Raw genomic sequence first — 72,089 nt, 5'->3', positions numbered from 1 at the left:
GGAAAATGACACTGTAACAACATTTCGGTCTGTGAATGAAGAAATCTCTGATGCCTCCGAAAATCCAATATCTTCGCATGCAAGGCACGGTATCCAACCAAATGATACGGCCGTTTGCATTTATACATCAGGAACGACTGGTAATTTAAACAGATTTAAAAACGAAATACAAACAGAGCAGTTGGCCATTGTGCAGAATACTGTAAATCTACTTCGGTTGGACCATTATTATTGGAGGGAGTTCTGGGATAGATAAATAATCAATATGGAAGGGACGCAAGATCAACATATTGAGTCTTTGTGTGAAAGAAAAATTCATATTTCATGTAATCTATACATATTTTCTGACACAAAATAAATTTGGGGTTATTTTTTTCAGGTTTACCCAAAGCAGCCCGTGTGTCACATTATCGTTTGACGCTTGCCTCGTTTGTGTTAACACCATTTGGATTACAATCAGATGACAGAATTTACTTGGCATTGCCTTTATACCATTCAACAGCATTTGGCATGGGACTTGGAAATACCTTCCGCCTTGGTGAGTTTATCAACCATTAATATATGCCACATTAGAAACCTTTTTCATTATTCTGGGAAATCATAAATTAAAAATATAACTTTGGATACCTACATAATCCTAATTTGCATATAACCATGAATACCTGCACAATCATAATTTGCATATACAATGTATTCATGGATACCTGTACAATCCTAATTTGCATATATCCATGGATACCTGTACAATCCTAATTTGCATATATCCATGAATACCTGTACAATCCTAATTTGCATATATCCATGGATACCTGTACAATCCTAATTTGCATATATCCATGGATACCTGTACAATCCTAATTTGCATTTATCCATGAATACCTGTACAATCCTAATTTGCATATACAATGTATTCATGGATACCTGTACAATCCTAATTTGCATATATCCATGGATACCTGTACAATCCTAATTTGCATATATCCATGAATACCTGTACAATCCTAATTTGCATATATCCATGAATACCTGTACAATCCTAATTTACATATATCCATGAATACCTGTACAATCCTAATTTGCATATACAATGTATCCATGGATACCTGTACAATCCTAATTTGCATATATCCATCGATACCTGTACAATCCTAATTTGCATATACAATGTATCCATGGATACCTGTACAATCCTAATTTGCATATATCCATGGATACCTGTACAATCCTAATTTGCATATATCCATTAATACCTGTACAATCCTAATTTGCATATATCCATGAATACCTGCACAATCATAATTTGCATATACAATGTATCCATGGATACCTGTACAATCCTAATTTGCATATATCCAGGGATACCTGTACAATCCTAATTTGCATATATCCATGAATACCTGTACAATCCTAATTTGCATATATCCATGGATACCTGCACAATCCTTATTTGCATATATTCATGAATACCTGTACAATCCTAATTTGCATATATCCATGAATACATGCACCATCCCAATTTGCATATATCCATGGATACCTGCACAATCCTAATTTGCATATATCCATGAATACCTGTACAATCTTAATTTGCATATATCCATGGATACCTGTACAATCCTAATTTGCATATATCCATGAATACCTGTACAATCCTAATTTGCATATATCCATGGATACCTGCACAATCCTTATTTGCATATATCCATGAATACCTGTACAATCCTAATTTGCATATATCCATGAATACATGCACCATCCCAATTTGCATATATCCATGGATACCTGCACAATCCTAATTTGCATATATCCATGAATACCTGTACAATCTTAATTTGCATATATCCATGGATACCTGTACAATCCCAATTTGCATATATCCATGGATACCTGCACAATCTTAATTTGCATATATCCATGGATACCTGTACAATCCTAATTTGCATATATCCATGGATACCTGCACAATTATAATTTGCAAATATATTGTTCCTCAATCTATTCTTGTTATGATTTATAATGCTCTGATACTCTCCCGTATTTCATATGGTTTGGAGGTATGGGGGTAATACCTATTCAACTTACCAGTATTTAAATGAGATTCTTCTTATACAAAAGAAAATTATTATTAGAATAATTACTTTTAGTGATAGACATGCACCCTCAGCACCATTATTTAGAAAACTGGGAAATTTTAGATAGATTCAAAAAACACAAATTACAACTAGCCATATTTGTCCACGATGTTATTAATAACAGGTTGCCATACATATTCCAAGATCACTACGCCCCAATTTGTCATTCACTTAGTACCAGGCAAAATCAAAGAAATGATCTTAAAATCCCCCAAATTAAACATAAATCGAGCGAGTTCACATTAAGTATGCAGGAGCAAAACTATGGAATAGCATTCCAATTCATATCAGGAATATACAATGCAGAAAACTTTTTATTACCTACAAACTTGTTCCACATAATTTCTAAGTTCTTAAAAATATATAAAAAATGATATAATATTATATTGCATTTATTGTACTTCCAGGTATTTTGACTGTCTCACTACTATGAGGTTATTACGAGGATACTGCAAAGTATGCCTGAAGACAGTACAGCGAGAGTATCGATCGATGTGTAGCGATGGTTGATGTGACCATGTACTGTCAGAGTGCATACTTTGCAGTATCCTCATAATAACCTTATTATTATACATCTTTTTATCATGGGAATGCCAAAATCCAAAACATTTAGAACAGAATCAGCGAACTCCTTTGTGTGGGGTCCGGTCAAACCCGGGTGGCAGCAATGTTTTTTTTTTTATAATTAGAGGACGCTTACATCTGTAATCCTTCCATATTTGGAATTCACATTTCCTTATATGGTAGGATGAAAATACCCAGTGCAATTCCGCAAAGTTACTGTAACTTATGGCGATACAGTGACATATGTATAATAATATTTTTTATTTTCTATTTATGTTAAAGTGAACAGAAAGCCCAGTTAATATCTTGTAATCTGTGACTAACTGCTCAGGGGTCGGATTCAATTGCTAATTGCAACTATTTTCCAACCCCTATTCCATTTGTACATTTTTTTCTATATTTTTTGTGTGTTGTTAAGATTTACTTTTTTTTTTTTGGGAATAAACATCTATCTATAACATGGATATCTGCACAATACTAATTAGCATATAACCATGGATACCTGCACAAACGTAATTTGCATATACTAGTAACCAAGTATCATTATGTAATGTCATGGTGTGCAGGTCAAGGTTAAAATTATTAACGTAGATAAATATTATTTTTATTACTTTACTTCAATGTTTACTACATTAAATTATTCTTCACACTTTATTTTATAGGTGCCACGGCTGTACTAAGTTCTAAGTTTTCAGCCTCAAATTTTTGGAAAGTGTGCTGTAAATATGACATCACTGCTTTCTTCTATGTTGGTGAACTGTGTCGATATCTTGTGAATGCTCCACAGGTAAATGAATACACTCAGAGGTACATTACTTGGGGTTTGCAACTACGGTGACATGATACCAAGATTTTGTTACAATCTCGCTCTTGCATAAGTGTTCCAACTCAGAAAAATGCGAATGCGCATGCCTGAGGTAACTAGGATACTGGGATGTCCAGGTGGATCAAAATAGCTGCTCACGATATGACAGATTACGATAACTATATTTTCTGTACATTTTCGATGTATTACATTTTTTCACTATGAATGTGGTAATACATGTTTTATTGTTTTATTACAAAACTGCCTATGTCATGTCAGAAGGTCGTAGCATCAGTCTCGCTATCTACGAGATGAGACTTGAATGGGATCTTGGCATGATGTCACCATACAGTACTATGCGTGTTGCAAACCCCAAGTAATGTACCTCTGATAGAATCTAATATTTTATTACATTACTATGGCGTATACTAGTTTAAGTGGTACGGTAAATGCCATGTTTAACTACATCACTGTATTTGTGTTCGAACAATATGCGAAAAAAACAAGAATTGCAACAATATGAACAGTTCCGATTGGTTAAAGTTTTACATGAATGGTGTAATGAACTTGTAATGATACTGAGTGATAAAAGGGCTATCTATTTCTTGCCCTTTATTGATACTGTTAGTGGTCATAGCTGCAATTCCCTGTCCATTGCGGTCATGCTTCATTTTTCAGTCTTTTTGATACTCAAAGACATGTGTTGAAAAGCTAATCAGCTGATATCACTTAGTGCATAGAGCCGGTTGAATCTCATGGCGTTTTGTTCTGTACAATTCTGTATAAATATGTAAAAATCTCTGGATTGAATTACTTCCAAGTTTAGTTATACCAGTATGTTATGAATCTGTCCCTAAAACTTAAATGTATTGATATTCCCCCAAATTAGCAAAATTACTCAGTGATGGCTATCAAGTTCTTGGTAAACAATGTTCTAATATGCAATCCTTTGATATGCTCACCTGTGAAACAAATACATGAGACAAATACAATCTCAAATTCATTTAGTAAGATTCATATGTTGCGAGCCTTTATACTACACTTGTTTAATAAATCTGACATCACACGGTCATGAATTGGAGATTATGCACTTGGCAGTGCTCTATAATTGTAATGATTTCATGGTGGCCAATAACCCTTATCCTGCCAGCTCGTGTACTTTTACATTGACTTGACAAGATAATGGTTAATGGAATTGTTGATTATTCAACTCTATTTGTCATTAGAACCAGGATGAGAAGAACCACAAAGTACGGTTAGCTTTGGGTAATGGCTTACGGCCGGATGTCTGGACTCAGTTCAGTGATCGTTTCAAAATATCTGCAATCTGCGAGTTCTATGGTGCCACTGATAGTAATTTCTTTACTGCTAATGACCAGATAAAAGTGGTGGGCTCAATTGGGCAATATTCACCATTTCTGCAGGTTAGTCCAAACACTTGTTTTGTGATTCTTGACTGTTGAAACGAATTTGTAAAGTAATGTACCTCTGTTTGCTGCAAATATATATTGTTATGCAATTGATCTTTCACAGAAATTACGCGGCTTTCATATTATTAAATATAATCCAGAATCAGAAGAACCTCTTAGGGACGAAAATGGTCGATGTATACAAGTCTCTCAAGGTATGACCAGTAACTAACAATTACACATTCAATTTATTCAACTCTCTTTTGCATGCAACATTCATAGCTGGCATGTTTATAATAAATTCCCTAACACCTATGAAGTTCCAGCATTATAATTCACTTACTTTTATTTCACTTATTTATTTCAACAATTGTCTCACCAGACATGAGATATTTGCCACTTGATTTAGATTTTTGCCGCAGGTTGTTTACTTTCATAGTTGTTTTAATATTTACAATGATTTTTTCGAAGATTGGAATGGAACAATCATTACCACAAATCAGTTGTACAAATTATTTTTATTAAATATGGTCATATTACCATTTTTTTTTAGAAATAATTGATAAAAGTCCGCATTTGTATGCATTTTCTAATTGTCTCATATTATGAACTCGTGGAGCAATTATGCTCCACATATTTTTCCCTGGTGAGAACACTGCCCAAATATTGCAATTTACTATTTATTTTTATAATAACTTTTTTTAATAGACTTTTTATTGGGTACTTAGTATTCTAAATTACATCTGTATAGTTGTTTTACAATAAAGTTATCTGACTCAGATATAGCAGTATAGGGCTCCACTTCTTAAGGTGTAATATCGTCTTACTTTTTTTGCAATGTAATTTTCACATTCATAAATTTGTTTACAATAAGATACAAAAGCCTCAAAGTTCGGCTTTTTGACTTTCCTTTTACAGAAATATACGTGTTTTCTTACAAGCAAACAAATACAATTCACCAGTAATGTTTCATTTGGATCAGAGATTATCAAGCACAATCTACTTGGTGGTGTCTGCTTTTTGAGTGAATTACCCCACCAGAACAGAATATCTCTCCAGAGGGACCCTCTGTAATAACAATCATAAATAAATGTTCTTAACTTTTTTTTATAATAACTTATATCTTGTTCAGGAGAGCCTGGTTTGTTGATTAACCCAATCAATATTCATATACCATTTGATGGATATGTTGGCAATAAACAACTTACAGAAAAGAAAATTATTCGTAATGTTTTCAAAACTGACGACGCATATTTTAACACTGGTGATTTATTGTACATGGACGAAGACTATAATCTATATTTTTATGATCGAGTTGGTGATACTTTCAGGTAGGTAAAAATTTCTGTGGTTGTTGTTTATTTTATATTTAATTAGCTCCGCTGTCATCGAAGATGACTGAGCAGAGCTCTTAATACAGTTGTCTGTTCATCGTCTGGTCATTTACAATTCTATTTTTGACATTTTCTTGAAGACTACTAGCTCAATGGCTTTGATACTTGGGATGTAGATACCTTGGGTGGACCTCTGTCAGATTTGTTCATTTCATGATGATATCTTCAATTTTTTATCTTTGACAAATATATTTATCATTTTTGGTAAAAATTTAGTCTAAAACAACAACAGAACAACATTTTTTTTTCTTGAGAATGTGGTAGTTACTTAGCTTTTAGACAAACATATTGTTGAAATATTGTCTTTATTCCGGAAGAAAGAGTGGTGCAACGTGTTCCTTGATAAATAACTGCTCCAAGAACATTTGTATTCCATTGCATCTTTTATTATTTTATTAATATTATAATGAGAAAAGTAAGTTGTTTTTCTCAACAGATGGAAAGGTGAGAATGTTGCTACAACAGAAGTTGCTGAAACCATTACTAGATTCCCAGGGGTAAAAGAAGCCATAGTGTATGGGGTAAATGTGCCAGGTATGCTTTCATTTACTTGTAAATGTATTAATTATTTACTGGTTTTTATTTTTGCTTATTTCGCTGATATGTAAAATTAAATCCAAATGAATATTGTTTCTCTGCCAAGTTTATGATCTTAAAACCTGGTGAAATTGCTCAAAACATCAGTGATAATAAATGGTGTTGTAGTATACTGAACTTGAGTCGCTTGGTGATTTGTTCGAACCATTGCTCAATTTGGAAAACTACCAATTCCGGGATACAACCACTTATGCTGTGGGAATAAGCTGTTTTCTGCAATGATGACTGGGTTCTTTTGATGTTGCAATTCTAATTTATTTTTATGATCTGCAGCAATCCTTTCACTAATCACAGACCTCATACAAGGGATTTGGGTTTTGTACAGTTTATGAAAAATCATATCATATCCTGAACAAAATCCTGAAATCAAATTATGAAGAACCTAAACGTGCCCTTGAAATTACAAAAATGAAAATTAAGTTTTGATTTGGTTAATGGACACCACAACTTTCAATGCACCTCCTAAAATTTTTCATGATTTGTTGCCATACCAACTGATCATTTTTAATAGTGATCACAATAATCAGTGATATGTGTTCTGAATATAATATGAAACTTTGATGTGGACGAAGAATAGGAATAGCACTTGGGGAAGACACGATTGGTTCAGACAATGTTTAACACAATTTTATGAAAATTGAGATCCTGGTTAAGTTACGAAAAATTGTTGTGGATACGGTTAAATCCATGAAAGAGTGAGAATCTGAAGGAGCAGAATGTGTTCTAGCAAAGAATTGTGGTCATATTAAAGTACATCAATTCACGTTTTATCTTACATAGGTTATGATGGTAAAGCTGGAATGGCCGCTGTTATTCTTTCTGATCAACACGTCAATTTGCAAGAGATGTATTCATTCCTGTCTTCCAGATTACCTATGTATTCATGCCCACGATTTATTCGTATTACGAAGGAACTTGTCATCACAGGGACATACAAGTACACCAAACTTGACCTTGTTAAAGAGGGATTCAATCCTGATCTTGTCTCTGACCCACTTTATTACTTTGACAGTCTTGCAAAATCATATACACTTCTTGATCATCAAGCTTTTGAGAAAATTGAAAAAAAAGAAATTAGACTTTAGCAAATTTGAAAATTGCAATTACGAATCAGCCTTGAGATACAATATATTAGTGTTTAATATTTACAAAATAATGTAATGTCTGCAATTGAATTAAATGTTATGATCCAAATCATGTTGATTCAAATGTTATGATCCCAATCATGTTGATTCAAATCATGTGAGCATCCTCTGTAAATTCTTGCTGGGTAAGTGTTCACAAACACCATCATGTGATCACAGTCATATATATATATATATATATATATATATATATATACAGGGGGGCAAGGGTTATTTTCGTTCAACGTAATTGCAATATTTTTTTGTTCATACAACGTAAATTGAAAAAATAAATTCCGTAATTTTGTAATCACAGGCTAGACGTACAACGTAATCAATCAAATATTTTTTCGTACACTGTAAAAATGTGTCATTTTTCTTGGTATGTACAAGAATTTACATCCAAATAAAAAAAGTCATAAAGAATAATCCAGGGAAATTACATTTTCGAAACTGTAAAACGACTAGATGACACAATTCACTGCAAAATTCAATTTTCACTGTAAACTGTAAAAACGTCTTTTTTTCTTCTTGTAAATTGTAAAAATCCCTTTTTATTTCCCGTAAAACTGTACCAGCTACCCCGCTTGCCCCCCTCATATATAGAGATAGAGGGACTGTGGCATGATGTTGTAATTCGCTGACAATAACAATATAAATATCATCATTTGAACCCACTTATTGCTGTTGGTTTTGAGCTTAATTGAACAATATATGTCATCTATATCTATGTATATCTTCTGCATATTTTTCTTCAAGAAATAAGTTATCAGATTAATTTTAGACAATTTCAAAAACCAATTTCTGGACAATTTCTTTTCCAAAATCAATGCATGCATTTTTTTATTTCAATTCAGGACAATTTTTTTTTAATTTCTCCCGAAATTAGTTTTGTTTTTATTTTGTAAAATTCCAACAAAACACCTTAAAAAAACGCATGCATTGACCAGAAATATTCATGTTTTGTTATGGCTAAATCACAAGTCATAATCGAATTATATTTTTATCCAACATTATAAATAATCAATAGTGTTTGATATGTTTAAACAACAATTCACAATACTTGTTTTAATCACCAAAGCAATAAAATTGAATCTCATTTATCGAAATGTGTAAAACTGCTAAATTTTGAATGACCTGGAAATAAATCTAGCTGTATGTAGATTAGGTATCCAATACCAGCTAGTCAAGATTATGACACAATAGGAGTCTTTGCAGTTGCCCTGTCTTTCTGTCTGTCTGTCTGTCTGTCTGTCTGTCTGTCTGTCTGTATGTATGTATGTATGTCTATCTATCTCATCCACTGATATCTTAAGAGCTAATCCTTGTATTTCTATGAAACTGGGTACATATATGTACTCGGTTAATGTGTACCGGTAGTCCCGAAATGTTTTTGGTTTAAATATGTGAAGGAAAATGAAACTTTTTATGAAGATTTGGCTTCTCAATTACCATACAGTAGGAAAACATGAGTAGAGAATATGTTTATGAGACCCATGATGTTATGTGAAAGAATTCTTGATTGTATGATTATGTGTCTGTGTAGTGTATTTGAAAGTCGTATCGAAGAATAAAATATTTGCATATGCCAACAAACTTTCTTGTTAATTTCCATCGGAACTAAGTTCAAATTTTGACTGTCATCTCATGAGAACTATGCAAGTCCGTTCTTTTGAAAACATGATCTGTGATGCCAAGCCTTTTACGAGTGTGTGAATTGCCAATATTGATTCAGTAAGATGTTGATCATAAAAATTTACTGGGCAATCATTGAAGTTGATTTGAAAGTCCAACAAATTCTTTCTGAAACATTGCAAAAGGTCAAACAAGTTTATTTGGAAGACTGGAATGTTGAAAGATGGAATGATGCCAGCAGTGAAAAATGTTGCTTTGAAAGTTGCAAAGGTAGCAAAATTGTATCTAAAGCAATTTTCAAAGTTGTTTTATAGTAGGAAAAGTTGTCAGAAACATTCCAAAAGTGTATTTAAAGTAAAAAAATGACTTTTGGGTGGAATGTTGCAAAATTTGAAAAAGGTATTTTTAATGTCGCAAAGGTTGCCTTAAAGTAGAAAAAATTGTTTGACAAATAGAAAAAAAAAGTTTCAGAAGTCCTAAAGTCCCGACAATTGTCTCCAATGTAGAAACCATTGACTAGAAACGCGAACAAGTAGTTTAGAAAGTTTCTTTTACAGTCGAGAATACTGTCTAAAGCATTACTAAATATATTTTGAAAAGTTGTAGAATTGCTTCGAAAGTCAAAAAGTTTACTAGATAGACCAATAAGTTTCATGAAAAGTTGAAAAGCTGGCTGGAAACATTATGATGATAGTAAAATCAGTTGCTTTGAAAGTCAGCCTTATCATGAAAAGTAGTTGTGGAAGTCCGAGATTGTTAATTGAAAACCGTAGTGAAAAGTCGCAAAAGTTGGCTGGATATATAATCAAAAATCAGTATATGCAAAATCTGACATTGAAGCAGGACAATTGATTCGGAATTCGTATTCTGAAAAGATGTAAAACTTGCTTCAAAAATATTGAACAAAAAAAAGTTTCAGAAGCCAGAAAAGTTGCCTCAAAAGTAGGGAAAGTGATTATGATCATTACAATATTTGAATAGAAGGCAAGATTTTGAAATGTAAAAAAGTTGCTTTAGAGGACGGGAAATTAGTATTGAGAAAATTGACCACAAAAACTACATAAGTCGAAAAATTTGTCTCTGAAGTCGAAAAGTCAACTTTGCTCTGAAAGTTATGAACTAAACGTGTTTGGAATGTCGCACACATTTGCAAGAATCAACAAAAAGCTGCTTTGACAGTTGGAAAAGTTGTTTTGAGAATTTGTGAAACTTGTTTCGAAGGTCGCTAAGTTGACTAAAAAACCTAAAAACAAATTTGAAAACCTGAAACGTTGATTTGAATGCTGGGAAAGTGTTTTTGAATGTCGAAAAGATCACCGGAAAGACCCACAAATTGTTGCAAAGCTACTTGGAATGTTACAGAAGTTGATTTGAAAAGACAGAAAATTAAAGTAATTTCAGAAGCTCTTAACATGTTGGTTAAAAGGGTCAATTGTCTTTGACAATTGAAATGTCGACTCAAGCGACAGAGAAGCAGTTCCAGAATTTGACAAGCGTTCATTTTGTGTGAATGTGGTGTTGAAATTAAAGCCATCACCCCTGATACAAATAATGTATGCTCTGTCATTTACCAGCTGCAATCGTGATACATGTAAACTGAACAGACTTGTAAATTAAGGTTAAACAGAAATTCCTTGTGGGACTGGTCTATATAGAAGGGGACAAGGGGGTAGCTGGTACAGGTTACAGGAAGTAAAAAAATGCATTTTTCGTTTTTACAGGAAATAAAAAGAAAAGTTCCAATTGAAGTAAAAAATAGTATTTGACACTTTACAGATAAAGCAAATTCCTAATTACATTTTAATAACATACTTGATATTTTGTGTTTAAGAATCAAAATTAGAAATTGCGTATGAATTACGACATTTAATGTTGAAAATGCTTTATATGCTTACAAAAAATAGGATATTTGTACAAATTACCGACGAATAAAATAGCTGATTGCATTTTATACCTTGTCCATCTCTACGAATTTACGTGTTTTATTTATTTAAATTACATTATTACGATATTAAAAACAATTGATTACAGCTTACGAAAATACCCCTTGCCGACCCTCTATATATAATAAGATCGTTTCTGGTCATTTTCTAAATTTGATCTATAGTTATGAAAATGATAATCAATGTCGTATTATCGCTGTGTAACAATAACCCTGAATGGATCTTCTCGTAGCTGAAGTCCATCGCGGAATTTGACTTGTGGGATATCTCCTTGAATCTTGTCAAAGCGACATTGGTGTAATAAAATCACAAAGATAAGATGCGTCAGTGTGACCGCCATCTGTTCGCCCGGACATCGGCGTTTTCCTACGCCGAACGCCATCATCTGTGCAACTGTCTTTTTATTTAAGCTGCCGTCGTCGGAAAGGAACCTTTCAGGGCGAAATTGGTGTGGTTCGTCCCATATTGCTTCGTCGTAGTTAGCGGACCATATATTCGGTATAAGAGGCGTGCCTTTAGGAATATCATAACCAAATATGTTTGTGTTGTCCATAGTGCAATGCGGCACTGCTGGCGACGAGACAGAAGTGACTCGCATTACTTCATAGACAACGGCATAGCTGTACGGCAACTTCGTGCGATCCGAAAGTTGTGGCAGCCGTTTTCTACTGACTACATCGTCAATATCGTATAGTAATTTGTTTTGGACTTCTGGGTAAATTATCATGTGTAATATCAGTAAATATATTGCGTGGCTTATTCCAAAAACTCCAGCTCCAAACATATTGCATAATATATTACAAATGTGTTCGTGACTCCACACTTTCTTGGCATCCGACGGGTCGCCTGTATTTCTTATCAAGAGCATGTTGTCCATGATATCTCGCGGGATGCCCGACTCGATTTCTTTATGTTCCGCCATTATGTCAGATACAAACCTTTTCTGGAAGAGAACTAGTTCGTCGAAGCGATTTTGTATACGGCTTGGTAGGATTCTTAACACCGGTAGAAAGTCATGTGGGTTACCCATGCTGCGAATGGCGTCGTGGAAATATTCATCGCAACTGATCAAATTCGTGAAATCATCGTTATCGTAGTCGTAGTTTTTGCTGTAGTATACCAAACACGAGATTTTTGCAACCGCGTTGTGGATATGTTGGCGCATGTCAACGGCTTTCCCATTCTTTTCTGTCACTATTCTTATCATTTTAGTTGTCTCCATAACAACTAAATCTTCAAGCTCTCGTTGCCTGTCTACGACGAATATTTTTAACGACGACTCGATCATCCTTTTTTGCTTCTTCCAGATTTCGCTGTAACTGCTGTACGCAAAGTCAGAACCTGTCCCATTGTTTTTCATCATAGTATAGAAGTTTGGTCTTCCAGCAAACACAGCCGCTTTCTTGAACAAAGCCTCGCGTATGGCTTCGGCACCATTAAGTATGACCACGTTCGTATTGCCTAGTTGAATTTGAAACACGTCACCATATTGTTTTGCCATGTTCATCAGTGTTAGGCATGGTAAATCACCAAGAGAAAACAGAGATCCAACTACGGGCCAGCCTATTGGACCAGGCATTCCACGTATGCTTGTTGTCCGCATTATTCGTGTAAGAATTACAACTAGCAGAACGGTTATTAAGGCCAATACACACAGTGACTGCAAGTTAGACATACTAACCGTTATTTCCATCCACATCGCCATGTTTGTATTGCTCCGATTTCGAGAAGGATTTACATGTAATTTTATAATCCAGTCTACTACTATTTTTGTCAACAGCGTTTATTTGTTTCAGATTCGCGCGTCATAAAAACATCACGTGACGTGATTAATTATTTATGAAGACGTTCGATTCGGACAAACAAATGTGTGAACAAAAAACTGACGGGAATGATAGAGGCATTCAGACAATGAGATTTTTTAAGATTCACACTAAATTACCGAAAATTTGTTTTTCTTGATTTGTTCTGTTTCCCTCAATTCCATTTTTTGATAAATCTTAATAGCGATAAAATTAAATATTCTCCAAATAATAATTATGCTGGTGGCCTGTCCAACCACTGTGTATATATTCGTGTGTTCAACGTAGCTAGTATCCGATGATGTTTTAAAGTGGTGTGTCCGGCCAGGATTTTCCGAACCAGAATAGTATCTTATTGGTTTGATGGGTCATTGAGCAAAATATTATAAAAAAAGTAGAAAGTAGAAAACTAAAAAAATGTGAAGTGTAAATTATGAAATAAATAAATAAACAAACGAACAGTCTGGCTCGTCAATGGAGAGGTTTAATCACGTGCCACGGAGGCGTCCCAGGCATTACGATCGCTTGATGTCGCATTTCAACAAGCAGACGACAGGTTGTATAAAAGGGATCTGTGACGTTTTTCACGAAAATGTGTCTTAGGTTGAAGCCTTCTCATATTGTTTTGTGGAAGTCTCAATAATACAGTTTGACAGAGAATCAAAAAAAGTTACACACGCACACCGTTGACTAATACTAAAACGAATAATCATAGACAGAAATTGAAACAATTTTTTTCCCGTGAAGAAATTTTTTTTTTATTATTTTTTTATTGAAGTCCAAAGTATACAATATACATACTTACAGTGCTTTGAATAAATAGAATCACATGTGTCTGAGAAACCTTCAACAAATATACGTTGTTTATAATATTGTCAACTGAATGCATATATTTGTCTGCTATGTGCGCTAAAATATGCGCACATGTAAACAAAAATCGCAAGTAGCATTTAGTGTTTCCAACTCGTTCAACCAGAATAACATCTTGTTAATCAGATGGGACATTGCGCGAAATATCTTTTGAAAAGATGAAATGTGTGAAGTGGAAGCTATGGAATATATAAAATGAATAAATAATAATTTTATGACTAGCTTGGCTTACTCATGAAAGGTTGGTAATTAAATACATGGATCAACAACAGTGTGTGCATTTTGAGAACTATTTATGTTACATCAAATTCAGGATTTGAACCCTTGCCCTTGCAATGTAAAAGTACATGGAGCTGGCAGAATTGGAGTTAAACTTTGCCTGGTACAGTCAATGTAAAAGTACATGGAGCTGGCAGAATAAGCGTTAAACCTTGCCTGGTTCAGTCAATGTAAAAGTACATGGAGCTGGCAGAATAAGCGTTAAACCTTGCCTGGTCAAGTCAATGGAAAAGTACATGGGGCTGGCAGAATAAGCGTTAAACCTTGTCTGGTACAGTCAATGTAAAAGTACATGGAGCTGGCAGAATAAGCGTTAAACCTTGTCTGGTTCAGTCAATGTAAAAGTACATGGAGCTGGCAGAATAAGCGTTAAACCTTGCCTGGTCAAGTCAATGGAAAAGTACATGGGGCTGGCAGAATAAGCGTTAAACCTTGTCTGGTACAGTCAATGTAAAAGTACATAGAGCTGGCAGAATAAGCGTTAAACCTTGCCTGGTCAAGTCAATGTAAAAATACATGGGGCTGTCAGAATAAGCGTTAAACCTTGCCTGGTTCAGTCAATGTAAAAGTACATGGGGCTGGCAGAATAAGGGTTAAACCTTGCCTGGTTCAGTCAATGTTAAAAGTACATGGAGCTGGCAGAATAAGGGTTAAACCTTGCCTGGTTCAGTCAATGTAAAAAGTACATGGAGCTGGCAGAATAAGGGTTAAACCTTGCCTGGTTCAGTCAATGTAAAAAGTACATGGGACTGGCAGAATAAGTGTTAAAACTTGCCTGGTCAAGTCAATGTAAAAGTACATGGAGCTGGCAGAATAAGCGTTAAACCTTGCCTGGTCAAGTCAATGTAAAAGTACATGGAGCTGACAGAATAAGCGTTAAACCTTGTCTGGTTCAGTCAATGTAAAAGTACATGGAGCTGGCAGAATAAGCGTTAAACCTTGCCTAGTTCAGTCAATGTAAAAGTACATGGAGCTGGCAGAATAAGGGTTAAACCTTGCCTGGTACAGTCAATGTAAAAAGTACATGGGGCTGGCAGAATAAGCGTTAAACCTTGTCTGGTACAGTCAATGTAAAAGTACATGGAGCTGGCAGAATAAGCGTTAAACCTTGCCTGGTCAAGTCAATGTAAAAGTACATGGAGCTGACAGAATAAGGGTTAAACCTTGCCTGGTTCAGTCAATGTAAAAGTACATGGAGCTAGCAGAATAAGCGTTAAACCTTGCCTGGTTCAGTCAATGTAAAAGTACATGGAGCTAGCAGAATAAGCGTTAAACCTTGCCTGGTCAAGTCAATGTAAAAGTACATGGGGCTGGCAGAATAAGCGTTAAATCTTGTCTGGTACAGTCAATGTAAAAGTACATGGAGCTGGCAGAATAAGCGTTAAACCTTGCCTGGTTCAGTCAATGTAAATGTACATGGAGCTAGCAGAATAAGCGTTAAACCTTGCCTGGTCAAGTCAATGTAAAAATACATGGGGCTGTCAGAATAAGGGTTAAACCTTGCCTGGTTCAGTCAATGTAAAAGTACATGGGGCTGTCAGAATAAGGGTTAAACCTTATCTAGTCAAGTCAATGTAAAAGTACATAGGGCTGGCAGGATAAGGGTTAAACCTTGCCTGGTCAAGTCAATGTAAAAATACATGGGGCTGGCAGGATAAGGGTTAAACCTTATCTAGTCAAGTCAATGTAAAAGTACATAGGGCTGGCAGAATAAGCGTTAAACCTTGCCTGGTTCAGTCAATGTAAAAGTACATAGGGCTGGCAGGATAAGGGTTAAATCTTATCTGGTCATGTCAATGTAAAAGTACATGGGGCTGTCAGAATAAGGGTTAAACCTTGTCTGGTCAAGTCAATGTAAAAGTACATAGGGCTGGCAGGATAAGGGTTAAACCTTGCCTGGTTCAGTCAATGTTAAAGTACATGGAGCTGGCAGAATAAGGGTTAAACCTTGCCTGGTTCAGTCAATGTAAAAGTACATGGAGCTAGCAGAATAAGCGTTAAACCTTGCCTGGTTCAGTCAATGTAAAAGTACATGGAGCTGGCAGAATAAGCGTTAAACCTTGCCTAGTTCAGTTAATGTAAAAGTACATGGGGCTGGCAGAATAAGCGTTAAACCTTGCCTGGTTCAGTCAATGTAAAAGTACATGGAGCTGGCAGAATAAGCGTTAAACCTTGCCTGGTTCAGTCAATGTAAAAGTACATGGAGCTAGCAGAATAAGCGTTAAACCTTGCCTGGTCAAGTCAATGTAAAAGTACATGGGGCTGGCAGAATAAGCGTTAAATCTTGTCTGGTACAGTCAATGTAAAAGTACATGGAGCTGGCAGAATAAGCGTTAAACCTTGCCTGGTTCAGTCAATGTAAATGTACATGGAGCTAGCAGAATAAGCGTTAAACCTTGCCTGGTCAAGTCAATGTAAAAATACATGGGGCTGTCAGAATAAGGGTTAAACCTTGCCTGGTTCAGTCAATGTAAAAGTACATGGGGCTGTCAGAATAAGGGTTAAACTTTATCTAGTCAAGTCAATGTAAAAGTACATAGGGCTGGCAGGATAAGGGTTAAACCTTGCCTGGTCAAGTCAATGTAAAAGTACATAGGGCTGGCAGGATAAGGGTTAAACCTTGCCTGGTCAAGTCAATGTAAAAATACATGGGGCTGGCAGGATAAGGGTTAAACCTTATCTAGTCAAGTCAATGTAAAAGTACATAGGGCTGGCAGAATAAGCGTTAAACCTTGCCTGGTTCAGTCAATGTAAAAGTACATAGGGCTGGCAGGATAAGGGTTAAATCTTATCTGGTCATGTCAATGTAAAAGTACATGGGGCTGTCAGAATAAGGGTTAAACCTTGTCTGGTCAAGTCAATGTAAAAGTACATAGGGCTGGCAGGATAAGGGTTAAACCTTGCCTGGTTCAGTCAATGTTAAAGTACATGGAGCTGGCAGAATAAGGGTTAAACCTTGCCTGGTTCAGTCAATGTAAAAGTACATGGAGCTAGCAGAATAAGCGTTAAACCTTGCCTGGTTCAGTCAATGTAAAAGTACATGGAGCTGGCAGAATAAGCGTTAAACCTTGCCTAGTTCAGTTAATGTAAAAGTACATGGGGCTGGCAGAATAAGCGTTAAACCTTGCCTGGTTCAGTCAATGTAAAAGTACATGGAGCTGGCAGAATAAGCGTTAAACCTTGCCTGGTTCAGTCAATGTAAAAGTACATGGAGCTAGCAGAATAAGCGTTAAACCTTGCCTGGTCAAGTCAATGTAAAAGTACATGGGGCTGGCAGAATAAGCGTTAAATCTTGTCTGGTACAGTCAATGTAAAAGTACATGGAGCTGGCAGAATAAGCGTTAAACCTTGCCTGGTTCAGTCAATGTAAATGTACATGGAGCTAGCAGAATAAGCGTTAAACCTTGCCTGGTCAAGTCAATGTAAAAATACATGGGGCTGTCAGAATAAGGGTTAAACCTTGCCTGGTTCAGTCAATGTAAAAGTACATGGGGCTGTCAGAATAAGGGTTAAACTTTATCTAGTCAAGTCAATGTAAAAGTACATAGGGCTGGCAGGATAAGGGTTAAACCTTGCCTGGTCAAGTCAATGTAAAAATACATGGGGCTGGCAGGATAAGGGTTAAACCTTATCTAGTCAAGTCAATGTAAAAGTACATAGGGCTGGCAGAATAAGCGTTAAACCTTGCCTGGTTCAGTCAATGTAAAAGTACATAGGGCTGGCAGGATAAGGGTTAAATCTTATCTGGTCATGTCAATGTAAAAGTACATGGGGCTGTCAGAATAAGGGTTAAACCTTGTCTGGTCAAGTCAATGTAAAAGTACATAGGGCTGGCAGGATAAGGGTTAAACCTTGCCTGGTTCAGTCAATGTTAAAGTACATGGAGCTGGCAGAATAAGGGTTAAACCTTGCCTGGTTCAGTCAATGTAAAAGTACATAGGGCTGGCAGGATAAGGGTTAAATCTTATCTGGTCAAGTCAATGTAAAAGTACATGGTGCTGGCAGGATAAGGGTTAAACCTTATCTGGTCAAGTCAATGTAAAAGTACATAGGGCTGGCAGGATAAGCGTTAAACCTTGTCTGGTTCAGTCAATGTAAAAGTACATCGGGCTGGTAGGATAAGGGTTAAATCTTACCTAGTCAAGTCAATGTAAAAGTACATAGGGCTGGCAGGATAAGCGTTAAACCTTGCCTGGTTCAGTCAATGTAAAAGTACATAGGGCTGGTAGGATAAGCGTTAAACCTTGCCTGGTTCAGTCAATGTAAAAGTACATAGGGCTGGCAGGATAAGGGTTAAACCTTGCCTGGTTCAGTCAATGTAAAAGTACATGGAGCTGGCAGAATAAGGGTTAAACCTTGCCTGGTTCAGTCAATGTAAAAGTACATGGTGCTGGCAGGATAAGGGTTAAAACTTGCCTAGTTCAGTCAATGAGCTGGCAGAATAAGCGTTAAACCTTGCCTAGTTCAGTCAATGTAAAAGTACATGGAGCTGACAGAATAAGCGTTAAACCTTGTCTGGTTCAGTCAATGTAAAAGTACATGAGGCTGGTAGGGTAAGGGTTAAACCTTATCTGGTCAAGTCAATGTAAAAGTACATAGGGCTGGCAGGATAAGGGTTAAACCTTGCCTGGTTCAGTCAATGTTAAAAGTACATGGGGCTGGCAGAATAAGGGTTAGACCTTGCCTGGTTCAGTCAATGTAAATGTACATGGAGCTAGCAGAATAAGCGTTAAACCTTGCCTGGTCAAGTCAATGTAAAAATACATGGGGCTGTCAGAATAAGGGTTAAACCTTGCCTGGGTCAGTCAATGTAAAAGTACATGGAGCTGGCAGAATAAGCGTTAAACCTTGCCTGGTTCAGTCAATGTAAATGTACATGGAGCTAGCAGAATAAGCGTTAAACTTTGCCTGGTCAAGTCAATGTAAAAATACATGGGGCTGTCAGAATAAGGGTTAAACCTTGCCTGGTTCAGTCAATGTAAAAGTACATGGGGCTGTCAGAATAAGGGTTAAACCTTATCTAGTCAAGTCAATGTAAAAGTACATGGGGCTGGCAGGATAAGCGTTAAACCTTGCCTGGTTCAGTCAATGTAAAAAGTACATGGAGCTGGCAGAATAAGGGTTAAACCTTGCCTGGTTCAGTCAATGTAAAAAGTACATGGGACTGGCAGAATAAGTGTTAAAACTTGCCTGGTCAAGTCAATGTAAAAGTACATGGAGCTGGCAGAATAAGCGTTAAACCTTGCCTGGTCAAGTCAATGTAAAAGTACATGGAGCTGACAGAATAAGTGTTAAAACTTGCCTGGTCAAGTCAATGTAAAAGTACATGGAGCTGGCAGAATAAGCGTTAAACCTTGCCTGGTCAAGTCAATGTAAAAGTACATAGGGCTGGCAGGATAAGGGTTAAACCTTGCCTGGTTCAGTCAATGTTAAAGTACATGGAGCTGGCAGAATAAGGGTTAAACCTTGCCTGGTTCAGTCAATGTAAAAGTACATGGAGCTAGCAGAATAAGCGTTAAACCTTGCCTGGTTCAGTCAATGTAAAAGTACATGGAGCTGGCAGAATAAGCGTTAAACCTTGCCTAGTTCAGTTAATGTAAAAGTACATGGGGCTGGCAGAATAAGCGTTAAACCTTGCCTGGTTCAGTCAATGTAAAAGTACATGGAGCTGGCAGAATAAGCGTTAAACCTTGCCTGGTTCAGTCAATGTAAAAGTACATGGAGCTAGCAGAATAAGCGTTAAACCTTGCCTGGTCAAGTCAATGTAAAAGTACATGGGGCTGGCAGAATAAGCGTTAAATCTTGTCTGGTACAGTCAATGTAAAAGTACATGGAGCTGGCAGAATAAGCGTTAAACCTTGCCTGGTTCAGTCAATGTAAAAGTACATGGAGCTAGCAGAATAAGCGTTAAACCTTGCCTGGTTCAGTCAATGTAAAAGTACATGGAGCTGGCAGAATAAGCGTTAAACCTTGCCTAGTTCAGTTAATGTAAAAGTACATGGGGCTGGCAGAATAAGCGTTAAACCTTGCCTGGTTCAGTCAATGTAAAAGTACATGGAGCTGGCAGAATAAGCGTTAAACCTTGCCTGGTTCAGTCAATGTAAAAGTACATGGAGCTAGCAGAATAAGCGTTAAACCTTGCCTGGTCAAGTCAATGTAAAAGTACATGGGGCTGGCAGAATAAGCGTTAAATCTTGTCTGGTACAGTCAATGTAAAAGTACATGGAGCTGGCAGAATAAGCGTTAAACCTTGCCTGGTTCAGTCAATGTAAATGTACATGGAGCTAGCAGAATAAGCGTTAAACCTTGCCTGGTCAAGTCAATGTAAAAATACATGGGGCTGTCAGAATAAGGGTTAAACCTTGCCTGGTTCAGTCAATGTAAAAGTACATGGGGCTGTCAGAATAAGGGTTAAACTTTATCTAGTCAAGTCAATGTAAAAGTACATAGGGCTGGCAGGATAAGGGTTAAACCTTGCCTGGTCAAGTCAATGTAAAAGTACATAGGGCTGGCAGGATAAGGGTTAAACCTTGCCTGGTCAAGTCAATGTAAAAATACATGGGGCTGGCAGGATAAGGGTTAAACCTTATCTAGTCAAGTCAATGTAAAAGTACATAGGGCTGGCAGAATAAGCGTTAAACCTTGCCTGGTTCAGTCAATGTAAAAGTACATAGGGCTGGCAGGATAAGGGTTAAATCTTATCTGGTCATGTCAATGTAAAAGTACATGGGGCTGTCAGAATAAGGGTTAAACCTTGTCTGGTCAAGTCAATGTAAAAGTACATAGGGCTGGCAGGATAAGGGTTAAACCTTGCCTGGTTCAGTCAATGTTAAAGTACATGGAGCTGGCAGAATAAGGGTTAAACCTTGCCTGGTTCAGTCAATGTAAAAGTACATGGAGCTAGCAGAATAAGCGTTAAACCTTGCCTGGTTCAGTCAATGTAAAAGTACATGGAGCTGGCAGAATAAGCGTTAAACCTTGCCTAGTTCAGTTAATGTAAAAGTACATGGGGCTGGCAGAATAAGCGTTAAACCTTGCCTGGTTCAGTCAATGTAAAAGTACATGGAGCTGGCAGAATAAGCGTTAAACCTTGCCTGGTTCAGTCAATGTAAAAGTACATGGAGCTAGCAGAATAAGCGTTAAACCTTGCCTGGTCAAGTCAATGTAAAAGTACATGGGGCTGGCAGAATAAGCGTTAAATCTTGTCTGGTACAGTCAATGTAAAAGTACATGGAGCTGGCAGAATAAGCGTTAAACCTTGCCTGGTTCAGTCAATGTAAATGTACATGGAGCTAGCAGAATAAGCGTTAAACCTTGCCTGGTCAAGTCAATGTAAAAATACATGGGGCTGTCAGAATAAGGGTTAAACCTTGCCTGGTTCAGTCAATGTAAAAGTACATGGGGCTGTCAGAATAAGGGTTAAACTTTATCTAGTCAAGTCAATGTAAAAGTACATAGGGCTGGCAGGATAAGGGTTAAACCTTGCCTGGTCAAGTCAATGTAAAAATACATGGGGCTGGCAGGATAAGGGTTAAACCTTATCTAGTCAAGTCAATGTAAAAGTACATAGGGCTGGCAGAATAAGCGTTAAACCTTGCCTGGTTCAGTCAATGTAAAAGTACATAGGGCTGGCAGGATAAGGGTTAAATCTTATCTGGTCATGTCAATGTAAAAGTACATGGGGCTGTCAGAATAAGGGTTAAACCTTGTCTGGTCAAGTCAATGTAAAAGTACATAGGGCTGGCAGGATAAGGGTTAAACCTTGCCTGGTTCAGTCAATGTTAAAGTACATGGAGCTGGCAGAATAAGGGTTAAACCTTGCCTGGTTCAGTCAATGTAAAAGTACATAGGGCTGGCAGGATAAGGGTTAAATCTTATCTGGTCAAGTCAATGTAAAAGTACATGGTGCTGGCAGGATAAGGGTTAAACCTTATCTGGTCAAGTCAATGTAAAAGTACATAGGGCTGGCAGGATAAGCGTTAAACCTTGTCTGGTTCAGTCAATGTAAAAGTACATCGGGCTGGTAGGATAAGGGTTAAATCTTACCTAGTCAAGTCAATGTAAAAGTACATAGGGCTGGCAGGATAAGCGTTAAACCTTGCCTGGTTCAGTCAATGTAAAAGTACATAGGGCTGGTAGGATAAGCGTTAAACCTTGCCTGGTTCAGTCAATGTAAAAGTACATAGGGCTGGCAGGATAAGGGTTAAACCTTGCCTGGTTCAGTCAATGTAAAAGTACATGGAGCTGGCAGAATAAGGGTTAAACCTTGCCTGGTTCAGTCAATGTAAAAGTACATGGTGCTGGCAGGATAAGGGTTAAAACTTGCCTAGTTCAGTCAATGAGCTGGCAGAATAAGCGTTAAACCTTGCCTAGTTCAGTCAATGTAAAAGTACATGGAGCTGACAGAATAAGCGTTAAACCTTGTCTGGTTCAGTCAATGTAAAAGTACATGAGGCTGGTAGGGTAAGGGTTAAACCTTATCTGGTCAAGTCAATGTAAAAGTACATAGGGCTGGCAGGATAAGGGTTAAACCTTGCCTGGTTCAGTCAATGTTAAAAGTACATGGGGCTGGCAGAATAAGGGTTAGACCTTGCCTGGTTCAGTCAATGTAAATGTACATGGAGCTAGCAGAATAAGCGTTAAACCTTGCCTGGTCAAGTCAATGTAAAAATACATGGGGCTGTCAGAATAAGGGTTAAACCTTGCCTGGGTCAGTCAATGTAAAAGTACATGGAGCTGGCAGAATAAGCGTTAAACCTTGTTTGGTTCAGTCAATGTAAATGTACATGGAGCTAGCAGAATAAGCGTTAAACTTTGCCTGGTCAAGTCAATGTAAAAATACATGGGGCTGTCAGAATAAGGGTTAAACCTTGCCTGGTTCAGTCAATGTAAAAGTACATGGGGCTGTCAGAATAAGGGTTAAACCTTATCTAGTCAAGTCAATGTAAAAGTACATGGGGCTGGCAGGATAAGCGTTAAACCTTGCCTGGTTCAGTCAATGTAAAAAGTACATGGAGCTGGCAGAATAAGGGTTAAACCTTGCCTGGTTCAGTCAATGTAAAAAGTACATGGGACTGGCAGAATAAGTGTTAAAACTTGCCTGGTCAAGTCAATGTAAAAGTACATGGAGCTGGCAGAATAAGCGTTAAACCTTGCCTGGTCAAGTCAATGTAAAAGTACATGGAGCTGACAGAATAAGCGTTAAACCTTGTCTGGTTCAGTCAATGTAAAAGTACATGGAGCTGGCAGAATAAGCGTTAAACCTTGCCTAGTTCAGTCAATGTAAAAGTACATGGAGCTGGCAGAATAAGGGTTAAACCTTGCCTGGTACAGTCAATGTAAAAAGTACATGGGGCTGGCAGAATAAGCGTTAAACCTTGTCTGGTACAGTCAATGTAAAAGTACATGGAGCTGGCAGAATAAGCGTTAAACCTTGCCTGGTCAAGTCAATGTAAAAGTACATGGAGCTGACAGAATAAGGGTTAAACCTTGCCTGGTTCAGTCAATGTAAAAGTACATGGAGCTAGCAGAATAAGCGTTAAACCTTGCCTGGTTCAGTCAATGTAAAAGTACATGGAGCTAGCAGAATAAGCGTTAAACCTTGCCTGGTCAAGTCAATGTAAAAGTACATGGGGCTGGCAGAATAAGCGTTAAATCTTGTCTGGTACAGTCAATGTAAAAGTACATGGAGCTGGCAGAATAAGCGTTAAACCTTGCCTGGTTCAGTCAATGTAAATGTACATGGAGCTAGCAGAATAAGCGTTAAACCTTGCCTGGTCAAGTCAATGTAAAAATACATGGGGCTGTCAGAATAAGGGTTAAACCTTGCCTGGTTCAGTCAATGTAAAAGTACATGGGGCTGTCAGAATAAGGGTTAAACCTTATCTAGTCAAGTCAATGTAAAAGTACATAGGGCTGGCAGGATAAGGGTTAAACCTTGCCTGGTCAAGTCAATGTAAAAATACATGGGGCTGGCAGGATAAGGGTTAAACCTTATCTAGTCAAGTCAATGTAAAAGTACATAGGGCTGGCAGAATAAGCGTTAAACCTTGCCTGGTTCAGTCAATGTAAAAGTACATAGGGCTGGCAGGATAAGGGTTAAATCTTATCTGGTCATGTCAATGTAAAAGTACATGGGGCTGTCAGAATAAGGGTTAAACCTTGTCTGGTCAAGTGAATGTAAAAGTACATAGGGCTGGCAGGATAAGGGTTAAACCTTGCCTGGTTCAGTCAATGTTAAAGTACATGGAGCTGGCAGAATAAGGGTTAAACCTTGCCTGGTTCAGTCAATGTAAAAGTACATGGAGCTAGCAGAATAAGCGTTAAACCTTGCCTGGTTCAGTCAATGTAAAAGTACATGGAGCTGGCAGAATAAGCGTTAAACCTTGCCTAGTTCAGTTAATGTAAAAGTACATGGGGCTGGCAGAATAAGCGTTAAACCTTGCCTGGTTCAGTCAATGTAAAAGTACATGGAGCTGGCAGAATAAGCGTTAAACCTTGCCTGGTTCAGTCAATGTAAAAGTACATGGAGCTAGCAGAATAAGCGTTAAACCTTGCCTGGTCAAGTCAATGTAAAAGTACATGGGGCTGGCAGAATAAGCGTTAAATCTTGTCTGGTACAGTCAATGTAAAAGTACATGGAGCTGGCAGAATAAGCGTTAAACCTTGCCTGGTTCAGTCAATGTAAATGTACATGGAGCTAGCAGAATAAGCGTTAAACCTTGCCTGGTCAAGTCAATGTAAAAATACATGGGGCTGTCAGAATAAGGGTTAAACCTTGCCTGGTTCAGTCAATGTAAAAGTACATGGGGCTGTCAGAATAAGGGTTAAACCTTATCTAGTCAAGTCAATGTAAAAGTACATAGGGCTGGCAGGATAAGGGTTAAACCTTGCCTGGTCAAGTCAATGTAAAAATACATGGGGCTGGCAGGATAAGGGTTAAACCTTATCTAGTCAAGTCAATGTAAAAGTACATAGGGCTGGCAGAATAAGCGTTAAACCTTGCCTGGTTCAGTCAATGTAAAAGTACATAGGGCTGGCAGGATAAGGGTTAAATCTTATCTGGTCATGTCAATGTAAAAGTACATGGGGCTGTCAGAATAAGGGTTAAACCTTGTCTGGTCAAGTCAATGTAAAAGTACATAGGGCTGGCAGGATAAGGGTTAAACCTTGCCTGGTTCAGTCAATGTTAAAGTACATGGAGCTGGCAGAATAAGGGTTAAACCTTGCCTGGTTCAGTCAATGTAAAAGTACATGGAGCTAGCAGAATAAGCGTTAAACCTTGCCTGGTTCAGTCAATGTAAAAGTACATGGAGCTGGCAGAATAAGCGTTAAACCTTGCCTAGTTCAGTTAATGTAAAAGTACATGGGGCTGGCAGAATAAGCGTTAAACCTTGCCTGGTTCAGTCAATGTAAAAGTACATGGAGCTGGCAGAATAAGCGTTAAACCTTGCCTGGTTCAGTCAATGTAAAAGTACATGGAGCTAGCAGAATAAGCGTTAAACCTTGCCTGGTCAAGTCAATGTAAAAGTACATGGGGCTGGCAGAATAAGCGTTAAATCTTGTCTGGTACAGTCAATGTAAAAGTACATAGGGCTGGCAGGATAAGGGTTAAACCTTGCCTGGTTCAGTCAATGTTAAAAGTACATGGGGCTGGCAGAATAAGGGTTAGACCTTGCCTGGTTCAGTCAATGTAAATGTACATGGAGCTAGCAGAATAAGCGTTAAACCTTGCCTGGTCAAGTCAATGTAAAAATACATGGGGCTGTCAGAATAAGGGTTAAACCTTGCCTGGGTCAGTCAATGTAAAAGTACATGGAGCTGGCAGAATAAGCGTTAAACCTTGCCTGGTTCAGTCAATGTAAATGTACATGGAGCTAGCAGAATAAGCGTTAAACCTTGCCTGGTCAAGTCAATGTAAAAATACATGGGGCTGTCAGAATAAGGGTTAAACCTTGCCTGGTTCAGTCAATGTAAAAGTACATGGGGCTGTCAGAATAAGGGTTAAACCTTATCTAGTCAAGTCAATGTAAAAGTACATGGGGCTGGCAGGATAAGCGTTAAACCTTGCCTGGTTCAGTCAATGTTAAAAGTACATGGGGCTGGCAGAATAAGGGTTAGACCTTGCCTGGTTCAGTCAATGTAAAAGTACATGGAGCTAGCAGAATAAGCGTTAAACCTTGCCTGGTTCAGTCAATGTAAAAGTACTTGGGGCTGGCAGAATAAGCGTTAAACCTTGCCTAGTTCAGTCAATGTTAAAGTACATGGAGCTGGCAGAATAAGGGTTAAACCTTGCCTGGTTCAGTCAATGTAAAAGTACATGGAGCTGGCAGAATAAGCGTTAAACCTTGCCTGGTTCAGTCAATGTAAAAGTACATGGGGCTGGCAGAATAAGCGTTAAACCTTGCCTAGTTCAGTCAATGTTAAAGTACATGGAGCTGGCAGAATAAGGGTTAAACCTTGCCTAGTACAGTCAATGTAAAAGTACATGGAGCTGGCGGAATAAGGGTTAAACTTTGCCTGGTCAAGTCAATGTAAAAGTACATGGAGCTGGCAGAATAAGCGTTAAACCTTGTCTGATTCAGTCAATGTAAAAGTACATGGAGCTGGCAGAATAAGCGTTAAACCTTGCCTGGTACAGTCAATGTAAATGAAATTGGAGCTGGCAGAATAGGCGTTAAAGATCAAAAGAAAGATTTCCTTCGACAATGTGTGCTTAGCGTAAATACCGGTATCGAGAAAGCTTCAAAAGGGGATATTGATGTTTCTTTTTAAAACTACGATTCAATAGTACAGTTATTTCTAAATACCGGATGTGTCGTGTAACTTTTAGTGGCTTACCACTATAACAAGGGTCTTTTTGTAAATTAAGGGGAAAGTTGCACTTTTTAAGGAATTTTCAGTAGAAGTACTAGCGGGATTTTTAGAACTCCCTCTGTTCTACACGTATTTTTGCGTTTTTTAAAAAATAATTACCCCATGATGTTTAACTGTGTTTTAGCACTTTGCGTGGGGTGGATGTGGCTCGGGCAATTAACAATACGGTTCTGTAGTAGCTGCGAATCAAACAAGGCTACTACGCGAACTGAATGATTTATTATCATGATGATGTACACTGATCTATGCTTCCATGGTAACATGAAACACCATTCTTCCGTATATAATTTCTTAGAACACAATCGCAAAGCAAAATAACCTTCTCGTGTCAACACAAATTAAAAAAGATAATTTAGAATATCAAGAAGTTTGCCCTCAGTCCTGATATGTATTTGTTTTCACCTTGTGTCATCAGCCAGCATTTTCCAATATTGGAACCAATGATAATGGCGTTTTAATACTAACATATAATATACTTATTGATTGACACAACACTGATTTTGGAAAGTACAGCAGTAAGGTTACTAAAACTACAAGACAATAAAAAAAGTGATTAACAGTAAAAGATAAAATGTGCATGCAACTTAAAAAATTATATTTACAAATTATAAGATTCAATATCTATTAACATTATAATACATCTATAATTATACTGTTATTTTGTACTTATATAGAAAAAAGAAAAAAAAAACTGTTTGATGAGTGAAATCCATATTTCAAAGGATTATGGAGAATACATAACATAGCCTTAGCAAAATATTTGAAGAGCACAATTTTTAAAACCACAGAATGTAACTAATTAATTTTTTTTTATTTTTTCTTTAAATTTTATCTTTTTTGAATTTTGTGTATTTTCATTTTGTTTTGTATTTATGTTTTTTAAACCATCTGAAGGTTTTATGTAGTGTTATAAAGTTATTATAATTGTACTATGGGCTGCTCCGGGGGGAGGGGGGCTGCTATTGAAGAGCCGTCAATCTTAAAACTACAACAATAATTTGTTTATACAGGTGACCTAAAACTTTTTAAAGTTTTATTGCAAAATGAATAAATTCTGGGTATTTTCATTTATGTGTAGAATTGAACCATTATATAATTAGACATGCAACTAGTGAAAACGAATACCATCCAATACAATCAAAACTGAACCACGGCGGCGCTCTGTTTGCGAAATTGGTCACTCAGCTGACGCGCATTGATTCCTTGATTCCAATAATTAATCAAACACTTATTTGCAGATTCATGTGAGATATTTGAAATATAAATATCATTTTATATATCACATCGTTTATACATTGGTCGGGGAAAGGGACGAACAAGGTTGCATTTATTGCCTTATATCAAAGTTGTATGGAACTACTTATTAGGCATGACCCTTAACATGGCGTAGTGGTCGAGTCAAGGGGTGTGATTAGCCCGAAACGACGTGAATGGTGTTAGTATTGTTTTTCCCCCCGTCTTCTTGAAATCCTTTTAATATATAAATGGAAAAACGACGGGTTGACGACTGTTCAGCCTTACCCAAAGGCTGGAAAAGAGAAGAAGTGATCAGGAAGTCTGGTCTATCGGCCGGCAAATCGGATGTTTACTACTTCAGGTTCGTGCCGATTTATTTACAACGCGCCATGTGTAAGAACTTCCTGTCGATTTCATTGTTCTCTGTCAGTCGGCGGGTGGTTCGACCATAAACAATACACACTTTCATCGTCAACTTCAGCAGCCACCAGTGCGTTATCATTTTTCGTTTGATAGCTGTCTATAATGACCGATTAATGCCACTATTGACGTCACCCAGCTCCCGATATATTTGTGCAACTTGATCATTCGTACTCATTCTCTGGGCGACGGAAATCTGTACTACTAGTTAGGGTTAGGGGTTGTCGGAAGTACACAATAATACAAACTCCATGAAATAATATATCTTACTCTGCAAACACCGAAAATCTGACTTTACTGTCGTACGCCAGTAAGTATTGCTACATTGGCGTGCCCAAGGATTTATAATAAAACTTGCAACTTGTAACACGTATGGTTATATACGATGTACGTCTCACTAAAAGCCAACTCCTGCGATTTGCATACGTTTGAAAGTGATTCGGTTCAATGTACACTTTTCGAACATACTTCTAAGCATGGAGGTATAAACCATGTTCCATGGATAACCTCCATGCTGATGCATGTTCTAAGTAATGTCGTCACAGAGCGCAGTGGTTGCTTGGAGGCGTTTTATTGCATGTATTTTTATTACATGCTCTGTCATAACGTTGCCAAAAAGGATCTGAGATGCAGTTCTTTCACAGATTCAGTGAATACTGTACGTTAGGATGTATAAAATGTAGGTTTAATTCGCAATTTAGGGATCATCTCACTGTTCATGTAACTTCTTTGATCTTTTTTGAGATCGTCATTGCTTATACCTGGGCATACACACTCTAATCTTATAAATATTTGGTATGACGTAATATAGCGCAAATATTAAATCAACGACTACTGTTATACACTTGTATCACCATAGTTGTGGGTTCATAGCTCTTCTTGCGTTGGTCTTTACTATTTGTGATGGTATTTTAGTCATTTCTGATGGTATTTTAGTCATTTTTGGTACATATGGTGTTTATTAAATATTTTCAGAAATTTTGATTTTATTGACACAGAAGAGTTATGGTAATTCCCACAAAAGTGTATTGCAAATAAATTTTGATAAGGTTGCACTATTTTCTTGTATCGTGCCATTGAAACTATTGCCAATCGATAAAATGTTTATTCAGCACCTGCTAGAGCAAAAACCATGTTTGTAAACAGCAGTTGTATATTAGGTTGGTCTCTTAGGTCTGAACTGTTATCAAATAAGATTTTGAAAGTCAAAACAATTTACACAACAGCATTCTATCTGAACCGAACTACTGCTCTTCTCATCAATTAATAGAAGATTATCTCCAATCTATCGGTATCTTGGGGCCATATGAGAGCCTAGATTTGCCCAAGAGCTGAATATAACAGCGTCCTCAATTACTTATAAAAACAACATGGCTGAAAGCGATTTTGATGTCGTGCTTGTGTTGTTTCTTTACATGGCAGTTCATAGAAACAGATGCTTCCTCGCAAAGCCATAGTAGAGTGCTTCTATCGAATTAATGCAAAACTATGGTGATAATCACCTGTGTCTGTGGACACGAGAAGGTCATTGTATTATATTAAAATTATATTCCAGTATACATTGGATTGCTGGATTGGATTTTAATTTAAGCATGGTGATCTAAAATTCTGTTATTTCTTTTCAGCCCAAATGGAAAGAAATTTCGAAGTAAACCTCAACTGGCCAGATTTCTTGGAGATTCATTTGATCTTAGTACATTTGACTTTAGGACAGGTAAAATTTCTGCTGCAAGTATCAGGAAAAGTAAACGACTTCGGAATGTTCACTATGACTACAGTAAAGGAACTCGGCATGATGCAACCCTTATTTTACCAATACGACAGACGGCTTCCATCTTTAAACAACCAGTATCCAGTATCACTAACCATCCTATCAGTAAAGTACGAGCTGAAGGAAAGCAGGATCTCACAGACCAACCCAAACAGGTAATAACCAGTATTCATCATACAACTGCTCCATGTAATGTTGAATAATGCCTACACATTAACATTTAGTGTTAATCTTGGTTCCATCCCCGATTCCCCATAAAAGCAAGAAATCTTCTTTTTTATGGCAATCATGATGTACTGTCAAATACTTGATTTTATTTGGAGTTAATTTTTACTGAAAACAGTTTTTGGGTGTTTTGTGAGGAGTATATTTTTCCCGATTTTTAGAGTTCAATGTAAAAGATAGTTAAATCATGAAAATAAAGTTTTTTACAGTAGGTGAAAATATCTGTCAAGCTGCACAACATTGTTTTGTATGAGACGGTTCATGGAAGTACCAGGATGTGTGACTTATAGGGGGTCATGAATAAATTACCAGGATGTGTGACCTTTTGGGGTCATGAATAAATTACCAGGATGTGTGACTTGTAGGGGTCTTGTATAAAGTACCAGGATGTGTGACCTTTAAGGGTCATGCATAAAGTACCGGGATGTGTGACTTCTAGGGGTCATGAATAAATTACCAGATGTCTGACCTTTAGGAGTCATGTATTAGTCATTTTTGGTTCATGCAAGTACCAGGATGTGTGACTTATGTAGGGGTTATGTACGAGGCATACTCATCAGTGTTCTCCACAAGGGGTTTTACGTGGGCCTATTATGTGTTAAGGCAGCCTAGTGACTGTCAACACCCAAAATGCACAACTGAAATAATTTATAAAAACACAGCCCCTCTTTGCGTGGTCTGTAAACACATGGAAGTCTATTGTCCTGGGGCTGGTTGTGGGTAAATAAATCGTTCACACCTTGTGGACAATTAGCCACACCACTGAGTAAGTTCAGTACTGTGGAATACTTTATTTTCGCTGGAATTAATTTTCAAAATAAATTCCAAGCGAAAATAAAGTATTCTACAGTATATCAAAAACAAAATAGCGTCTGTAAATAAATTCTCATCAGGGCAAGAAATTTCTCAATTTCTGGCAGTGCTAAAGAACTGCAGGCTGTTATTCTTAGAGACATGATGTCACCAGCATTGTAAACTACATTCCAATTATATGCTTGGAAACAAAAATAATGCAGTGTTCCCCCCAGCATTCAATTTGTGTGCCACGCTGCTTTCCCTGCCCCCCACTGTGGTCTCGAGCCGCCACGGTGATTAGTAAGACCGCCACAGTGCTTTTTTCATTGTTCATCCTGTGAACTGTATTACGAAATATAGAAAGAAATACGTACTGTGGAATACTTTATTTTCGCTGGAATTAATTTTCGCTGAAAAGGCTTTTTGGGCGTTTTGCTTGGAATTTATTTTCACTGATTTTTCATGAGTTTAATGTGGAATATAGGAAAAAAAGTATATTCGCTGGATTTTATTTTCACGGAATCATCCCTTCAGCGAAAATAGCGAAAATAAAGTATTCTACAGTATTACGAAATATAGGAAGAAATCTTGCCACACTTCCGACCAGGACTATTGTCCGAAGTACCGACCGACACGCATCCTGCCAGTCGTGGATTATAATTTGTAAACAATAGACGTAGTCGCACGATGTGGTAGTATAAACAATACAAGTTATTAATTTTGTAAAATTAGCACCTCTTTGTTCGCAAGTTCAGTCGTTAGATTGAAAGCTAACATTTGTTCAAAATCAATTCCATCCCGATATAACATGGGCAAAGCGGAGTTCACGATCAGTTTACGCTACTCAAGAAAAAAACGTGTTTATTGCTTGATTGGGTAAAATACATTTAAACTTTTATCATCGCGAATCATGTGAAACTCTTCTTTCAAGACTTCTTTTACCTTTTAAAAATTGCTTATCACATATTTCATAGAATTTTAGCTTTCAATCTAAAGACTGCGTCTATCGTCAGAAAATATTTACTTACTTACAAACAAAGAGGTGCTAATTTTACAAAATTTACTTGTACATGTATTGTTTAAAGCCACTACCACATCGCACGACTATGTCTATTGTTTACAAATTATTATTCACGACTGGCAGGATGCTTGTCGGTCGATACGCAAGTATAATAACAATATGACAATAGTCCTGGTCAGAAGCGTTTCCGTTGTGGTTGCTAATTTTGAGTGCCAGTCGGGCCGACCAGCGTGACGAGATCCCCAATGAAAAAAGCACTGTGGCGGTCTTGCTAATCACTGCGGCGGTGTCAGATCGGTGTGGCAGCAAATCGAAGCACTGTGGCGGCACCGCCACGCTATTTACATCTTGGGGAGAACACTGTACGAATAATGAACAATTTTTTGAAGGAGAATGTTTTTGTAGTAAATAAGATCATGGAAGTCGAGAACATATTCCTGGCTAAAACGTTTCAAATGCGTTTCATTTAGCCTTTTACAATTTATTTGTTTGTTTGTTTTTAATAGTCTGCAGCATTTCCATTTCGATTTGACAATGTTTCATTTTTAAATTCAAACTCTTCTAAATTGTGAAATGTAATATTTTGACTCCAATGGAAAAAATATTTGCACTGTGACTGAGCTCATTAATATCCCAAAAGAATAGTGTTTATAACACTGTATGAAGCAAATAAATATGTGCCACATTGTTTTTGAAAATATATGTTGTTTGTTATGTGGGTGTAAATGTGCTTTGGTCGATCTCTATTATTATGTAAATGATATGAAAATCATATGCAAATTAGTCCGCCACAGTGGTTTAAATTCCTGGGGAGAACACTGTAATGACACGGAAATTTGAATGGAAATAATTCAGTGAGAGGCCATCTTTATTTTTAACGCAAAAAGTGATGCCTAAATATGATACGTATACTGCATATCATATAATAAAACAAGCACAATAAACTAAACCACCATCTACAACTACTGTCAAAATTATAAAATTTCAACCCCTCTAAAAATTCGGCCACCTGGTTATTTGCCGGGTTTCAGTATTTTATTGACCTCCAAATTTCCGACTTCACTAAATAAAAATTCTTATTCGGAAATTGCGACCAGTTTTGGTTTTCCCACGAACGAGAAAAAAAAAATCGTGTGAGCGTCCAAACGAGTTTCTGATTGACTGAGAGATTTTTATTTTATTGGTACAAAAGTATATTCTAAACGAAGTTTCAAATAAAAATGACCACAACTGCATTGCGTAGCAGGAAATGATCACGGTTGCACAATTCTGCCATGCTGCATTTCACAATTGTTGATTATTATTAAGGTAGCGAGAAGGTTTTGTGACGTTTTTAAATAAAACATTCTCTATCTGTTGTCTCGTTCAGAGCAGTAATTTAGGTTATATATATCAAAAGACTAAGTATAGAGGTGCAAGTTCGCACAAACTGGACAGACATTGTTTACATAATTATCACGTGACATCAAAAATGGCGAACCTTGTAAAAATGACTAAGTACGCGATTGCGAGAGCACACTGCAGAATTTCCTGGTGAAATTTAAGTTATGCATTGTCCGTAATCAAGTCCATTGAAATGCGTCTCCGATAATCAAAAGACCTATTATTCCGATTTCTATGCAGGTTTGTTTTTTTGTCCCCAAATTATTTCATACTTGGCACCTTTAACAGACTATTATTCTGTGACAAAGCATTTTCTTTAAAACCCAGACATATTTCGCACCATCATTATCTTTTGAACGATAACTGCGAGTTTGAATGTCCTAGTCCGAACGCACTTGATTTGGCTTGTAGATTTGCTGCATTATTATAAATATACACTAAAAATGGCCAAACATATTAACCACTGATATCATAGAACTCATAAAGAGTGTCAGATAATGAATAATTTCAAGCTCGAGCGTGAAAAATGAAGAAAACTGCTGGCATTTGAGTCCGTACTCCAGGAATGTTCGGGTTTTCCATTGTTATGCAAACGAACAACGAGGGATAATCCTCTGACAAACATTACTGTCCCACTGTACACGCTGACAGTTTACAAACAAGCTAATCCTTTAAGTGTCTCAGATAAGACATCTAATAAAACGGTTTTCATGGAGAAACAAAATGGCCGATGTTTGAAAAAAAATTGCTGTGTCAGAGTGCGACACTGAGTGGCAGATTTTTCTTTGCCTCGTCTGTCAACGCTTTCTTTCTTTTCTTCGCCATTGCGTTAGAAAAAAATGTATTAGTAAAATAGAATATTGACTTGGAAAATAAAACGATTTAAAAGAAAGTTGTGCAAAGTTACAGTACTCCTTTCGCACAACCGCCCGCTTCCGCTTTCCAATCACCTTTTTCTCTCGCTTTTGCGACCGCTTGTTGAATTCAACCGGACAATTTCCGCTTTTTTTTAGACCGCGCAAACCCCGAAATATCACCGCCAACCTGCTCGCTTGCGCGCATTTGAAATTCGGACTAACAGAATAATTTCCGAGGTTCACATTGTCTTATAATTGTCTTTCTGGTTTTTATAGATGTTGAACAGATGACAAAAGTTCAAATACTTTTTGTTTTAACTATATATAATTATATGCACGCAACCTGACCCTTTGATCTCGATTTTGGCGTGGACTGAATATTTTATTTTAAACAATATTCTGACGTGAAATACAAAATGTATTTCAACACAAGTACGACATGGTTGTCTGGGGTTTCTTTCCTGATTGTTGAGTCTTCGCAATGTGTTTTGTATAATTATTGTTGTTTTCTCCCGATGCTGAAGGACCGTAAAGCTAAATGGCAGTTACATACATGGGCTGAGTGAAAGAAAATATTTCTAAGCCTAAAATAAAACTTAATATTACACCTCTTTGTGTATTTGTTAATTTTACATATGTTTGTCATGACAGTATGTTTGTAAATATCTAGAAAAATCTCGTCTTTCGTTGATAATTTCGATTGTTTGTTTGGAATGTTGATCCCCATTGGTTTCTCCATATTGAGATTAGGAAGCTCGTCGATCAACACCGTGACAATAAGCCGAGAGAAGACAAACATTGACCGTAATTCATGGAGATCATGTTCGTAATTTGTGGGCTGAAACCCCAAATAATTAATCAAGTATTATTATTTTAATATATATTTTATTTTACATCGCAAAACTAAACCATGCCCAAAACAGAGCTAGAGTTGTTCGCGGTGAAACAACCGCATTGAAGACGATGCAACTTCAACTAGCCATTTCTTACCTTGAAATAAAAAAAATAAAAATTCGAAGAGCATCGGGGAAAATATTAATAATCATCCTTATCAATCGCTTGCTTTATTTTATTCGAATCCATGAAATTCACGATTTTTTTTACATTTGTTGGCAACTTCCGCGCTAAAAAAGATTGAAAATGTGGGTGTGGTTATTTTGCAAAGTCCTGTTGATAATACGGATAAATATGGTTCTGTGACCCAGTTCGTGCTCCGATCAGGTGACTCTCAGCCAATCAATGATGTTGTAACAAAGCATATTTGACGCTAATTGAAGGGTCGTCGTACAATCCAATCACCGGCGTCGATTCACATAGTTGTTTGTGCTGTGACAGGCTTCAAAATTATTCGCTGAAAAACATATATTTTGACAAACTGATGGAATTTGTCCTTAGTTCAAAAAGAAAATACTAGGCTAAGATACATTAGAGCTCACGCGAATCAGTTTTCTCTGCAAGTTGTGAAATAAAGTAAACCAGAGTAGCGTCGATGATTTTCAGCCCTGAAGGACATTGAATTTTTCATCGACTCGCCACCAAATAGTTATGGCTATAACTAAATTTGACACGTTTTTCTTTTAAGCCCAATAAATTATTCATACATGTCAAGCTCTGTTCGATTTGTTCAGGGAATGTGGCCGTTTTTAGTCGAAAATATTTTTTGTGGGAACACTTTTGCGGTACGTATACAGTATAGACCGAGCTCATTCAATGATCGTGACTTAATTTTAAAAATTGAATGTCAAATTTTACCAGACGTGGACCGATGTGGATTCGATATCGTTATTTTTGGAATTAATCACTAACATTTCCTCGTTTCTCTGCTGTGTCAAAAGGAGTTACCTAGGCTTTTTTCACGTAACTGTCTCATTAAAATAAAAATAAAAATATTACATCTAGAACAAGCACCCAAAACACGTAACAAGAGGTCCCAGTTCAGTTGCTTTCACGATACAAGTGTAATACAGCTATTAGATTTGAAGTGTCGTTCAGAATGTAATAATAGTTAATACTAGTTGTATGTTCACACTTCACTATCAAAACCACCATTTCGACCACCCATGTGCCAGTTTTCAGTGTTTGGGCGAGCGGTCAATGTTTTCAATAAGCGAGCGAGCGAAAAAAAAAACGCGATTAATAAAATGTGGTCGGGTTCCGGTCGGACAAGACCGCGTGGTCGGAAATTAAGCGATAAGCGGTCGATGTAAAAGCGGAAGGTTGGGCGAAATGAGTACTGTATGACCATGTTTCTCCGACGAAGTCTCGACTGACAATAATGCTGACAATGGACGTTAGATAAACACTGTTTGCAACTGGAAGCTTATCACCCGTTATATCAGAATCGTCAACAACAGAGTATACAGATAAGATTTTATCATTTAATTCCTTCCAAAGATAAACACTATGCAAATATCCACGAAACGGCAGTTGTAGTCTTTTCTGCTAGTGTTTTAAAACACTAATTTGAGCAACGTTATTTCGCAATTTCGATCTTTTGTAAACCTGGGGTAATGTATCAAGGTCTAAAGTAACCGTTTTATCAATTTTTGAAAAATCAAGAAAAAAGTGAAAATTTCCCTTCTCGCTACCTTAAGTAGTGATTATAGTAATGCAAAAAATAAATTCGTTGAATTGTTATGAAATGCAAATAAAATTCAACTTAGTTTCATCATAAGCGAACGATTCTGGTCGCATATAAACGCTCGATGCTGTAGGATATCCGCCATTTTCTTTCTCTTGCATAAGTTCACCTAATAGGTCAAATTGCTAATTAACCAATCAAAAAGCTGGATGATGTCAACGTGTTCAAATTGCCATAGCTCATTTAAATATGTTAATGTTATTGAACACAACACAGAAGAGGCTTGCTGATGCTGTAGTCCGATCTTTTAGCTTGGATTTTGATGGGAAAACGGCATGATTTTCATTTTAAATCCAAAAATTAGTTGTTTTCAAAAAAATAAACTGAGCATTTGAAGAATAATTTAACATTGTTTACAGTGATAACAGCTCATTGTCGAAACGTAGCTTACCCATTCACGCTAGTCACAATAAACATTGTACTCTTGAATATGAATAGGTGTCAATGACTATGGTAAAACTTACTCTATTTTAGGCGTAATACACCTTAAAAACTTATTTTTTAAATCCCATTTTATTTTTTTAATCCAAAATGCCGTTTAACGACCCAAGGCATATTTTTGGCAGAATCTAGTCCCTTAAATAAAAACATGTGAGCTTTGATTCTAACCGGATATATTGCACTGGGTGGGGTATACAAATTGTCCCAGTTGCTAAACTTCCACGTATCTTTTGTCCAATGAGTACCTGTACTTCGAACATTCAAAATTTTTTCTAGGTTGTGCGAGACAGCTTTGTTCGTAACCGGACAAACCCTGTTTAATTCAATGAATCAAACAATTGTCAATGCTAAAACAAATTGCAGAGGTATGCTAAAATTAATTGAAAACAAGCAAATATAGTATAGTCTTTGAGGTTGGCATAAAATTTCTTAGATTTCACATTTAAAATGTTTGTGATTGATATGTTAATTACAAGCAAATTATTATGCTAAATATATGCGAATTGTTACCCCTCTTGAAATTTAAAACTGCAATTCTAAAAGTAGGAAGCAAATACAATCGAAGTTTATTATATACCCTATATATAAAATGTTTTTGAAATTCAGTCCCTCACGCCCTTGGCCATTATTGCTGATTTTTTTTGTCGCCGGAATGATTTACATAGTAAATTTTGGTTTCCCGAGCGTCTCTAATAAATAACCTATTTGAATAGGTGAATTAATGATATTATCAAAAAATTTATGCTAATTATTTCACTCTCCAGCTATTTTGGATTGTGGAGTACCGGTACACTGCTAGTACTCAATCAATGAATCATCACAATTTTTTTTTTCAGTTATTTTGGGAAAAGCGACTGCAAGGGTTGAAATCCTGTGATGTTACAGAAGAAATTTTCAAAAGTTTAGAATTGCCAGATGGGTTAACAGGTGAGGAATACGATATTCTTTCATCCATGCAAACAACATTTGTAATCTATCAGTAAAATTGTAAAATTATTTACAAGGTATTTTGTTTGTATGCTTATTTTCAAACTTATTTCTATTAGTACCGTAAATCTGTATTAGAAGCTTTATCCCTGATAGAAGCCGCACCCATTCTTTTTGAATAATTGAGAACCAAAAAATAATCATTTCTCATATGTGCTCTAATAGAATCTGCTTCCCCTCTGTTGCATTGTTTCATTTTAATAGAAGCCGCGGTTTCTAATACAGATTTTAAAGTAGTTCTATTCATAATCCTTATTAGTCCACGTTCGGACAAAGTCCAAAAATGAGAAGGGTCTGCGCATGCGTCACAATCACTAGCTTCGAATCGGACGGCTCCAGGAAAAAAGAAAGGAAACTAGCCTAAAAACAACGTATTTTAACGAAATAATGCCTCAAAAGAAAAAAACAACAACCACAGGAAAAAATGAGACCGATACGACAGAGAGGAAGGTCGACGAGATGCTAACGACGAACAAAAAACTCGTGGAGTCCCAGGACCGTATTATCCAAGATGGCGACCTAGAAAAAGCAATGGAACTCGCGGAAGATCAGCGATCAGCGGTAGTCCTCAGACTGTTGTTCTCAATTAGGAACGAAGTCTCGAAAATCGACCCACTGAAGGAGCAACTTACAGAAACAACCAAGAAAGTATCGGACATTGAGGTATATTTAAACCAGATGAGTGATCGCATCGACGAAGTAGAGAAAAGTCTAGAACACGTGACCAAAGCAGCCGACGTAGAAGAACTGGCGGACAAAATAAAGGAGCTAGAAAACAGAATGAAGATAACAGAAATAAAGAATGAAGACTTAGAAAACAGAGGGAGAAGAATAAACCTGAACTTCTTCAACTTTGAAGAAGGGGTAGAAAGAGAAGAAAAATCCTGTGCCCAGTTCATAGTGAAATTCATCATATCCCACATGGAAGTGAGGGGCGTTGGAGATCGCGTGGCCATCCAACGCGCACATAGAGTGCCAGCGCAGCCACTTCGTTCAGGGAAACCACGGCCTATAAAGGTGGGATTCGTGGACGCCAGTATTGCCAGAAATATTTTGTTCGCTGCTCCTAAATGTCTTCGGAACAACCCGTATGCTGGAAAGGAAATATTCGTGACCGACGATGTGAGCAGGAGTGTACTAAACGAAAGAAAAAGACTGGCTCTCTACCGAAAGAAATTTCAAAGGGAAAACCCAAAGAAAAAGTGTTACATAGCGTGGCGTGTACCGGCGACCTGCATGATCGAAGACGACAGAGGAAAAATGAAGGCTGTGATGGTAAAGGACTTGCCAACTATCAGTTAAGACTTTTATTATATGAAGCCCTCATGGCATTTATTAAGTTTATCTCTGACTTCACATTACAGAACTTGTAATTAGGGTCACAAGGAAATATTTACAATTAGACGGGCAACATAAGTATGAAATAATTGAAAACATATTCATATTGAGTACCTGGGAGCCGTCCCATGCTGCAGTACTCTGCTGTTTCTTCCAGTTACCGTGTGTCCGTTGGCTTTTGCCAATGTCCTTAATGTTTACTGTTTTTGTTTGTGTTACTTTAAAAAATTGGGCTTATTCAACTTTGAAATTTCCTGTAAAACCAAGTACAAACATGTGCATTCATAGAAGAGCAGTTATCTATTGTGACCCTCAATGTTAGAGGCCTCAGGGACTACAACAAGAGAAAGAAAATTTCTAATTGGCTGAAAGAAAAACACTTTGATATAGCATATTTGCAAGAAACACATAGCACCTCGGCAGATGAGATTTTCTGGTCTTCTCAATTTAAGGGGAAATGTAGTTATTCACATGGAACTACCACCAGCAGAGGAGTGATGACTATAATTAGAAATACTGATAAAGTTAATAAACTAACACAGGATACGGATGGGAGAATCTTAATGATTCAAACTGAAATTGATAACTCTCAATGTATTCTACTAAACACGTATGCACCCAATAGAAAATCACAACATGCTGAATTCTTAACTGATTTAAAAATTAGGTTAACTAATATGATCCCAGATCCAAACAGTACGATAATCTGGGGGGGGGTGATCTGAATTTTACAGTGGATAACTTGATGGACAGATCAGGAGGGAACCCCCAAGCCTGGACTAAATCGGTAGACATTTTTGAGGATATCACTGAACAATTTAGCTTAGTTGACATTTGGCGAATAAGAAATGAGAACAAAAAACAGTTTACTTGGCGTAGAAAACGCCCTACTATTCAACAAAGCAGACTGGACTATCTAATAATTTCAGATGTTTTGCAAAATATTGTTAAAAAAGTTGAAATTATACCAGGTTTAGCTTCGGATCACTCTGCTGTTTGGCTACATTTAAAAAATTCTTGTCAGAAACATGGTCCTGCTCACTGGAGATTCAACTCCACTCTAACCAAAGATAAAGAGTATGGAAACTTAATAAAGGAAAAGATTGAAAACTGGCAGGAAGAATTTAAAGATATAGATAGAAGTCAGTTATGGGACTTAATTAAATACCAGATTAAAAAATTTACAATTGATTACACTAAAGAAAAAGCAAGAAACCGTAAACAGGAAATTGAGGACTTGGAAAAACAGCTTAAAGATACTCAACAGATGTGTAGTGACAGCCCAAATGAGGAAAATTATAGCAATATGGAAGAAATGAAAAAGAAATTAGAAGACCATTATAATTATAAGGTAGAAGGTGCTATAATAAGATCACGGGCTAGGTGGTATGAAAAAGGGGAAAAAAACAACAGATATTTTCTGAATTTGGAAAAAAATAACAGAAAGAAATCCTGCATCAAACAATTAAAAGTAGAAGGGGATAAAACTATAGAACAACCAAATGAAATTTTAACAGAAATAAAAACCTTTTACTCTAGGCTGTACTCAAATAAGGATTCGATAGAGGCCACTAAATTTCTTAATAATACTGCAATTCCAGTGCTGGCAGAAAGTTCACAGGCAAAATGTGAGGGACTTCTAACTTCAAGGGAAATTTTTGATACATTAACTTCAATGAAAGAAAATAAAAGCCCAGGAAACGATGGCTTAACGGTTGAGTTTTATAAGGCATATTGGCCACTGGTAAGAAATCTGGTAGTGAACTCATTAAACTTGGCCTTTGAGCAGGGAGAATTTTCGACCTCTCAGAAACAAAGTATCATTACACTAATAGAAAAACCTGGACGAGATAAACGTTTATTGAAAAACTGGAGGCCAATTTCATTAATGAACGTGGATGCAAAATTGGCATCCAAATGTCTTGCTAAGCGATTGGAATCTGTTCTCCCTGAATTAATTGGCGAAACCCAGGCAGCTTTTGTTAAAGGCCGCAATATTAGTGATTATGCAAGATTAATTAGTGAGGTGTATCACTACATAGAACAAACTGGTAAGGAGGCTCTGCTAATAGCAGTAGATTTTGAAAAGGCCTTTGATACGGTCAGTTGGGAGTATCTAGATAGGGCATTAGAGAAATTTCAATTCGGTCCTCAATTTCAAAGGTGGGTGAAATCATTGTATACAAATATTGTATGTTGCGTGATGAATAACGGATATAGTACGGGATACTTTGAGTTGCAAAGGGGGGTAAGACAAGGAGACCCTCTGTCTCCGATGCTCTTCATTTTAGTTTTAGAAACTCTGCTGGTGGCTATTAGATCAAAACAAGAAATCAAAGGCATTATCATATCGGGAAAAGAAATTAAAGAAGCAGCATTTGCGGACGACATGTCATGCTTCATTTCAAACGAAAAATCTGCTGAGGTGCTATTTAACTTATTGGGGGATTTTGAGAAATGCTCAGGGCTGAGAATTAACATGGACAAAACTGAAGCTGTCTGGCTCGGTAAATGGAAATATAGGCAAGATAAACTGTTCGGGGTTAGATGGCCCACATCTCCTATCAAAATTGTAGGAATTTACTTTTCTCACAATCAAAAGGAAAATAGGAAAATAAATGTTAAAAAAGCTATGGACAATATGAAAATTATTTTGAACTCTTGGAAGAGCAGGAAACTTTCTCTTTTTGGCAAAGCCCAAATTATTAAAACTTATGGTATATCCCAGTTCACATATATTATGAGTACAACTGCAGTTGGGAATTAATTTATTCAGGAGGCTCAAAAGACTGTGTATAATTTTATATGGGAAGGAAAAGACAGAATTGCTCGTAGAACTATGATAGGAGGTGTGGGCCAGGGCGGTTTGGGTATCCCAGACATGCATATCCTCAAAAAACAACAGAGGCTACTATGGATTAAAATATATGTGGATCCAAATAATGAACATCCATATAAACTATTTATTGATGAGCAGCTTAAGAGTATAGGAGGTAATATCATCTTCCAATGTAATTATAAAACAAAACTTTTACCAATTCGCTGTACTGACTTCCTGCCAGAATGTCTTGAAATTTGGGAAGCTGAAACTAAAATGAGTTACAGAAACACAAACCAAGTAATTTGGAATAACGAAAATATAAAAATAGCCGGAAAACCTATTTTTTTTTATAGAGAATTGGCTGAAAACGGAATTAAAAGAGTTTCAGATCTGTTTAACGAGAATGGTCTTATACCATGGGAAACAATACCCCAAAATGAATGGACTCTACTACATAAACTAAAATGGATTGGCCTTGTTACTGCCATCCCTGAAAATCTAAAATACAAAATCACTGACATAGACGAGATAAGCTTATCGGTGTCTGGAATTCCAACACCGCTTGATGCAATCTCAAAACCCTATATAAAAAAAGAATTAATAGACAGGCAATTCATCCCTCCAGTGAGTCAAAAGAAACTTGAAGAGATGTTGAAACTTGGCCTAATAGAATGGAGTAAAATGTACAAATTAATGATAAAAATGAGTATCGACAGCAAAACACGTGAATTTCAGTTTAAACTTTTACATAACATTCTATATACAAATGACAAACTTCATAAAATAAACCCAGAAAAGTTTCCTACACAGATGTGCACATTTTGTCAGGAGAATCCAGAAACTCTGGAACATATCTTCTATGAATGTGAATATGTTGTTGCACTTTGGAGAGACCTACTTTTTAGTTGGGGAAAGATATTAAAACAAAATTCACCACCAAGCAGAATGTGCTTAATAATATCAGATCCAGGCGAATCGTTGACAATAAATTTTATTAGCCTGTTAGTTAGGAAACACATTTACCACTGTAAAATGAATGATATAAAACCCAACTTCAAGGGTATTCTAACATACATGAAAAGAGTCTACCAGTGTGAAAATTGGATAGCAAATCATAACAATAAAATGATACAGCACTTAAAAAAGTGGTCCCCTTTAATACCATATATGGAATAAAGGGGCAAATGGTATGAACTAGAACTGAATGAGATAGACAAGTAGCAATCTAATGAAAAAAAAAAAAAAAAAATCTAATGAATATAGTGATCTTAGGGAAAAAACCCGTCCATGTGAACCAAAAGCAAACATAAAGGTTCTGGGTTTGAGCAATAAACTATTCCTCTTCTGAAGCTTTGAGAAATGTCACTTTGAAAAACTTTGAGTTATACAGGAATGTAACTACTTTACTCACAGATATGTAAATTTTTATGAGTACCCAATAAAAAAATATATAAAAAAAAAAATAAAAAATAAAATAAAAAAAAGTCCAAAAATGAAGCCTCCGTCTGTCCGGAGTCTTATTTCAGAATCCTTTGGACCGATTAAAGATGCTATACACCTTTTTTTGCTTTGAAACCCAAAATTCTACTTTTTTGTATTTTTCAATGCTGGACTACAAGGAGCAAACACTCAGTAGGAAAACAAGTGAATTGGATGTTTTTATAGGGTGTAAAAATAAATTTTTGTTAATTAAAAACAAAAGCACATGTCATTGTTTTGAAAGCCATGTTTTAATTAATCAGCCAAAGACATAATAGACAGATAATTTGCATAATAGTCACCACCCATAGCAAATATAAACAGTCTCTTGCATTCAGTACAAGCTCAGACTAGTAATACAAGTATTAGTAGTCCGAGGTACAAGTTACACGCATTACATTTACGATCGTCCACAAATTTAATTTCGTTGAATTTCTCGCTCTTCAAGCAGTCGACTATGAAACCGTCTTGGAGTCGACTATGACAGTGACGAAAGAAAACAAATGCAAGGAAATTTGGAGAAGAACGTCGACAGTATGTAAAGCGATTATTATGAAAATTTAATCATGGAAGGTACATTCCACGATTTAATTGATCAGACCATGGAGGTATAAACAGATGGTAGAAAATTTGAGCACATGGCAGACTTAGTTTTCGTGACCAAATTACGTGTCATGGACTCCGACCACAATGAGTCGGAAGTGAAACACTTGAGCCCGGACTTGGCTACACCATGGCTACATGTAAAGCACGAGTCAAACAGCTGTAAAAGCGTGTGTGTGAGCATCCTTGTTTTACCTGTTTTATTTTTCTTAATCTTCACATTCTCAATAAATAATTTGACGGATTCAATGAAGTTAGATTTGTTATACATGATATAGAAAGTGAACTGATTGTGAGATACCGGCAGTTAAGTCCTCGCCAGCAGTTGTGCCGGTACTATGTATTACGCATTGAAGATGGAAAAAGAATCATCACACTAATTTTGTCACAACAGTTTTGGGAACTAAAAAACGGAAAACACGATTTATGGCGAACAGGTTATTTTACAAATCAACAAAATAATAACGGAGCAAACAAACTGAAAATTCACCGCCCGGTCGACAGACAACTTTAAACCTAAGCGATCGCATCTCCCAATTCAGTTCAGCGCTCGCTGTGACTTCTCTCCCCCTCATTGCCATTCAAATCAGATAATACAGATCTTCGTCGAGACATCTCGCGCAGTAAAAAAAAAAATCTTGGAAAGAAAACTACATGTAGTTGACTCTGGTGGTGCGTTCAGCCACGGTTATTGGTTCAGCAGCTGAGCAAGAGAATGACCTTCCATGGAGGGCAATGTATGGTAATGAGTCTTCCAGAAAAGGAGCATCTCCTCCCACAACGTATTAATGAATATGTAAATCATGACGTCATTTTGGCGCGGCTTTGTCACGCCGTGAAACAGTGTTTCCTATTGGATTCGGGAGCATAATTTCATACTTTATAACCATTTGCGACCACGCATATCCACACATCTGTGTGGTTATGACAGACAGATACCATGACTATTCATTATGAGTTTGTTTTGATCCATGGGACAAACGGATTTTGAGTTAGCCGACGATACGTTGCTGCTAAGTTGTTTTTGCCATTTTCTCGGTTAAACAAAACAGCGATTCACGGCAACTACAGGCCTTTGATCTCGAGTTTTAGTGGACGCATTATACTAATTTTTCGTACAGACACTCTTCGATATGTTCCCTCTCAAGCCGCGCTGGGATTTTCCTATTTTCCTATTTGTTTCGAAATTACATTCTAATTTCTGAATACCGGAAAGAACCAGATCGCATTGTTTTTTAAGATAGCTAAATTATTATTTCTTTTCCAACTATCATGTAGATATATATCTCAATTAACACTGAATGCTGGCGAGCGTCGTCTGAAAAACTGTTTTGTTGCCAATGTTCCACTAAATTTGTTTATTTATTGGTTCAATTATTTTTTACCAAAAATGGCTTTCTGTGTTTACACAGAGATCACGTGACTATACACGTCCATACACACACTATCTTGTCGATTTCATATCCAGTGTGAAATAAGCTTTCCATCAATATATAGCTTTGTGTTGTTCAGTAAATATTGTATATGAAAATATCAGTTTAGAAAATCAATACCAAAAACGTGTACAGCATCCTTAAGTTCATTCTTTGCATGTGCCTAGTACTTCATGTTCAGACCCAATATACATTTGCTATGTTTACAAACATTGAATACAAATATTATTGATTGGTGATAGTTTTGATGGTGCTATGAGGGAAATACTCTGTCTTTACCAAATTCTATTTGCGATACACTTTTGTGTGCTCCCATATCCCAAGGGAATTACCATAGCACATCTATGAGATTAAAATTGTAAATATGTAACACCACCGATTTATAAGATTAGGGGATGTAAGTGGTTTTGAATTTTCCTATTTTTAATAATATAGCAGTTTCAGTAGTTTTTCCTGTACTACATGCAATTACATTGGCGATAGAAAACTCTTGTGTGCCACTCACATTCGTGAAACTTTTTTGATCAACCTTTAAATTAGTTTACTAAACCTGACACTAGAGGGTGCACATCATATTTCAGGGGTGGTTTTTGACCTATAGCGCCCTCTGTTCCTTATATGGGAAATGTGTCCAGAACTTTTTAGTCCCCGTTTGGACGCAGTCCGAAAACGGGGACTTATGTTTTGCCCTGTGTGCGTCCGTCCGTCCGTCCGTGCGTCCGTGATCACCTGTATCTCGAACATGCATGGACCGATTAAGTTCAAACTTCACTCATACATCACAGATTATATGGGACATATGCACATGCATTTTTTTCATGATCCGATTAACGATAGCCGAATAGCGGCCATTTTAAGGCCGAAAATGCATCAAAATCGCACATTTTCACCATTCCGGTCCCGGATCTCAGTTATGCATGGACGGATTTTGTTCAAATTTGGTACATACATTAAACATAATAGGACCTTGATGCACGTCATTTTTTTTTTTGGATCGGGTTCGAAATGGCCGACTGGCGGCCATTTTGTTTTAAAGAATTCAGTTCTGGATCCGTATCTGAGACATGCTTGGATTGATCGAGTTCAAACTTCACACACACAAGGTACATCATGTCACAAATATGTATGTGCATTTGTTTCATGATCTCATTAACGATAGCCAAATGGCGGCCGCTTTAAGGCCGAAAATGCATTGAAATCGCACATTTTCACCATTCCGGACCCGGATCTCAGTTATGCATGGACGGATTTCATTCAAAATTGGTACATACCAGTGTTCTCCCCAGAAAAATGTATCAGAGTGGCGGCTAATTTGCATATAATTTACATATCATTAGCATTTGTCTGAAGATAAAGAAAACAATAATGACAGGCTTGCATGGATGAAAATGTGTCTTTATTTTTTAACAAATTTATGTAGAAGATTAAATGAATCTGCTGCTGTGTGATTTCTATGTAATGTTGATTCTTCGGACTTTCATGGAAGCTCAGTGATCTGCAGCTTTTGAGAACGCCGTGATTTTCTTTGCTTCCCACTTCTATTAAATGACATGGCCTTCTTGTGCATCTCCGAGTGTGCGTGTTTATCGATAGCATATTTCGTAATAGTTATACATGGCATAGAATTCCATACCAAAGAACTATTTCTGGATGTTTTTAAGTTAAATTTTCCACATATGTGTCACAGCATTCCTAAAAGATAAGAAATAGGAGCGAATCAATACTTGTATTTAAAAAATATCGTCACGATCAACACGAAAATAAACAAATTGCCGCCATTTTGAAAAGTCGCTAAACTTAAAAATTGCCACGATAAACTTTACCCAACTATTTCAAAACACAATACTAGTATTAGTTACTTTGATAAATCGTAGCCAACAATTTTTGAACTTCCAGAAAGAAGGTCGTTTCCAAAAAAATGTTTCGACGATCGGCAAAAAATGAAGCCATACAAAAATTTACTAAACTAGGTCAAAACTCGCTTCCAAGTAAAACGCTACAAATAAATACTTTTTTTACCTTTGCCATCGGATGTTTCTCTCAGCCACGTATATTTTGTTGTCCATTGTGCATCAAATCTAGAGTTTATTTTTTTGCACTTTTCGTTGTAACATCATCTTGGACACGTTTAGTACCACTGCCGACAGGGGTACCGGTGACCGCGTTGCTGGTGGGTTTATCGCTCGCAACCAGGGGCCCAGCAGGGCGTTCTACGCGGAACCACAACGTAATATTTCTGCTGTTTGACATCGTTGCTTCTTCCAGCCAAATATGCTACTGAGAAAATACTCGCTATTACCCCAATTAAATAGGGCGAAAGTGTTTATTGTCGAAGTACGAAGCTGTATTAGTCCATTGTCTTTGCGTAATCACTGACATGTTTCCATTCACACCTGATTTGGCTCACAGTACCGGACGCTGATGACGCTGACTAACAGATTCGCACGTGTATTAACAAGCTAAAAGAAAGAGTAACAGGAAATGCCACAGAGTAGCGGGCAATCTCTCAGAGTAGCGGCATAAATAATGGAGTAGCGGCCCCGCTACGCTAAAACGCTTTGGGGAGAACACTGCATACATTAAACATAATAGGACCTTGATGCACGTCATTTTTTTTTTTCGGATCAAGTTCAAAATAGCTGACTGGCGGCCATTTTGTTTTAAAGAATTCAGTTCTGGATCCGTATCCAAGACATGTCTGGATTGATCAAGTTCAAACTTCACACACACATGGTACATCATGTCACAAATAGATATGTGCATTTGTTTCATGATCTGCTTAACAATAGCGGAATGATGGCCATTTTAAGGCCGAAAATGCATCAAAATCACGTATTTTCACAATTCCAGAACCGGATCTCAGTCATGCATGGATGGATTTTGTTCAGATTTAGCACAATGTGTTGTACATATGCAGGTGCATTTCGGTCATGATCTGCTTTGAATGTATATGTCACTCAAATATGAACGGAACGGGGACGTGTTATTGACAATGACTTGTGTTCTCATGTTTGGTATGTGCCAAAAATTTTCTTGAACTTGATATTGAAATTCATCATTTTACTAACAAAGCATATCTAGACCAGGATTACTGTCTTTCTCTTCCTTAACTTGACCCAATATATTGTAACAACTTAAAAGAAAATTCACAATAATATTATCAATTTTCTACAGCAGAAAACTTAACTTTTTGTTATAAGAAAATAGCATTTACAAACGAATTTAGCGAATCTGAGCACGATAGTTATGACTGGGAAGCTATTTCAGGTTAACAATTTAACGAGGACATCGCCGAAGAGAATCCCACATACTATAAAATCGAATGCGTCAAAAATAAAATGCCCCCCGTTTTTACCGCTAATAGGTTACGCTGATACGCTGAGAGATATCATGTATATGACACCAGCTATCCCATGTTTCGGCACCCCAGAACACAAAAACTGTTGACACACAAGGTGGTATGATCGCTCAAAGCACAGCAAAATCCGCAACAACGAGAAATATTGTTTCAAAGTTGCTCATTATATATTCAAAAACTATTTGATGTATATAGACATTCTGTTACTAAATGCTGGTCGATTCTTTAAAAAAATCTTACACAGCTGCAAAGGTCAAAATGTCCTGATCGCATGTCATTTTGTTTTGAAAACGTTTTACGAAGAAAATACCCAATTTCCGAAGAAGTGTTCAGTGTTATCTGGTGTTCGGTAAACTTCGATGGTGTCAATGTCAATACAACTGAGCAATGTGTGCATAGCATATAGAATTAAGCTGATCAACACCTTAAACAATATGCATTAACAGACTGTTTAGGTTGGTTGTCTGATAATTAAATTCTTTCTATTTTGCTGGTATATTTGTGGTAAAAATCATCCTGTTTTTTTTTTTCCAGGTCTTGGCCCAGGCTACACAAATGAATCTCTGCTCCAGAGTTTAGCAACAAATTTACATCTAAGTACACAGCCAGTCACAGGACAGACAGCTACGCAGGTAAGAAATTAAAAATTAACACCTTGAATGCATCTTTAGCTCTGCTGTTGGCTTCGTCGAGCTGAGCTAATCATATTAATGATTGTCTGTTGTTTTTTTGACCGCAAACATATAGGTACCTTTATAGAGCTTTATTGGGAGTTGAACCACTCGTTGGTACATATAGATACTTGACACATAGTTTGGATAAAAATCCATGCATTTTAATTACTTTATTGCATTTAAACAAGGCTTGGTATATAGGTGTCTCTGGTCAATGCTGAAGACCTGGTTAAGATTGGGGTGAAATTCAAGCATACTATTGCCTGATTTGCATAATGTGCATGTTATTGAAATTAGGTTCATAGATTCTCTGGGGTAATCCACATACGTGATTAGTTTAATGTTGAAAAATATGCATAATTACTATCTAATTAGCCAATTTCTAATATTTCAATAAATCAGACTTAAATTGAACTTTTGGAAGAGATGCACTGGAATAAATTAGACTGAAAATCGCATTGTTTCCATACATTGTATTCTTGTATTGTAGTCTGCGATTGAGAAGAACCCAGGGGTGTACCTCAATACAGATCAGCCACTTTGTCCCAGATTTGTCGTGACTGACGCAGACATCAAAAAACAAGAAGACAAAGTAGTGGAGGCAAGAAAGAAATTAGAAGAGTTATTATCGGAAGAGATAGAAGTGGATGAACAGGAAAATACAGAATGAATGTGAGTGGTTCCACATTGCTATTAGCAGTCACTGTCTTTTGTTGGAAGGAAACTTTGCCAAGGATTGTGTTTACCTTAGACTCTATTAGCGACAAGAAGGGGTCCCATTTGTGATCAAGATGCACAGAATGCTTTTTCATACTCCAACGAAACCATTACGGTAAAAGTATCTGCCACAACCCTGTGGAACAAACTAAAAATGAGTAAATGGCCAGCATAGTCTCGTCTGTTATGAGTTTGTTTGTCGATTCTTTTTCTGGGGTTTATTCTCAGTACATGTTTATGTTTGCAGTATTTTTTAGCGTGGCTTTGGTAAAAATAAGTCGTATTTTAATGACTCAAGATACAATACCGGGGGTAAATACAATTTGGGGGTTTATGTGCACTTCTCGGTACATTGTTTTTGTGCAATTAACTGTAAAATGTATTCTGCATTCTGGAAAGTCAAGGTCAAGTAATCATAGAATGAATATCACGAAATAGACCAATGAAGTCCAAGCATGCAATGTCTTCATGATATCCCTAAAATAACATTTACAAATGTTGTTCCCACTTTCAAGATCTTATCACTTCACAAAAGTTATGTGACTTGTTTGTTAATAACCCGTTGTGCTTATTTTAAGCTCTTCCCAATTTTGGTCAATAGAGGGTGCTGTTTTATTCATCTTAAGATGCTATTTCTATGGCTGATTCACTGTTAAAACTGATTACTTTTCATTAAATTTATATGGAAAAATATTTCATGTTTCAATTTTGTTGAATTTGATGTTGCAGTGATGTACACTAGGTTTTAAATTCACTGAAAGGTGAAGGAAATAATACATTCTAATTTTGAATTTGAATTTAGCACATTTAGCTATCGGTGAAAACAAAAAAATCTGAAAATTGAGCCCAATACAGTACTAGCTCGGCATGTGCATTTGCTGGTCATACTGCCCTCTAGAGGCACATAAGAGAAACTTGATGGTTTCTTTCTGTATGCTTTCCATGTCAACACAGCTATTTTTGGTGACTTACAAATTAGTCTAGTTGTCTCATAAAAATTTAATTTAACTAAGGCTCTTTATGCGTCTCCTTGACTCTTCAGTGCTTGTGTGTAGAGGTCAGAACAACAAGCTGTCGAGATGTTGTGATGAGAAATTTAAATAAAAGCTCAGTAATATCACTAAACAGTGCAAAATTGTTCTCTGTAATCTACCAATTTTTTTCCCGGCACGGTGACATCCCACCATACTTGAATTTTCAAGTAACCAATAGGAGCATTGTTATGCTAATTATGCGTAATGTAATGAGAATTCTGATCTACGCAAATGTGATCCAGTCGTATACATATTAGCCGACTAGCTCGGGTACAAAGCTAGGAAGAACGCTGCTTAAATATCTCAGGCCAACATATCCTGCAGACTTGAGTTTAATCTTTCACTTCAATCATCAACTTATTTATTCATATCTCAAAATCAGCTTGTACCGTACACCATCTGCCGTCTCATTAGTTTTAATTGTTACCTGTGTAGTCCATTAATTTAGTCTGAAATGTAAAGAGATATTAGTTGCAAAATTGATCTCTTACTTAATAAATTATTAATTAATTAATTTTTTTTACCAATCACAAAATTATTTTAACTGAAAAAACTTAAAAGGGATATTTTAGGATCAATTTAAAATAAATAAATATTAATTGTCAAAATAATTCCCGACAACCAAAATATACACGTGATTTCTTCATAGAAAAATTGCTGACCTAATCTTGTGTGTGAAAAGTAGTATGGTGACTACAATTTTTACTTACATTTTTTGAACACAACACCCATTAAAGTAAAAGTGAAGCAAATCTGATGAGACTGTTAAATACTTTATGATTGTCTACTGTAGAATACTTTATTTTCGCTTGGAATTTATTTTCGCTATTTTCGCTGAAGGGGTGATTCCTTGAAAATAAAATCCTGCGCATATACTTTTTTTCTATATTTCACATTAAACTCATCAAAAATCAGTGAAAATAAATTCCATACAGAACGCCCAAAAAGCCTTTCAGCAAAAATTAAATATCAGCGAAAATAAATTATTCCACCGTATTTTAAGTTTAAAAACAAACAAACCTGAGCCTGGATTGTATACTTAAGTAGTATGCATTTTACCATTTTCAATTCAAAATGGCTGCCAAAATGACGTTTAATGCTGGGTACCGGGGTAATCCCTAAGTCATTGTTACCGTGGAAACAAGTTTGATTACTTTAGATTTATATTTACTTTTTGTCATTTATATGAAATTTTTATTGAATATATAAGGCTTTGAAATTTCTCTATTTTTGATCTCATGTGCAAAGCACACAATTGGAGTCTTTATGGTTACCCTGTCTGTCTGTATATATATATATATATATCTGTTCCACCATTATCTCAAAAACCAATCGTCACATTTCAATCCAATTTGAAACGTGGGTGCCTTGCGACAATGTAAAAGACCTGACTCATTTTAGATTGAAATTGTGCTTACTAATTAACCTGATTTGCATAATTAGCCATTTTCAGTGTTTCAACTGATATTTCGAGATCAATCCTGGAATATTCTAACAGGCCTGTCTAATTTCTGGTTGAATTCTGTGTATATTTCTTGTTGAGTTTGTATAAATTAGTCTATTTTTATTGTTACCCGAGATGCCCAATAATAACCCATCTTGTTTTAATGAATCTTAGTACATAGACGCTCTCGGGTAATTCATAGAAGTTGAGTTGAAAACAATACATATTGATTACCTAATTGAAATAAATTAGCCAATTTCTCAGAAAAATCAGATTTAAAAATTAATTTGTTGCAGATGTGCTCTGGAATAAATACATTACAAACTAGAGATGTATAACCAAATGTATTTTTTAGCTCTGCTGTTGACTTTGTCAAGTGGAGCTTATCACATGAGTGATTGTCCATCGGCGTACGTCGTCCGTGTCAACTTTATATTTTTTCGACTTCTTCTTGAAATCTACAAGCCTGAATGCTTTGATAATTGGTGTACCCCCGGTATATGTACCTTGGATGGACCTCTCTTAGATTTGTTAATTTCATGATATCTTCATTTCTCTAATTTTGGTGAATATTTTTGGTAAAAAGTGATGATTGATTTGCTATTATTTATGTAGGTACTACAGGTAGACCTCTCTCAGATGTGTTCATTTTGTGATGATACGAGAGTTGTTTCTGTGCTCCAATTGTCTCAGCACACGAGAGTTGTTTCTGTGCTCCAATTGTCTCAGCACACGGGAGTTGTTTCTGTGCTCCAATTGTCTCAGCACACGAGAGTTGTTTCTGTGCTCCAATTGTCTCAGCACACGAGAGTTGTTTCTGTGCTCCAATTGTCTCAGCACACGGGAGTTGTTTCTGTGCTCCAATTGTCTCAGCACACGGGAGTTGTTTCTGTGCTTTACTTGATTTACATATTTCAACAACATTTAAAGAATAAACTAAAATATGCATGAACATCTTTTATCTCAAATGAGGTTTACAAAACTGCATACAAAAGCACTCAAGACTGTCAAAATTCCCATGTTTGGTATGTTGGTATTTACGAATGCCGTTGGTATTTACGAATGCCGTTGGTATTTACGAATGCCGTTGGTATTTACGAATGCCGTTGGTATTTACGAATGCCGTTGGTATTTACGAATGCCGTTGGTATTTACGAATGCCGTTGGTATTTACGATGTACCATCACGTTACATGAAATCATCCATCAGTTGTAGTGAAATGACGCAAAAGTTCACTTGTTCTCTAGAGATGTGGAAAAATGATTTATTCCACAAGATAAGAGATTTTATCTGAAGTATTGGACTTTAATGGCTATTCAAAGATGTATAGATTAAGTAATGTTATGTTCTCTCAGTGTATTCCCATGTCAGCCTGGTTTCTTTTTCTCTCAATTTATACACGATGATTAGCCTTCATATACTAGACCAGGATAAGTTAACCTTTCAGAATTAAGACATTGACAACAGTCCGGGTTTTAAACTGGGTAAAGGCAAAAAAAAAAAGTTTTCTGGTAAATTTAAAAAAAAAAAAATATGTGCATAGAAATGAATGCTAAGAACTCGTAATAAATTTGTCAAAATATATTTTTTTTTTAGTAGCGCTTGTAAACCAACAATAGTATGTATTGCATATTGATGCATTAAAACATGACTCGTTATGACCTTATACTCATCATCTACGTTAGCACGTGCGTTACTAATAGAGCAAATATGGTACCTCTTTCTAAAGCCTAAATGTTCAAAGTAATACAAGACAATGAAGATATCCTGTCAGCCATACTGTATAAATTCTTCAATCTATGTCAATACGTAGAGATTTGAAATAGGAATCTGTAATAAGGAAAAGTTTCCAAAACTTGACAAAATGTCAACTATTACTGTAATTATAATGAAAACAGTTGCTGACCCTCAATTTTGTTTACGACAGTATGCTTGTGTTGGCTCTGAGTACAACATATGCAATATAAAAGCATTCTGGGTATTTTCATTTATGAGTTGGCTTCTACTTAAACTGTGTGATGGAGCTTTTTAATAAAATAAATAGTAAAGACAGATCCTCTTTTTCTGTTCACGTTCTGAGATACAGATGTGGAAATGATTGGAAATTCTGCAGGTTTATCTCATGAAAATTACCGGTAGTGTTAATTTGGAATGACGTTCAGTACTTGATCTTGTGATAGATGAGGTATTGTGCTCTTTCCAGGAATTCTGTTTCGTTGAAGCAGAGTCAGATAAAGACATACTGATTCGAATCAAACATTCTTTACAGCTCACCTTCAAAATGCCATAGTGACAAATGCAGTGAGAAGCCGTTCAGTTAGAAATATTCCTGAATTACATCGAGCAATGTTGATTAGTTAATTGAGAGCGTACAAACTGGATATTTGTATGTATGTACGTACCAAACCATATTTTGCATCAACTTACGAGAACAAAATCAACAAGATGTGTAGTCAGTATGTTTACGTTACCAAACTTCACTGAAAACAATTTCAATATATAACTATACCCCATGCAAATACATCATTGTGTGGTCTGAAATGAAACATACTGATAAATTTAGATATGGTTTATTTATAATTAATTGTATCATTACTGATTGACTTGCTATTGGTTTATATAATAGCTGGTTAAAGTAGCCCAGCCATCCTTGACTGAATTAGGATGTACAGTAGTCTGTAATATGGGCCTTCTGTTTCTTTCAGTTCATGGTGAACAAAGATGCCCCTTCCCTCAAAAAACAAACAATTTTCATATTTTACATCGTATAGATATAATAATTTAGATTCTTCGCGCATCTTGAATTGTAGCAAACTTTCTTTTATCATAATTATGCTTCCTTGAATATGAATTATATGATAAGATACTTGTCGTTTGCTTTAATTTGCTATCCGCTATTTGTGTGTCTATGTGACCTTCAGTAGTTGACCCACATATTTAAAAATGCACTAGTGCAATAATTTACGTGTTTGAGTCACCTGTTAAAACATTGTCACATAGGTCTTGTAGTTGATAAATAAGAGGTTATTGGTACTCTCGTTAAAGTTGTGTACTAGATTGACCAAAACTTGTCGTGTATCTATGTTTCGTAGGCTGCTTTAATTTCGTGAGAGACCCAATTTTTCGCAAATTTCATGTAAGTGGAATTGATTGTACATTTATATGGTTTGCTCTTTTAAAAGCGCATATCCAATAACAGATTTTGTTAAAAATGTTAGAATAGTAAAATAAACTTCATCACCATAAGCAAGACAATGGCATGTGTACTAGAATGTACAGTACTTGTAAAAAGATTAATTATTCACTGGGTTTTAATTTTGCTCATTTCGCTGACTGCAGAATGTGCTAAATAAAAACCCTGTAAATATGTAAAATTTAGCATAGAACACATTATCTAAATGATAAATTTAAAACCCACTGAATATGCCTGAAATGCTAAATCAGCGAAATTTAAAACCAGTGAAAATTAGTCATTTTACAGTACTTGAAATAATAGTTTATTATTATTGTTGGTGGTTTCAAGGAATTTGTCAGGGAGTGGCCCAGATTTAGTGAGAGACTAAAAACTTAGAGTTCGTCTGGATGTGTTTCTCTGTACTAGCTGTCTGGATGGAAAAGAAGAACTGCAAATCAGTTTCCGTCTCGGCACATTCTGCAAATGATCTAGACTAATGATAATGTTCACAATTTTCATTTTTTTATTATAAATTTTGGTGCCTTTCACAAAATAAACCTATATACTAGTAGTCCCGTTCTGACAAAGTGTGAAAACGAGCGCTTCACCTCTGTCTGTGATGAAGAAAAGCCAATAAGAGATTATATCCATTAGGACAGAAATTACCGAAAAATACATTAAATGTTGCACCTTAATTTTAGCAAAATTAAGATCTATTTAATTTAGGCGTGTTTGAATTTGAAGCGAGTATTTAACACCATTTTGTTTTTATTATTCCACAGGTTTCAGTGGTACCTTGCTTTGGAACAGAAATTTTTCCTTTGTAGATAACGTTTGTGTGTATCCAACCCCCACTCACGTTGCCGTAAAGAAGTATGTCAGAATGTTATTTCCTATGGACATTTTTACTTACAATTTCCTACTCAACTCAACCGTTGATATCAGCAGTCCTGAAACAGGTTTCGAATGATAGGATTTTTTTGTTTCAACATTCAAGATGCGGATATTGATTATAGAGAAAGGTGTGACTCATATCGGCATCCAAATATTATTTGCATGTCATCATACTGAAATTATTAATTAAAATAATGATTTTCTATGATATGAAGTCAAAGGTATCTTTTAACAGAGGAAAAGGAATAATGTATTGTTCTTTAGTTTCTTTAACTCGATTGGCTCCCAATTGATCCTCTCTTATGTTACTATGAACTATTATACATTGTATATGGAACTAAAGTTAAACAGTTCTGTTTTTTGGTTTCCGTGATAATAAATTTAAGTTTTAATTATTTGTTTTTTGCTTTTTTTAAGTTTGCTTGGTGGCACTTCAGCGCTAATTTTTTCATAAGCACAGTCTTAATCTATTATTTTTTGACTGCAAGTATATTTCCGAAATTGTCATCACCATTATCGCTGTGTGAAATATTAGTCCCAATCAGATAAAATTTGACACAGACTTACATTTTAGGGTACATGATGACGTGTGTCTCTCCAACATAATTTCTTGGACATGCTTTGAGAGATTTAGTTGTAAGTTAGTACAAAGACAAGACATAATCATTTACATATACACTTGAATTTGTTTTTTGATTCGCTAACATTTGACAGACAACGTTTACATTTCAACACGTCATCAACCATTTCTCAGAAATGCCTGGGTCAATTATATTCAAACTTTGTATGAGCAACAGACAAGTAAATTTGATACGAACACCAAGATATCATGGTTTGTATACGCACGTTCATTTTTGAAATTTGATGGAATTGACAGTTGTTTTTGTGCCAATTTTATTGAAATATTACACATGGAGTGTTTCACATTGACCAAAATCTCCCAGTGCTTTTACTTACTTGACAAATTTTGTTTAAAGTAGATTGGTCATGGCTCGGCACGGCTGGGAATTGAGCCCTAAGCGGCATTACCGCTAACAACTAATGGAAAGGCTCATGGGTAGGTTTTTGTTGTTGGAATCATCGACACGATATGGCCATCTTCCTCATGTACTATTGATGACTCCCTCGTTTGCCAGAGGCAAGACGCAGTAATGGTGTTCCTATGCATGTACAAAAATTGGGGGGTGGGTTAGGGGTTGTTGGTTGACAATTACTGTATATGCTTCCCTCTTCTGCCACCCCCCTTCCCCCGCTGACACTTCAGCTGAGTACAATACATTGTTAAAGGAAGCAACTGACACGAACTTGAGATTTACTATTTCCATCCTTCAGTCATGCAGACATGCACTTCCTAATTGGCATTCATATACATACCGGTACATATCACACTCGTTAAAGTATTGTGGTGGATTGTATATTTCCAACTTCCTGAATGTTCCACCACAGAATTGTCTTTCTGGTCAGCTGTATGTACATCAGTCAGGAAAGCTACAACAGGAAGGACATATCTTTGGTATGTTCACTGATTATTGACAGATTATACGTCTACTGTTGGCAGCAATGGGGTCTGATTTTATTTCTATCATTTGCTAACCATTGTGCTGGCCTGAATATCTAAGACCATATTTAACATCAGTGACAGTAAAATTAGATATTACTTCAAAACAAGAGATTTTCACATGTTAATAAAAAAAAAAAATTATTAAACACGATTCCTGGTAGCTTTATATCCAAATTAAAATAGTGTGAATTCTCCTGTTAATTTTTCACATTAGAACTGAAGTCCCAATTATCTGCCTGGGTGATCACAAAGTGACCATATTCTTTTGATTGGATGCCGAGGTAAAAGCTTACATAATTAGTTATTCATGTGATGAGGGTTTGCCAGCAATGTTTTATGCAATGAATATCTTGTCTGTATTGATCACAAAACGTCATTTCTATAAATACTAATTAGTTCAAATTAGTGAAAGAACTGATTACCGTAGTGTTCATCTTGGGCTATTTCTGTTAGCGTCCTCGATTTTTTGCAAAGCGTGAATTACATGTATTTTTCAATACGATGATAATCTCGCTTATTTTTATTTATCGAATTGACGATTTCTGAGTGTCCACTGAATACTGTGATACTATTGGTTAAAATATGTTTGATTGATGATGGAAGATCCTGAAATCTTCATTGCATATTATTGTACATAGATAACAAAGTTGCATATCCTTATCTTGTGAATCCTTGCTTACTTGCATTTTTAAAATCACGGTTCCCGTTCCCCTGTAGCAAAGTAATATCAGTCTTTGTTTTATCTCACCGTAAACCATTCACATTTAATATGCGATTGCAGAAACTGTAAATCCTACCTGTAGAGGGAGCTGTCTTTCATTTCCAGTTAGGGTATATCTGTAAACCATTGTTGGATTTTATTTCAATCTCCGTAATCTCCAATGGTTTAGAATTAAACACTAGTTTTGACGATAGCCATTACAGCTATAAGAGAGAAAGGTCAATGTACTTTCAACTGGAAAAAAAGTTAAAAAACAAATATGTAACCATGATTTTGCCGAAGTTGTTTGATATATAACAAATTTGAAAGGAACAATACTTTATCCTAATTTGCATCAATGTATACCGTATGCTATAAACCTATCACAAATGATATTCATTTATCAATATTAGATATTAATATTAGATCAATAAAAATATGATACTTTAATAGGATGTTTGATCAGGGTTTTTAGTTTTGGATTGTGAGGGTGGTATTTAACTTACCAAGATGCATTGCATAACTCTGCACACTAGAATGTTATTTAATATTCTTATGTTTCATGTTGCCATGGTAAATATTGATTCAGTGTATATGTATTTAAGGTATCAACTTTGATCTGATAAGTACATTGACCTCACCAGACTTATTGTCTATCACCATGGTGATGCATACAATGATTGATCCAAAACTTCTTTCAAGATGGCATACACTCTACAGAGTGGCCATTTTAAATGGAAAATTTATCAAAATGGGTGGGACTCAAAATATTCAGTTAGTTAATAAATTTGCAGAATTACCAGAAATTCACTTGTCAAAAGTGTTAGATGTACCCTTCATTTGGTTGTTCCCAGAAATGTCACATTTTTGTTTCAACTGCGGGTAACAAATTTTAAACACGCGCCCATTTTTTCCATATTTTTTAAAAATTTGCTTGCAAAAATTTATGGTTAATGTATGATTTATACTATCATATGTGTCTCATTAATATTTATTATTTTATTTTATTTATTATGTACTAATATCCTACTAATTGTTTTCTGATTAAATATTTAATTAAATCAACTGACTACTACCGGGCTATTCGGCCAATCAAAATTGGTGAAGCGTAAAACTTCATGAAACCATGTTTGACATATTTATGATGATGATACAAATATTTCATTTAAATTTCATTTTTTAATTGATTTTGAATTTATTCCATCAAATTTAATCAAACTTGGTCATATCGCGGTTTTCAGAATGAAGCCACACTATCATTACCTCCATTTTTGGCCGAATTTGTTGAAATATTTGTTACCCAGTACCGTAAAGTCTGTATTAGGAGCCGCATCCCTAATAAAAGCCGCACCCATTCTTTTTAAACAATCGAGACCCAAAAATTTCATCATTTCTCATATGTGTAGATGCTCAAATAGAAGCCGCATCCCGTCTATTGCTTTATACCATTTCAATAGAAGTCGCTGCTTCTAATACAGATTTTACAGTAATTCATGTAATATTGAATCTAAATTACATTTGTTACAGTTTCATGAAGCAACACATCGTAATACTTTGTGTAACAAGATGTATATTTGTGATACCGTAATACTATTATTTTTGTTCAAGCAAAAATTCATTTGCTAGCTTTGATGTATATTTTACCCAGCGTGTACTGTAAATCGCTTAAAGTTCATGAGAGAAAAGTCTTAACAATGATTAAGCAGTATTCATTTTGTACTGTGAAGATACGTTTTTTTTACACAGTATTCAGTAGTGTGCTGTTCAATACTTGCTTCTAATAGTTATAAGAAGGGTATATTGAATAGCACAGTATTACATACCCTGTAGTAACTCAAGGACCTGGTGGCTGCGTCAAGGAGAATGTTAAAAAAAAATTGTATTGTCTAGCAAGAGAAGAGGAGGGAAAGGGTCCCCGCACTTAGTCAGGTTGGCTGATGACTGTCAATCAATCGTACTCAGAAGATGGAGACAAACTTGGTACACATCAGTCATTTCAGATATTGCAAAATTTCAAAATAATTCGAACGCAACAGCAGCGGTAATTGGTCGAGTGTTCAGTATATTGGTACTTTACTTTTTATGAAGGTCACATTGCATTCAGGGAGTGTTTGGTTAATAATAACGAAAATAAATTAATAATGGGGATGACTTTAATAGTATGAATATTTCACATGGTAGTCTATTTCCATCGTGTATCATGACAGGCAGTGTAAGTGAGGAATGATGTCATAGCTTTCATGCATGTTGTGAATTAGCATAAAGTTTTGGGGATAATTTGTATCTTTCCTGTCGCGGCAATTTTCTAGATGCATTTTGGATTGAGTACAGTTAAAATAAATTTCTTAGTTTCCATGGTAACCATATATCTCCTATATAGTCGATATGGTATACTAATATTTTTCAAATCTAGACTCTTTGTTCGATTGCAGGAACAAGGGTGATTTTAATTGGTCATTATAATCTTGTCTGCCCATTATTTGGAGTGGAGCGTAGGTGGTGACCCATTTTATGAGGAAGCTCATATTATAGAGACGAGTGACTACGAATTGATCACCTGCCTGAATTGTTGCTTCTAAGAAAGTGCTCCAAAGATGTATCTTCTGAGAAACACTCCTTAACTGTATGTTTTTTCAACAATCCTCCCTAGGACGCTTAGAAAAAAAAGATGATTATACAGGACCTATTAATAAGTCCCAACATGTAAAGTGAAGATTTTGTCTTCAACACTGCAGACTGATCTTATTTTCTCCCGGCAGGGGATGTCTCAGATGACTGCCAGCAAACACAGTCTGTGTATTCAACTGTATCAATACTGTATTTGCCAAATTTTTTACATTTATATATATATATATATATATATATTCTGTTTTCATATTATCACGGTGAACAGATGTCTGGCGGAGCTGTCTCGCTGTGTTTCCTCACATGTGGGCGTGAGACAACTGTGGCAAGATCTTATTGCCTATATACTTGATGTTTCTGTATAAAAAGAAACAGACAAATTACCAAGACTTTAAATCGATATGGCAGATACGTTTTGGATCCCGGGCATAAATGAGGAAAATATTTCCAACTATTGAGTTATGGTCCAAAGACTTAACCCTTAGAGAAGCGAGATGAAATGTGGTACTGAAAAATAATATACACTCTAGACAATACGGTAATTATTAAAGAAATTCCATAAGGACCAGAAAATAAGTTTATTGTTATGTATACCGTAGTTTTCTTATTAGCTCCGCTGTCGACTTTGTCGAGCGGAGCTTATCATATGAGTGATTGTCCGTCGTCGTTCGTGTCAATGTTTTACTTTTTCGACTTTTTCTTGAAAACTACAAGCCTGAATGCTTTGATACTTGGTGTATATGTACCTTGGGTAGACCTCTCTCAGATTTGTTCATTTCATGATCATATCTTCAATTCTCTAATTTTGGTGAATATTTTTGTCATTTTTGGTAAAAAGTGATATTTTCGACTTCTTGTTAAAAACAGCAAGTCCAATTGCTTTGATATTACATATATAGGTACTACATGTGGACCTCTCTCTGATTTGTTCATTTTGTAATGATATCTTTAATTCTCTAATTTTGGTGAATATTTTTGTCATTTTTGGTAAAAAGTGATATTTTCGACTTCTTGTTAAAAATGACAAGTTCAATTGCTTTGATATTATTACATATATAGGTACTACATGTGAACCTCTCTCAGATTTGTTCATTTTGTAATGATATCTTTAATTATCTACAGTAATTTTGGTGAATATTTTTGTCATTTTTGGTAAAAAGTGATATTTTTTTCTTGTTAAAAACCACAATCATTTATGGTGAAAAATGATATTTTTGAATTGTTGTTGAAAACAGCAAGTCCCATTGCATTGATACTATGCATATTGTTCATTTTCTAATGATATCTTCTGTTCTAAAATTGAAATGTGCATTGCAAACAGCGGAGCTATCTCGGCCGAGAGACTGCTTGTTTTTAGATTCAAATTGTCATAAAAATTATGCTTTTATTTCAACAACAAAAATACTAAGCTGTGACAAGTTTATCAACTATGTGACCACAGACATTTTTATCTGATGTCTTTGCGTCTTAAACATGAATATTATTTTCTGCGCCTACCCAATGTTCTCAGTCTCTCAATCTGACACTAGTTCGATCTTGATGAATATTCATCAGTAAGTTTAGTTACATTCTAAAACTCGTGACTCAGTATATGACTGGAAGAATTGAGACAATTACCCAACTTCCCTCTCTAGAAAGAAACAGCTCATTAATATTTTAGACGAAGCTTGAGAAAAAAAAACACATGTTTACAAGGTTCTTAATCTGTGGCGGAAATCTCAGTACTGATTTAAATTCCTCATAATAAACAACTAAGACTGTAAGGCATTGACTGCGTATTCTTGTCTTCAGCTTTCAATTCCATTAAAATGAATCACTATATCATCGTTTCTTTTCTGTGGATCATCACATTAATTTCGTCTATATATACACACGCAATGACACCATTGACTTAATTGGCAGTATATCTATGGCTCTATGTATTTACAGTGCTTATCATTGTACGGTCGTAAGTAGGTCCCATTCACCGAAGTCACAGTGCAAGTCAATCATTAAATAATTATACTGAGAATATTGACTCATACATCAGAGGTCGATGCTAATCATAATAAACTTATTATTATATCTTGTTGGGTAAAGTGCATGAATTCTAAACACAGGGATACTTGAATAAAAAAACTTTGTCGGATGTTCAGCACTAAGTACTATTATATTTTAAGCACATTCTGAAGAAACCATCAAAATGGATTTGCGGGTGTACACCTATTATGAAGGGGTGCACACTTTGCTTGGTAATTTCATCTGATATGGTCAGGTGTACATCTTGTATGTTGGGTGTGCACCATATATGGTAATTCCACCTCATATGGTTGGGTGTGCACCCTATATGGTAATTCCACCTCATACGGTTGGGTGTGCACCATATATGGTAATTCCACCTAATATGGTTGGGTGTGCACCATATATGGTAATTCCACCTAATATGGTTGGGTGTGCACCATATATGGTAATTCCACCTCATATGGTTGGGTGTGCACCATATATGGTAATTCCACCTCATATGGTTGGGTGTGCACCATATATGGTAATTCCACCTAATATGGTTGGGTGTGCACCGTATATGGTAATTCCACCTGATATGATGGGATGTATGCCATATATGGTAATTCCACCTAATATGGTTGGGTGTGCACCATATATGGTAATTCCACCTAATATGGTTGGGTGTGCACCATATATGGTAATTCCTCCTGATATGATGGGATGTATGCCATATATGGTAATTTCATCTAATATGGTTTAGTGAACACCTAGTAGAAACTGCACCTGAATGCGGTCAGGTGTACGCTTCATATGGTAAATCTACCTTATAAAGTGGGTGTAATCGTCTGATAGAACATTTGCCTAATATGGTCATATAATATATAATGCTGCTGATAACTGAATATTAATATTATGTAAATTACGTGGAATGGGAACCACAGTGCATATTTTATTTTTCTTGCTAAGAATATTTTATTCCTGTATCTTTCTCTGAAGAATTCTTTATTTCAACACCCCCTCCCCCACTTCACCCCCTCCCCCACATTATAATTGTCATTCCCTTAGTTTTCAAAATCACTAGAAACCATTTTAATATCCACATAGATTGTGAGGTATCAGTTTTTCTGAGAATTCTATAGTTGAATTCCTTGGGGCAGTGTCTGAGGTTCTAAAATTTCGTTTACACACTGCAGTGGGATGATTCATTGCAAGTGAAAAACAAGTGGTGATGTATCGGCATAAACAATTTATAAACCTCGTGAGTCATTTAACGTTTCTGACTTACTCAGTCTAAGCTGTGTATTAAGTTTATGTATGTCGCATGAATCATAATTTCAATGGATTATGAGACATAGTTTTATTTCTGCTTTACAAAATATACACAGAAGGACCAAGACATAATTGCGACTCGTAAGTTTTTGTAGTAGTGAATCCATGTTGTATGTGTGTACCCAGGGAACTTAGGTGGACATTTTTATTATACATGTGCCTTACACAGGCAGACTCAGACATTATTGTCTTTCTATGCTATATATTCACACTGGGACTGAAATAATCAATCAATGAATAAATAAATAAATAATTTACTTGTTTAATTATGTGTCGTATATAAACAGGGTGATCAAGATTGAGTTGCGTTTCTGTGTGTCATAAATATACTGGTATATATGCAGGGGAACCGAGATGTACCGTTTCTACCGTACTTGTAGTTCCATTAGATGACCATTATTGCATTTGCTGTTGTGGCTGTGATAAATTACTTTTGCTGAGCTTCGATGATATAGTGAAGAAAATTTTTGTTTCCTTGCCAAAGTATACGAATGAATCACGGTGGCTTGTCAAATCTACGTGTCTGTTGTCGCCTGACAGTTTATAAAGACTGATTGAGCTATCAGAATACACGATTGCGAGAGTGTTGAGAATATACCAAATGAATCCTGTGTGCAAACAGTCAGGCTTCATTCATTCACGGAATTCTTAATAAACTTTATAGCCTCGGATGTTGTAATTCCAATGGGTGAAGGGACTTTATCTGTTTGCTATGCAAAATAAAATGTGCTCGTGAGACGAGACGATGTGACTCGCATACCAATCAGGTAGACAATGATTAGGAATCAGAATTAGTGTAGTACGTTATACGTCTAACTTCAAAGGTTTTGAATCCTTACGTGGACCAGTGTGTTAATTTTATTTGTCTAATTTAATTTTAATCATAAGCTTGGTTGTCATCCCTGGTGTTACGAAATGAGTCAGAAAAAATGAGAATTTATAATGTTGTGAATTGTTTTTTCAAGAAGTTTGTTGAACTTTGAGAGTGTCTGTTCATGTTTGAATATGAAGCGATGCTGCAGCGTCATTACTCTATTAGAAGTGCACATTTTATCCATATCCATATTGTCCAAGTGTTTTAGTATTCCTAGCATAGACTTACGAAGTGCAGTTTTGGGTCACTATATTCTGGGATAGTGGGTCTTTGTATTAATATCAAACCTATATCTTGAAATTAGGAATTCTTAAGTAAACAGGCATAACAAAAAATAAAATATATCACATTCAATGTCGAACAAATTTTGATAAAAGACAAGTAAAGCAAGTAAAAAATTATGTGTATGTTCATTTAGTCTAAAATTAACAAAGAATTTAGAAAATACACAGAAATGTGAAAAATATTGAACCAAAATTCAAATGGTTAAAAAGGTGGTGTACCATAATCCTTACATTAAAGTCGGTTGAGACTAACATACTAAATTTTTTCGAAACTTTGCTGAATTACTCTCTGTGTCTGGCTATTTAAAATTCTGTAAAAATAGTTTGAGGCGATGTAAGGTGATCATAGCGACCAGGGCCGTGACCTACATTTGCTTTTAACTAGATTCATATTGGTGGTTATAATCTTTTTTAGCCATTCTTGATACACATCTCCATCTTCTTTCATGTAATTCTCGATATCTAAAATAATCTGCTTGATTCTGTGCTGATTCTCCTGGTTTTCCTGGAAAGGGCTTCAGGGAGGATGCAGTATATGTTCTATTAGAAGCACATCTCGAATAGAACCACATATGAACCCAAAATTCTATGTGTTGTAGACTGAATTATGAAAATACGATTTATTTTTACCATAGAAAACACATGTATTCGACATAGTAAAGCAACTGCGCTACTAATAAAGTAAATACTGTACTGCACAAAAAGTTGTGCTTTCTGCCATACTGTGTATTGGGTTTTAGCAGGTTGACGTATGACACAAATTACATTTTCAGACTTTGTTGTTCGGTGTTTTTGTCATGGTGCAATGTGCGGCACAGCGAAAGCATTCCACAGGAACACCCACTGTAATATCTGCCATGTTGAATTATGTATATAATCATGCATTAAGTCATCTTAAAAATAAACCATATTAGTAGAACAGTGGTGAATGATTACATCCAACCCTCACTAGTAGATAAAATCACCACCTGTAGTTATATTACTACTTTTCAGTAAAAAAAAATCCAATTACTGTTTTTAACTGCCCTCTGAAGGGGGTGATAATTGTAACACAGTTATAGCGTGTGCTATAAACCTATTTAGCAGGGTAAAACAACCGATAAGTCCCGCCAGAATATACCCCCCCCCCTCCGAAGGTTATAAATTGATACTTTCTCTTTAATTGTTCAACAACTAAAACAAGAGATGGATTATTAATGTTGTTAAATATTGATATCGTGTGAATTTGAAGTTCGAGATGAAAATATTTTTACATGGATAAGATTCAATTACTTTTGTGATTTATAGCTTAAACTTTTCAAATTGTTTTCAGTTGGATTAAGTACAGGAATAATCAATATGTTGAGTATTAATATTAGTCAAAGGGTGTCAGTTGTTTTTGATGTCTCTGTGTTCAAACTTGGCATAAAATTATTACTTTTCACTTGTATATGCACCCGCCTCTCCCCCAAATCACCTAAAAGAAATAATTTTATGGAACTAGTTCCCCATATTGTCTCACTGCATCAAGTAGTGCTTTAAGCTACTGGATGGCATTTTTTTTTTCCCCCCGAAAATATTGGGATAACATTTTGCAGACTGTGTAGTATTTTTCTGTAATTTCTTTGTTAGTCTCAGACCACATGGTTATAATTTCTTACCGGCTACAAATCTTGATAACAAAAATTTTTAAAATATAATGAAATAAGTTAAACTGGTTAATTTTGTTAAAAGCATCAAAACTTGTCTTTGACATTCGAAAGGGTTTATTAGGTTTGTGAAAAAAATGGTTATAATTGCGTTTTTGCCAGTTCATATGCAAACAGTCGGGTAGTAAAATATAGAAGCACTCCCTTTTCAAATGGTTTATTGTCCATCCACACCGATGTGTTTATATGCACGGTTGTTTCATACTATTACATGACAATATGTACTTTGAAGTGTTTGCTGAATTATTATAAATGTTTTCAATTGCAATATTGATATGGTAATTGTCATTGCATGGTCGCATATGTTCTTACAATTGTTATGAAAGTACCACAAACCGCTGAACCGAATTCTGCATGGGATATTGCAAAGGGATTTGCTATTAATTTTATTTTCACCAAAGTTGCTGTGACACCCTGTTAGTGTGACTTGTCTAAAAAAATAACCTATATATTGTTCACTCTGAAAATAAAAGTTTTTATAGTATTCTGATAATTTTAAAATTCCTAATGTCAATATTCAGTACTTTAGTTATTGAATTATTCTTTACCTCAATATTGTTATTTGGAGTTTTCTCCAGAAAAAAAATATTTAAAATTTAGTTATACAAACATTGAAAACTAAATCTAGTTCCAAGTCCGGATTTAGATGATCAACTAAAACAACATAATATTTTGTTTTATCATTTTTTAAAGCTAAATTAAGTACAATTTCTATACATTTTTGTCCTAAGGAGTGTAAGGACATAAAATGCGAAAAGAATATTATGTAAATTTCCTAAGGCAGCAGATGTCTATGGAAATCATACATTTCTGTGGACTGTAAATGAAATGTATGACAGATGTCTCTATGCATTATGGGATAGCATCTCTCAATGCTCCTATAAAAGGGTTCGTAATGCTTATTTGGTATTTGTACACTATAGAGGTCATTTAGGGTCAAGGTTGGGAAAACATGTAGGACTAACATTGGTTATACTCATAGTCCTGCAACCAACAATCGCATATTTAAAAATTTCGTGTTAAAAATGGCAGTAATTATTTATGAATCAATAAATATTAAAATGTAATTATAGTTTAATTACCTTGGGTCGATTAAATTTATAATTAGTTTTCTATCACAGACATTTAGATTTGAATTTCCTAAATATTATTAGGTGCTAGAAATATCTCCTTTTGGCCATTAACAAGGGCTGTATTGTCATACTCGGCATGTTCAGTCTGTTCTAGTGTTTGTTGATCTTTTGTATTTTGTGTAATGCTATCTGAGCGCATACAACATGTACGTCAATATAACTTTTTCATTGTGCCAATTGGAATTGTTTATGGGAGTACATAAACTGAATTAGTGTCCTCTAGAATCGTTAGGTGATGCAAATTTTATCAATAAAAAAAAAAAAATTGTGAAAAATAAAAATTAAAAATAATAATTTGAAAAACCTAAAGTGCATCCTTAGAAATACAATTTTTATTCGTTAACAGCACCAAATTTGTACAAAAATAACATTAAAAAAATTAAATTTAATTTTCGTTTTGTAAATTTTTAAACAATTTTATAAATACAATATAGTCTTCGCTGTTACTCAACAATTCCTCGAATATCTGAAAATCATCAGTTATTGCTGTCTGGAATTTCATATTTGTCTATTAGGCAGTGTTGAGGGACTGGGATTAGGCTGACATGAACAAATATAACTTGTTTTCAGTTTCATATTTTATATATTTTATTTTCAAATAAAGTTTTGGAATTAGTACATCTAACCCTTTTTAGTTGCTATGTTATGATTACTTGTTCTGAAATGAGACATTCATATTATTTTGTTTCTAATTCAGAACATAACAAGCATAAATATAAGAAATCTTTTTGAATTTTGAATGTTCTTAATTTCTTCTTTCTTTTTTTTTTTAAAACTCAGATCTTTAATATTTACCGGATTCGGCTGATACCCCGCCCATCCTAAACCCCGCCCATGGGCGATGTTTCAAATAGTGGGCGATGTTTTGGTCCACACATTGCCTGACTGAACCAACAAACATTTTTACAGACCCCAATTTTCCCGTCCGACATCTTGTATCGAGCGTGCTATTTCAAATATGACGCTAAAATAATTCACTGTGAAGCCGAAAAGCATTAAAAACTTCAATAAAACCAATGCTGTAAACGAATTGTTGTTGCGTATTATTACACTCGAATAAAGTCTACGCTTGAAAAGAATGTTATTTACGAAGTTTAAAATATCCAAGCCTTCCTGGTTCGAGCCTCTTGGTTATCAGTAATGTTTAATCTTTGTCTGTATCGCATTCCAGACAAAATGTCGGTAAACAAGAAATGGGCGAACTAAAATGTCTCCTGCGTTTCACATGCGACATGATTATTAAAAAACACAGAGTTAAGCGATCATGTACGTTCTATAAAGCTAACCTTGTACACATAATCTTGTACTGACGTGTTTTTTCTCCAAAAAAGACGTTCTCTTTCAGTTAACCCCGAGTTAGCTCTTCGCGTTCATGGTATTTGTGAGAGTTGAAAGAACGTCATGTACGTTCTATAAAGCTAACCTTGTACACATAATCTTGTACTGACGTGTTTTTTCTCCGAAAAAGACGTTCTCTTTCAGTTAACCCCCAGTTAGCTCTTCGCGTTCATGGTATTTGTGAGAGTTGAAAGATTTTTTGAACACGTGACAAGTAACTATATTGATTTGCGTCAAGCTGGGTGGCCTGAATTTAAATATCAGTGCGTGAACTCAAACGCGTGGTTATTAGAGTTCAGTCGAAATGTACGTGAATATTGCGATCAAAGTGCGCTGTCCAGAATTTATTATATTATAGTAAAATTTAACTTGACGCATGGTATGGTTTATATTACAT

The 72,089-nt window shown here is 35.9% G+C and overlaps 3 protein-coding genes across 3 annotated transcripts in view; 2 read left to right on the top strand and 1 right to left on the bottom strand.

Moving 5' to 3' along the window:
* The window catches only part of LOC100376352 (long-chain fatty acid transport protein 6-like), an 11,731-nt gene extending 3,636 nt beyond the window's left edge, over positions 1-8,095 (top strand). Inside the window, exons 2-9 of the mRNA XM_078006230.2 lie at positions 1-89; positions 380-538; positions 3,359-3,483; positions 4,728-4,925; positions 5,035-5,125; positions 6,043-6,241; positions 6,741-6,838; positions 7,682-8,095. The exon at positions 1-89 is cut by the window's left edge and continues 91 nt beyond it. Of these exons, the coding sequence (XP_077862356.2) occupies positions 1-89; positions 380-538; positions 3,359-3,483; positions 4,728-4,925; positions 5,035-5,125; positions 6,043-6,241; positions 6,741-6,838; positions 7,682-7,986 (1,264 nt within the window). The 3' untranslated portion in view covers positions 7,987-8,095. The remainder of the gene's footprint in view (positions 90-379; positions 539-3,358; positions 3,484-4,727; positions 4,926-5,034; positions 5,126-6,042; positions 6,242-6,740; positions 6,839-7,681) is intronic.
* Positions 8,096-11,442: 3,347 nt separating this feature from the next.
* LOC100376199 (cytochrome P450 1B1-like) lies at positions 11,443-13,304 on the bottom strand. The gene has a single exon (XM_002731683.3). It carries the CDS (start codon positions 13,300-13,302, stop codon positions 11,794-11,796), a length of 1,509 nt encoding a protein of 502 aa, XP_002731729.3. The 5' UTR covers positions 13,303-13,304; the 3' UTR covers positions 11,443-11,793.
* Positions 13,305-28,668: 15,364 nt separating this feature from the next.
* Positions 28,669-58,572, top strand: LOC100376048 (methyl-CpG-binding domain protein 2-like). The gene is made up of 6 exons (XM_085507012.1): positions 28,669-29,027; positions 30,712-31,012; positions 39,057-39,147; positions 50,774-50,871; positions 51,404-51,585; positions 58,066-58,572. The coding sequence occupies exons 1-5, from the start codon at positions 28,915-28,917 to the stop codon at positions 51,581-51,583; spliced, it is 783 nt and encodes a 260-aa protein (XP_085363138.1). The 5' UTR covers positions 28,669-28,914; the 3' UTR covers positions 51,584-51,585; positions 58,066-58,572.
* The last annotated feature ends 13,517 nt before the right edge of the window (positions 58,573-72,089 follow it).

Source organism: Saccoglossus kowalevskii, chromosome 13 (genome assembly GCF_978046115.1).
Source record: "Saccoglossus kowalevskii chromosome 13, keSacKowa6.1, whole genome shotgun sequence".
Classification (NCBI taxonomy): domain Eukaryota; kingdom Metazoa; phylum Hemichordata; class Enteropneusta; family Harrimaniidae; genus Saccoglossus; species Saccoglossus kowalevskii.
The sequence above is the reverse complement of the archived record's forward strand: the minus strand, read 5'-3'. Positions and strand labels throughout refer to the sequence as shown.

Coding starts and splice junctions, on each gene's coding strand:
- LOC100376199 (XM_002731683.3), bottom strand. CDS start 13,302: ATGTGGATGGAAATAACGGTTAGTATGTCTAACTTGCAGTCACTGTGT.
- LOC100376048 (XM_085507012.1), top strand. CDS start 28,915: ATGGAAAAACGACGGGTTGACGACTGTTCAGCCTTACCCAAAGGCTGG. Junction 29,028..30,711: donor TCGGATGTTTACTACTTCAG/GTTCGTGCCGAT, acceptor ATTTCTTTTCAG/CCCAAATGGAAAGAAATTTC. Junction 31,013..39,056: donor TCACAGACCAACCCAAACAG/GTAATAACCAGT, acceptor TTTTTTTTTCAG/TTATTTTGGGAAAAGCGACT.